A 71,504-nucleotide genomic window follows, 5' to 3' on the forward strand; every position below is an offset into this window, starting at 1 on the left:
CACCTGGGAAGCTTTTGACATGTTGGGCCTTGGATCCCATCTCTAGGGATTACACTTTGATTGGTCTGGAGAGAGGCCTGGGCACCAAGAGTTTTAAAAGTTCCCCAAGTGTGCTTGTAGGTTCTTAAAGCAGAAGAAATCCTGTCACCAAAATCCAGAATGTTGGAAACTCTGTAGGACAAAAAACTTGGTTTCTTCAATACATATATTGTAAGAAAAATAGCAGGAATAGAGAGTGACAGAAAGAGAAAAAAGGAGGGAGAATCTATAGATTAAATATTAAAAATACTTGAGACAAACTCACTGCAACACATGGACCTTATTTAGATTTGAACAAAACAACTATAAATACTTATAAGGCAACTGGGAAAATGTGAACAGACTGGATTTTAACAATTAGTAAAATACACATAACAAAAAACTTACCATCTTTTTTAAATAATTACTTAATTTTTCACTGTGTTGGGTCTTCATTGCTGTGCATGGGCTTTCTCTAGTTGCAGTGAGTGGGGGCTACTCTTCATTGTGGTGTGCAGGCTTCTCATTGCTGTGGCTTCTCTTGTTGTGGAGCACGGGCTCTAGGTGTGTGGGCTTCAGTAGTTGTGGCACGGGGGCTCAGTAGTTGTGGCTCGTGGGCTCTAAAGCACAGGCTCAGTAGTTGTGGCGCAGGGCTTAGTTGCTCCGCGACATGTAGGATCTTCCCGGACCAGGGCTCGAACTCGTGTCCCCTGCATTGGCAGGCAGATTCTTAACCACTGTGCCACCAGGGAAGCCCAGGAAAGGGAAGATTTTTAAAAGGTAAATTTTCTGTTTTTTGTTTTTTTTAACGTAGTTTAGTGTTGGTTTTTTACTTGTCCCTCTTAACTTCCCAATCCTTTTTTGCTAAACTTCTACTAGTCCATCAGTTCTAGTTAGTTTTTTCTGTGACTACTGCACACATACCCCTAACAAATTTCACTCTGCTAATTTCTGTTTTGTTTTTTTGTTTTTGTCAAGTTGTAAGAATCATTAGACACCCTGGATTGACACCCACAGATCTCGGTTTCCCAAGCTTCCTGCAACTACAATGTTTCCTCCCATGCCAGTGTCACTGTTTCTCACGTACCTTTACTGGTGATGAAGATGTTCTGAAGCAATGATAATACCGAAATAACCCAGCTGGTGGCTTGGTCTTTGTTCAGTTCCAGGTTATAAAGTGCTGCAAAAAAGGCTGAGGCCAGGCTAGTGACACCAGAAGGAGCCAGCAGAAGTAAGTCAACCATCTGAGCCGGCCATTAGAGATGGGCTGCTTCCCGTCTGGGCTCAGGATGGGGAAGGCTCTGGCTGCGTCCCTTAGGAACAGAAGTTGAAGGAATAATCTCATAGCCAACAGCTGAGAGACAGGTTTAGGAAGATTACAGGTGATAAAGAAAGCCTGGTGCTATGCATTACCTGGATGGCCCTTGCTCTGTGGGAGGAATATGCATTTCCAGCAGTTCCTGGAGTTCTTGCAGTTGGCTGACTGCATCTAGGAAGTCACAAGGCTGATGGGCCTGGGCGGGACCCAGTGTGCCTAAGTGAGATTGAAGCCTCCGCAGAACTCTGAGCAGGTAACTGTGGAAATGATGGTGGTTTTCAGGAACCACTGAAAGTACATTCCAGGTTGACACTGGGACAAGTGGAAGATTTCAATAAATAGTAATTCCTGGTAGAAATCAGCAACTCATTAACTGATGATGAGGTTAAATTTTCCCAGTCACTGGAGACTGGACCCAACACCTGCAGAATTATTGTCTTCTCTGAGCACGCTGGTGAATTCACAGCAACTTGTAAAATTCTATACTTTGATACAGAATCGAAAAACTTGTAAAGTTAATTGCACTTTTTCATCAGAACTGCAGTACATGTAAACTCTAAGTGCTCAGAAGGCCCAAACTATATTCAAGAATCCATAAATCGCATAATCTCATCATTCCAAAGAAAAAGAAGGACAAGTTTCAACAGCCCCCGACAAAGTAGATGAAATATGGGGGTCTGAGACAGAGGACATTTTTTGTGGGTTTTCCTTAATCCTTTACTTTGTAAGACCAGATATATTGTCTAAGAAGCCATCAGAGGGATCTAAGCTATCAGCTCCATACTGGAAGTTTAAGGAAATTAAAACAAGCAGAAGGTCATACCATGCCTGTTGGTTATGCTGAGAGGTAAGAATGAATACGAAAGTAAGAGAGTGGGAGGCTGATAAAAGATTAGATATGGAAACTTACTGAACTTTACCATTTGCCCAGTAGGGTTCTGCCCACTGGTGACGGCCTTGACCCTCTAAGTAACAACAGACGAGGCTGGATAAGAGCTTCACCAGCTGGTTAATGTTGTAAGAAAGAACTCCATGAAGACTGTTCACACTCAGAGTAGGTACGTATTTCTTCTGAGCAGGAATCCCACAGTTTCCTTTAATTCCTGAAAGTAGAACCAAGATGAGAAAAGTTAGTTTTACATTAAACCCAGGACCGGTAGCAATTACAGACGGTAAGAAGGCTGTTTCTTCTGGGCATATGCTTAGTGTAAAGAACCTCAGTTTTTCACTTTCTCTCCTTTTTCAGAAAGAAGTCACCTTACAGTAGCTTCAGAACTAGTTTTATGAGAGAATCTAGGATGAAAGAAGAAGAGACCGTTTGATCAAACGTCGAAAACTAAAACACCTCCAGAGTAGTACATTCTGCACACACATCAGTGCTCACATCACTCCATAATGAAGAGAAAAAAACCAGAGGCACAGTGATGACTCGGGGGACAGGAATTAGAGAAAAACTATTAAGTGTAACAGGACCTCAGGAGCCTTGCAGGAGATCCTTTCTACTGACCTCTTCCACTACATGGGGGAGGCAGCATGACGTTTACCTGTAAAATTTGATACCAAGCTTACCTCATCTATCTCTGTGAGAGAGACAGAGGCTCAAAAGAAGCATCTGAGAGGCAGGAGGCCTGGATGGGAGGAAAGAGAGGTAGAGGTTCCTGTGGTTGAATCAACAGGAAAAGCCACCCAATCCCAAGACTGACGGGGAAAAGGATGACAGCAGTTGGGATGCTGACGAGCAGTTCAGACCAGGTCACAGCAAATGGGCACTGAAAGAAAAGCAGGACGTACAACCCTCATCCTCAACAGTTAAAATCATCTCCAAGGCGTTCCTCTCCCAGGTTTAAGCATTTATTTAGCAATTTAACTATGATTATCTAAGGATAACAAGTTATCATGGCAGTAAAGATCCTGATCATGTGTTAATAAAAGAGATCTGTGGGAAAATGTGTAATGTTAGAATAAATGATTATTCTCCTTTAAGAGTGGAATTAAATGAGTATATTCTAATGTGAGGGCAGCAGAGGAAAAATGAAGGCACATGCTCATTCTGTTTCTAACTTTGGAAGGAAGGAGAGTGGAGCAATCAAAGGACTACGTGCCACAAACAGCACACATCAGGGCTCACCCACAGCGTGCGCATGTCTCTTGGTGGTGGTGCCGTTCATCTTCTAGAACGTGACATAGGTGACCATGTTGCAGAGAAGGAGGGTCATGCAGCAGGTGAGCCGCTGGACTCTTGTAAACTGGGTCCAGGGATGTCAACTTGTGACTGAGAGCCACAGACAATCCTGGGTGAGATTTTCTACAATCATGGAGGAGAACAGGTGTCTAACAAGATAAATTAGAACAGGAAAGGCAGGAGATTTCATTCTGAAAGTGCCCTAGTCTAGAATGTGGTTTGCCTGGCAGCTAGCTGCACAGCAACAACTCGGCCACTGTTCAGCACCTCTGTGAAGAAGCTTTCAGGCGACTTGATGATACGATTTTTTTCTTATTTTGGGGTAAAAGGTTTTTGAAGATAAGGGTAATTTTATTGCATGAGATTTTAAAACCAAAACTTGTTTTAGCTTTATCAGAGTTTCGATAAATCTTTTACTCTTTTTTTTTTTTTTTTTGCGGTACGCGGGCCTCTCACTATTGTGGCCTCTCCCGTTGTGGAGCACAGGCTCCGGACGCACAGGCTCAGCGGCCATGGCTCACGGGCCCAGCTGCTCCGCGGCATGTGGGATCTTCCCAGACCGGGGCACGAACCCATGTCCCCTGCATCGGCAGGCGGACTCTCAGCCACTGCACCACCAGGGAAGCCCAATCTTTTACTCTTAGAAAGTTTGCGTTAAGCTTCCACTCAAGATAGTTTGGTAAATTCACACTTGGAGCACCTTCTCTACTCCAAAAGGAACTATAAATAGGATATAAAAAGAAAGAACCCAAAACACTGGCTGGGCTTAAAAACACAATAAAAGTCTCTGAGAAAGAGGACTGGAATGAGAAACAAGATGGTAGGTGGGGAAGAAGCCACAGGATTCTGCACTCCAGGTCTGGAAGAAGGCATACACAGGTCAAAGTCGGATTCCCAGAGTAACTGGAACTGAAAGTGATTCATGGAGTGGGGAAAGGGAGAGTAAAGCCAACTTCACTGCCTGAAGCCAGGGTTGAGGCTGGAGCTCGTGGAAGAATTCTGCAGAACAAAAAACTGCCACAGGGCTACACATTTATAAGTAGGGAGGTGGGTGAGAGTGGACAGCCCCACGACCAGGAACTGAGCCAAGACATCCACTGGCTCATGACAAGACGTGCAACAGATCTGGTTTCTTTAATTTCACGGAGGAATAGGAGCTCCAAAATGGTATAATATAATAAGACCTAGTTCTAGATTAGTGATGTGAAGGGTTGGATGAAAACATCAAAAAAGTACGAGTCAGGGATGTGTGGAGAAAAAGAGAGAGAGAGGTTGAGATTTAAAAATGAAACCAACCTACACCCCCAAATTCCTAAACACATGAAGAAATCTAATGCTAAGAAAGGCAGCCAACACAGTCAGTAATTCAGTCCAGAAGAAATTAATTTCATGGGACAGTCTGACAAAGACTTTAAGTATTTCAGGTTGCTCAAAGATACAAGGAATAATGTTCACTTTAAAATAATAAAAAATTATGAAAAACAGGAATAAATTAGAACTCTTGACACTGAAAAATATGGTCCTCAAAACAAAAAAATTAGGAGAAAGGGACCTGGTTAAAGAGAAAATTAGTGAACCCAAAGGTAGTATGAAAGAATTCACCCAGAACACATCACAGAGAGACAAAGAAGATATGCACGCAAGAGCGGCTTAAAAACGTGGAGGACAGTTTGAGAGGCTCCAACATAGAGTAAAGCAATGTCAGAGGAGCAATATTTTCAGAAGTGACATCTGAAAATTTCTGCGAATTTAAGACATGATTCTGTATATCAACACTACATTTTATGTTATGTGTATTTTACCACAACAAAAAAAATTTTAAGTACATTCTGAGTACTAAACAGTATAAACAGTGAATCTACAGTGAAAAGAATTATGGTAAAATTTGGAACATCAAGGATAAAGAGAAAATATTAAAAAGAGAAGGGACAACATACTTTAGAAGAATAACAGCTAGACTGACAGAACAGAGGCAGTGTTGGAAGGCAATTCTCTATGAATGCTTCCCATTTAGGCATTAATAAAAACTTTGCTCCTGGACTGTCTTTTCAAGTATCTTTGTATAAGCAGACAGCCCTGAAAACGGACAGTCAGGAACTCTCTTTGGAGCCAACTTATTTGCATTTCCAGATTGTAAAGATAGAGACATCCTACTCCCCAGAGACATTCTAGGGTCATAAAGATAGAAATGCCCTCTTCGCACCCCTTGAGAGATTTCTCTACATTCCAGGCTAATGAAGATAATGTCTCATTCTACAGGGAAGGATAGGCAGGTTTTCTGGCAGCTGGTATATCAGATCAGAGTCTCCTAACCTTGAGGTTCCTCTTTTGTGATGCACCTCCATTGCACGTGCAGCTAACACCTGGCTCTCATTACATCACCCTGTCGAATCTGGGAACTGACACAAAATATTGCTCTGGTTGCTACTACTGCTATAAGTAGTAAATTGTCTAAATCCATTTGGGTCAGTGGAAACGGTGGAGTAAAGACCTCTGAAAATTCCTCCATAAAAGCAATGATAAAACTTCTCTTAAAAAGCCAGAATCAGGGCTTCCCTGGTGGCGCAGTGGTTGAGAGTCCGCCTGCCGATCCAGGGGACGCGGGTTCGTGCCCCGGTCTGGGAAGATCCCACATGCTGCGGAGCGGCTGGGCCCGTGAGCCATGGCCGCTGAGCCTGCGCATCTGGAGCCTGTGCTCCGCAACGGGAGAGGCCACAACAGTGAGGCCCGGGTACCGCAAACAAACAAACAAAAAAGCCAGAATCAAAATTTTCAGAACTCAGGTAAATAACCAAAGGTTTGTATTAACCTGGGAGTGTTTACGCAAGAAAAATGGCTGCATATTAGTAAGAGCAGTGAATTTTGTGGCATTTTAAATTGCCCTATTTTCCCAGCTCCCTTTCTCTAGCTCCATGGTAACCTTAAAACCAACAGCCTTTGATCACAGTGAAAACCAGCAGCCTGGCAGTCACTAGAGGGAGGAGAATGGGGTTGGAGCTCCTTAAAAGCTTCCTTCCCCAGAGAACTGGCATTGTTTGATTTGTCTGATAGTTCCTTGGAAAACTCCACTTGCAAGGCTGTCCTTATACGATGTGACTGGAGGCTCATCCAGTGAAAAAGGCTTTTTCCCTGAGGGCACTGTCAAAAATATTCAGAGGCGACCTGTTTACCTTCACAGCTGCCTGATACGGGAGGCAAACGACAGGCTAACCAAAAGGCTTAAATGGAAAAGCTGGACAATGAGAAGTCCACAGGAGTTTTGAAAAGCTCTGACACAGTCCTGGGAATCTAGAAGGCCACATGCATGCCCAAGGCTGTATGCATGCTCGGGAAATACCTGAGAAGGCCCTACGCTTTCACCCCTGGGTGACCCTGAAGCTCTCAGCAAGCAGGAAGTGAAGGCTGAGGCAGAGCTGTCAGTTGCCTTGCTGAGTGCTAAAGGCATGGCACAACATGCATGCAAAACCCCTCAGCAAAGACTGGGAGACTTACTGGTTCAGGCATTTAAAGAAGTCTCTGTCTAGTTATTAGCTGACCACTAAGCTAACTGAGCAGAAACTTCAGTTTTCACACATGACAAAGAATACAGATGTCACAGAATTAGTTAGAAACAGACACTAGACAACAACAAACACTAAGAACAACAAATACTGGGGGAGAGGAAGGAAATCTGATCTTCAGAGTTGCCACATTCTATTATTTAAAATGTCCAGTTTTCAACAGAAGATCACAAGACATGAAAAGAAACAAGAAAGTATCTCTCTTTCTCTCACACCACCCCACCACACAAGTCAATAGATTATTGTTGAGGAAGCCAAGACACTCGGTTTACTAAAGATTTCAAATCAGCTATTTTAAGTATCTTCAAAGAACTATAAAGGAAATCATATCAAAGAACTAAAACAAAGTAAATGAGAATGCTGTCTTGCTAAACAGAGAGCATCAATGAAGATACAGAAATTATTTTTAAAAAGAACCCAATAGAAAGTCTGCAGCTGGAAAAATAAAAAGACTGCAGCTGAAAAATACAGTAAGTGAAATGAAAAGTTCACTAGAGGCTCAGCAGCAGATGTGAGCAGGCAGGAGAAAGAATCAGCAGACTTGAAGAGAGATCAATTGAAAGTATCCTGTCTGAGGAACAGAAAGAAAAAGGAGTGAAGAAAATGAACAGAGCCTCAGAGACATGTAGCGCACCATAATTTCTCAAGAGTACCTAAAGGAAAAGAGCTCCTTCTCTGAGACCGGTATGAAGCTCCAGTCACGCTCACACTCTCCAAGGTCCATGGCCAGCCAACAATTGCACAGGAAATGCCATTTCCTTTTACCTGCCATGTCAGTGACAACTTACATACCTATAGTACAATAAAGACAATCATGTTAGGGAGGTGGGCATGAATCAGTTGCTGTAATAAGAAGTAATCTTAGGGAAACAACCTAATTGTCCACTGATGGCTGAATGGATAAAGAAAATGTGGTATGTGTACAAATGGAATATCATTCAGCCATAAAAAAGAATGACATTTCGCCATTTGTGACAACGTGAATAGAGGGCATTATGCTAAGTGAAATAAGTCAGATAGAGAAAGACAAATAAATACTGTATGATCTCACTTAGATGTAGAATGTAAAAACAAAGCAAAACACAAACGAAAAACCAAAACCAGGGATATCCCTGGTGGTCCAGTGGGTAAGATGCAGGGGGCCCAGGTTCAATCCTTGGTCGGGGAACTAGATCCCATGTGCTGCAACTAAGAAGTCTGTATACTGCAACTAAGAACCAGTGCAGCCAAAAATAAATAAATAAACAACACACCAGAGTTCATCAAATAGGTTTAAAGAAAAAAAAACAAAACCAGAACGGAGCTCATAGATACAGAGAACAGATTAGTCGTTGTCAGAGGTAGGGGGTGGAGGGCTGGGTGAACCAGGGGAAGGGAGTCAAAAGGTACAAACTTCCAGTTATAAAATTATCAAGTCATGGGGATGTAATATACAGCATGGTGACTATAGTTAATAATATTGTGTTGCATATTTGAAAATTGTTACAAGAGTAGATCTTAAGAGCTTTCAGCCCAAGAAAAACAAAATTCTGTTAACTATGTATGGTGACGGTTAACTAGACTTGTGGTGGTGGTTTCACAATATATACAAACCTCGAATTATTATGTTGTAGACCTGAAACTAATATAAAGTTGTATGTCAATTATACTGCAATAAAAATTAATTTAAAAAAGAAGTAATTTTTCACTGACAGTGAGTGTCCAAGTAAATGGATTCTGTTTCATCATGGGGCAAGAATTAAAGAAAGAAGCCAGAGTTGATCCCGTTTTTTCCTTCCCAACCTCTAAGGGAGTTCATGTACCAAACACCAGAATGCAGACTTCCATAACCTAGGAATAGTTCAGTGTGAGTTTGTATTCTGTAAGTTTTCTTGTTCCACATGTGACAGTGCCCTGCCACCTCTGTAAGCATCCTATCTGCCTCTACCTTTAATTACCAGGGTCTGAGGGGGTGTCTTTGGGGGGTGAGGTGGGGAGTAGTCTTTAATGTTTATATTAATGACTTGTCCTATTTGGGTCTGTGGCTTCGTCTTGGCGTCAGAGCCACAGGCCCTGAAGTTGCATCCTCTTTCCAACCACAGTGTTTTACCATGTGTCTACCTTCTCCCCTAATTTCAATCATCAACGAACTTGTCCTCAGGGACCCTTAGTCGTTCAGCCTGTTTGACTTCATCTGTACCTAGTCAGCTAATCTCCTCCTTTACTGTAAGGATGCTACTTCCCCAAGAGTCTCTATGAAACCATTCAAATCTCTCTGGTCAAAAGTCTTGCTTAGGGGCTTCCCTGGTGGCGCAGTGGTTGAGAGTACGCCTGCCAATACAGGGGATGCGGGTTCGTGTCCCGGTGCGGGAAGATCCCACATGCCGTGGAGTGGCTAGGCCCGTGAGCCATGGCCGCTGAGCCTGCGCGTCCGGAGCCTGTGCTCCACAGTGAGAGGCCCGCGTGCCACAAAAAAAAAAAAAAAAAAAAGTCTTGCTTAATTTTAGTTGGAAATTATTTTCTGTGCAAGGAGTACAGATTGCTTTAAAGCTAAAATATTTCTGGGACTCTCTTCCTGAGGCAGTTTATAAAATCACAGGTGACTAAGTTGCATTTGAGTTAAACTTAGCTACTGCTACATGGCGGAGTCGAAGGATGTGCGCTCACTCCCTCTTGCGAGGAATCACAACTGCTGAACAATCATCGACAGGAAGACACTGGAACTCACCAAAAAAGATACCCCACACCCAAAGACAAAGGAGAAGCCACAGTGAGACGGTAGGAGGGGCGCGATAACAATAAAATCAAAACCCATAACTGCTGGGTGGGTGACTCACAGACTGGAGAACACTTATACCACAGAAGTCCACCCGCTGGAGTGAAGGTTCTGAGCCTCACGTCAGGCTTCCCAACCTGGGGGTCCAGCAACAGGAGGAGAAATTCCTAGAGAATCAGACTTTGAAAACTAGTGGGATTTAATTGCAGGACTTTGACAGGACTGGGGGAAAGAGAGACTCCACTCTTGGAGGGCACACACAAAGTAGTGTGCGCGTCAGGACTGAGGGAAAGGAGCAGTGACCCCAGAGGAGACTGAACCAGACCCACCTGCTAGTGTTGGAGAGTCTCCTGCAGAGTCAGGGGGTGGCCGTGTCTCACCGTGAGGACAAGGACACTGGCAGCAGAAGTTCTGGGAAGTACTCCTTGGCGTGAGCCCTCCCAGAGTCCGCCATTAGCCCCACCAAAGAGCTGGGTAGGCTCCAGTGTTGGGTCGCCTCAGGCCAAACAACCAACAGGGAGGAAACCCAGCCCCACCCATCAGCAGACAAGTGGATTAAAGTTTTACTGAGCTCTGCCCACCAGAGCAACAGCCAGCTCTACCCACCACCAGTCCCTCCCACCAGGAAACTTGCACAAGCCTCTTCGATAGCCACATCCACCAGAGAGCAGACAGCAGAAGAAGAACTACAATCCTGCAGCCTGTGGAACGAAAACCACATTCACAGATAAATTTAGCTACTGTTAAAGCTTTCATTTAAGAGCAAAGTATAAAAAAGGAGAAAATACTCATTTTCTGATTGGTGAGAAACTAGTCACGGGTCTTTTTGTGCTTTTATTCTCTTATTCTTTCATACAGAAGAGAAACAGAGACTCTAATATGTGTTAGAAAAATCTAGTTAATGCATTCAGTATGACCAATAGAAAGATATAGAAAGCATTATCGTTTCCTAAGAAAAAATGCTGGCTGTCTGTTTTTTATTGGGGGTGGGTAGTTCTTTTGCTTTTCTGTGTTTTCCAAGTTTTGCATTCAAACAGCTATTACTTTTGCAATTAAAGAAAGAAAAGCAAATGTTGACTAAAGAAAGTCTTCAAAAGAGCCTTAATAACAAGCTGATATGAAGCTCTAGAGGTGAACAGGTAACTGAGAATTTAATTGTAACAAATATTTATTGTTACAATACTGACTGCAATTACCAATTGTAACAAATATTTATTGAGTCCTACTATAATTTTGGCACTGTATGAGTTTTGTTTTTGTTTTTTTTTTTTTGCGGTACCCGGGCCTCTCACTGTTGTGGCCTCTCCAGTTGCGGAGCACAGGCTCCGAACCTGCAGGCTCAGCGGCCATGGCTCACGGGCCCAGCCGTTCCGCGGCATGTGGGATCTTCCCGGACCGGGGCACGAACCCGTGTCACCTGTGTCGGCAGGCGGACTCTCAACCACTGCGCCACCAGGGAAGCCCCTGTATGAGCTTTTGAGAATACAAATATGAATAAGACAGCATCTCTATCCCTGAGGAGCATAAAGTCATTGAGTTAAAAAATATTATAATTAAAGACCACATATAAAATTAGAATTGATATAAACCAGTGATAAGAGTAAGAAAAGCGGAAAATATTATATAGGTGTGAATTCCTTTAAGTGTTTCCTCTAAGAGAAATAGCTTTTTTAAAAAAAAAAACCAAAGGTTTATTTCTTCTTCATGTTACATGCATATCATGGGTTAATTGGTGGTGGGAGGGGTTCTCGATGGTGTGGTTCTGCCCATTGCAGTTACTTAGGGACTCAGAACGACAAAGCAACCACGTGGCACCTGTTTACAACTCTCTTGACAGAATTATATGGTACCACCCACGAGAAACAGCTCCTTAAATTAAAAAATGTACTTCCAATAATTATAAAATAATACAAATTTATTGTTTAAGAAGTTTGGAAATACCTAGAAGTACCCTGAAGAAAAACTTAAAAATTCATAATCCTACTACCCAGCAATAACTATTGGTAATAATTTAGTGTATATAGCACTAGACTTCTTCCTATACACATACTTTAAAAAAAATCAACTTTGTTGTGGTATAGTTTACACATGATAAAGGCACCCATTTAAAATGTACAAAATTCAATGCATTTTGACCAATGTATACACTTGTGTCCTAAGCACCACCGTCATCACCCTGGAAAGTTCCCTTGTGCCTTTCCCAGTCAGCCCCCCTCAGGCTCACCCTTGGCTTCAGGTGACCACTGATCTGCTTTTTGTCTCTATAGAGTAATTTGCTTTTTTTAGAATTTCATCTATGTGGAATCGTACAGTATGTCTCCTTCTGCGTCTGGCTTCTTTTGCTCAGCATCGTGTTTTCTGAGATTCATCCACACTGCTGTGTGTCTCAGCAGATTGCTCTTTTTTGTCGTGAGAAGTATTCCATCGAATGAACATACTAACATTTGTTTATTCATTCACCCGATGGACATCTGTGTTGTTTCCAGCTTGGGGCCATTATTCATAAGGCTGCTATGAACGTGTGTCGGAATGGACATATGTCTTCATTGACCTTGGGTAAAAAACTAGGAGTGGAATTTCTGAGTCATAGGGTCAATGTATGTTTAACCTTACAAGAAACCGTCAAACTGTCCTCCACCACAGCTGTGCCATTTTACACCCACCAGCGGTGAGAGCCCTAACTGCCCCCCCCACCAAATCCTGGTTTTGTTAGACTTTTTAATTTCAGTCATTCTGGTGGGTGTTTAGTGCTATCATTGTGGTTTTAATTTGCATTTCCTGATGACTAACGATGCTGAGTATCTTTCAAGTGCTTATTATACATTATTTATAAATGAAAGTGGAATGATAGTGCAAAAAACCGCTTTGTAGATACCTGAACAGAAAGCAAGCAGTTTATCAGGCTATCCTGGCCTAGTGGTTGGTGCATCTAGCCTAGCAGGGAAGGACTTCTTTTGCTATCACTTTTAGGCAAGCAGCATGCTCTTTTCAGGTGGCCAATATTCAGCAACTGACTTGTTTGAATACCGGCCTGAGACCTTTGACTTCATTCCCTTCTTTTTTCCTAATCCCAACAAGCCAATAATCCTCAACCTTAACTAATTTTCATCATCTATTCAATAATTTCTCCACCCTCCTCTCCTAATTCTTAGAGTGTTGCCGAAGGAAGATGCAGAATCATCTGGATGTAGCACAGGGCAGGTGCACGCACTCATCACTAACCGCTTGTCTCTCTAACTCTCTAGGCACATCCCACACTGTAATTCTGTTCCTTCCCCGCTCCTTAAGCTCTTCATTTTGACCCAAAGTATATTCAGTAGACAGTCATTTACTAAATTTACTCTTTGAAGATAGTTTTCATATTTAGAGATACTTTCAATTTATGGTACTTTCGGGCACTATTTCATTATTATTTGCTGTTCACCATCATGACAACATTTGATGGAAAAAAAATCTATCATTCTACCACCTGTAAAAAATCGTGTTGTTAATTTTCCATATTTCCTTCCAGGGTTTCTTCTGCGTAGACAGCTCTGAAACTAAAATCTAACAGTCATTTGTTACTATTTGGCCCAAAGCATTATAGTTATTTATCGTAAAGCCGTGCAGGTCTTTCCCCAGAATGCTAAAGATCTTCAGAGAAGAAGCAACATGCCAGCCTGATACAGGTACTTACCAAGAAGGGCTGATGCCAGAACTGTCATGCCAGAGCTGCAGGCTGTGTAATTCCTGCAGAGAAGACGGAGTACCCAGGAGGAAGACATCCAGTCCCCCTCGTTCAAAGACTGCTTTCTGGGAATCACCAAGATGATGGGGTTCGCTCTGCCCCTCTGATCCATAAAGGGTGATAACCACCTAAAATGTGACAATGAAAGATACAGTATAGGAAGTTATAACGGGATTCTTTTGGTTTATCTCTAAGGAGAAAGATGAGGACAGAGAAAACTGCAATTAAATGAAGTCTTGGGGTCGGAGACAAGCAGAAAGAGCTCTTCAGGTGTACAATTTAGAACCAGGAAAGATCACTGTCTGGGATCCTTGTAAAAGACAATCGGACACAGGGATATTACCAAGTCAGACTGTACCTCACATGGCAGAAGACACCAAGTAACAAATGAGGAACATTTATTTCACTAACGTTAGCTGTTGTAGCAGCCCTTCTTCGATAGCCCGTGGAGACCTCAATAGGGTAGTGGAACTGAGAGCTGGGGTCATTATCAGCCAGGACAGTGACCCTCACCTGCAGAAAAAAGCAGAACCGAGAAAACTAGCAGATCTTCACTTAGCATAGACCCCTGCATCCTCCAGCTAGAAACAGGAGGACGCACTGCGGCAGCTTTGGCAGCTCTGTGGAAAGAAAGGGTGAGGTGTGGGGAGAACATGTACAGATAAGTAGACCTAAGTTAAGTGACAAAAGGGGGGAATAAGGGCTGACAGTCCAGAGTTTATGTCTCTAAAATGAAATATTCACGGAATCAACTGATCGGGTCTTGGACCTCTAAATATCTCCACCTCCCACCCACCCAGAAAGGGTTATCAGATAACATACAGGACACGCAGTTAACTGTGAATTTCAGACCAATGATGAACAATTTGGGATCATACTTATACTAAAAATGCATTCACTATTTCTAATTCAAATTTAACTGTCTTGTATTTTTATTTACTAAAAATGGTAATTCTAGACCAACAGCCATAAAGAAACAGATATTTTGTGTATTCTAGAATTTCCACATGTAGGAAAATATAAGAAAGATATAGAACAGAAATTAGAAAGAAACTGTCAAAGGATTTTTTTTGTTTCAAAATAAAGATTCTGGGTTTCCCTGGTGGTGCAGTGGTTAAGAATCTGCCTGCCAATGCAGGGGACATAGGTTCGAGCCGTGATCGCGGAAGATCCCACATGCTATAGAGCAACTAAGCCCGTTCGCCACAACTACTGAGCCTGCACTCTGGAGCTCGCGGGCCACAACTACTGAGCCTGCGTGCCACGACTACCGAAGCCTGCGCGCCTAGAGCCCGTGCTGCGCCACGAGAGAAGCCACCACAATGAGAAGCCCTCACACCACCATGAAGAGTAGCCCCCACTCGCCGCAACTAGAGGAAGCCTGCGCGCAGCAACGAGGACCCAACGCAGCCAAAAATAAATAAATTAAAAAAAAATAAATATCACTTACAGGTTTCCTATATATTGCCGTTAAATTATAACTTGACTTACACATAATTTTCATATCCAATGTATTAAGTGAGATAAACTTGCATTTGATTATAGTTAAGTTCTTTGGGTGTTTTCTTTTGGCTTATTCCCAACCTAAATGAATCATATGAAGGTTCAACCTTGGCTAAAAGAAAAAAAATGGAGATAAAGAGTTAAGTCCCTGGGCCTTGAGCCAGAAGATATGAAGAGAAATTTAAGAGAAGCCCCACTTGAATTCTTACACTACCTGCCTTTTCTTTTTTTTTAAATTAATTAAATTTAGTTTATTTTTCGCTGCATTGGGTCTTCGTTGCTGCACGTGGGCTTTTCTCTAGTTGTGGTGAGCTGGCTTCTCATTGCAGTGGCTTCTCTTGTTGTGGAGCACAGGCTCTAGGCACGCGGGCTTCAGTAGTTGTGGCACATGGGCTCTAGAGTGCAGGCTCAGTAGTTGTGGCGCATGGGCTTAGTTGCTTTGTGGCATGTGGGATCTTCCTGGACCAGGGATCGAACCCGTGTCCCCTGCATTGGCAGGCGAGTTCTTAACCACTGTGCCACCAGGGAAGTCCCTACCTGTCTCTTTTTTTTTTTTTTTTGCGGTACGCAGGCCTCTCACTGTTGTGGCCTCTCCCGTTGCGGAGCACAGGCTCCAAACGTGCAGGCTCAGCGGCCATGGCTCACGGGCCCAGCCGCTCTATGGCATATGGGATCTTCCTGGACCGGGGCACGAGCCTGTGTGCCCTGCATCGGCAGGCGGACTCTCAACCACTGCGCCACCAGGGAAGCCCCCTACCTGCCTCTTTCGATGAAGGATTTTTGTTTCTTTTTTCATCTTGTTCCACACATTTAAGACATTGTGGCAAAGTTTTTGGAATCAAAGTCTCATCACCTTCTGCATATCTGCTTGGTCCTTTCTCCGAGCCCACACAAAAATGAGCATATAGACTCCAATAAGGCTGGCCAGCAGGGGCACCCCGATGGTGTTGCTGGTCACACGAAGGAACAGCTCAGCTGTGTCTTCCGCTTTCACTGCCCAAGGCACAATGAAGAAATCACCACCCAAGTAGGTTAGGTGGTTACACAGACACCGTGTCCTCAAAAGTGGGCTCTGTGGCCCAAGGTGGAATAACAGTCAAGACGTTGATTCTAACTGGCGTGCTAAGAAAAGGACGCATGTAAAACAAACACAGGCATTTAGATCTGGGAAACAAGGGCTGATCGCTTATTCTCTGCTGGTGTAAACTGGGACAACTGATGGGCACAGCAGCTTGGCAACATCTGGTAAAACTGAAGAAGCAAAACTCCTTGAATCCTGTGATTCCAGTTCTGAATGTATATCCTGGGGGAATTTTGCACATGTGCACAAGGAAACGTGAAAAAGGATGTCTGTCAACACTGTTTACAACTAGGAGATATCAGAACAACCTGTGTGTCCAGTAACAGAACATACAAACAAATAAGTAAGTAGAGGCAAACTAATGGGCTGCTGGACTTCTCTGGTGGCGCAGCGGTTAAGAATCCACTTGCCCTTTTACGTCAGGACTTGGGATCTACCGTGTGGTTCTAGATGCAAAGGAAAGTTCCAAAACGTATGGGAGAAGGTTTGCTGGAAAATGACTTGGTTAAAACTTGACAATCTTACCAGGAGCATCCTGCAGGTCGATGAATGCTAATGAAGCTATGACCGTCACCGATTGATGATGAACAGCTTCATTTGAAATGACAGGGGTCGCTGTCCGCCTATTGAAAGAGGCCAGTTTGCCATGAAGTTCCTAAGGTGTAAACATGTCTGGCTAGTGCCACGAGATTTACTTGTCTGTTGTATGAAAAACTGGTGATCAGGAAAAGCTCTTCATTTTATGGACACGGAAAGAAAACAAAACTCAAGACAGATTATTTAATTTTGAAATTGCATTTGTAAAAAGATTTCTGAGCCAACGTCAAATCTAGATTAATGCATCCATAAGATTCAAGCCATTTCTGTTTAATCTTGTCACTGCCCTAGAGTCATAACCTGTTAGCCAGTATATTATTGATACTTTCTAGCTCTGAAACTGTTTTTAATGGAAAATTATTTTTCAGTTGTCCAGCCTTGTAATTAAAAAATTCTGAGTGAAAAAAAAAAAAAAAAGAATCCACTTGCCAATGCAGGGGACACGGGTGAGATCCTTGGTCAGGGATGATCCCTCATGCCACGGAGCAACTAAGCCCATGCGCCACAACTACTGAGCCCGTGCTCGAGAGCCCACAAGCCACAACTACTGCACCCGTATGCCACAACTACTGAAGCCCAGGCGCCTAGTGCCCATGCTCCGCAACAAGAGAAGCTACCGCAATGAGAAGGCCTCACACCGCAACGAAGAGTAACCCCTGCTCGCCGCAACTAGAGAAAGCCCACGCGTAGCAACGAAGACCCAACGCAGCCAAACATAAAATAAATAAAATAATTTTAAAAATCCACAACTGATGGACTGCTATACAGCAGTTAAAAATGAGTGAATTGAAGCTGGATTCATCAACTTGGATGAATGCTGAATGAACAAAGCAAGTTAAAAAAAGGATATAATAGGGACTTTGCCTAGTGGTCCAGTGGTTAAAACTCTGTGCTTCCACTGCAGGGGGCACGGGTTCGACCCCTGGTCAGGAAACTAAGATCCTACATGTCGTGAGGTACAGTCAAAAAATAAATAAATAAACTTAAAAAGAAAAAAAAGAATATAATAGTATCATACCATTTACACAAAGACCAAAAGTGTGCAAACCACCATTCATGAATCCAGTTTGTCAGCCTCCCTCATTGGAAAGTAAGCTCATGAGGACATTCTTGTCCAACACTAGCTCCTATATGTGGGTCTGGAATGTATTAGATGCTCAATAAATATCTGCTGAAAGAATGAACACATAGGACTTCCCTGGTGGCACAGCGGTTAAGAATCTGCTTGCCAGTGCAGGGGACATGGGTTTGAGCCCTGGTCCGGGAAGATCCCACATGCCGCAGAGCAACTAAGCCCGTGTGCCATAACTAATGAGCCTACGCTCTAGAGCCTGCGAGCCACAGCTACTGAAGCCCGCGCGCCTAGAACCAGTGCTATGCAGCGAGAACCTACCGCAATGAAGAGCCCCCGCTTGCCGCAACCAGAGAAAGCCCGTGTGCAGCAATGAAGACCCAATGCAGCCAAATAAATAAATACATTAAAAAAGAAAAGTTTGATCCTTTAAAAAAAAAGGAATGAACACATATACCAAATTCCGGACAGGGGTGACCCTTTGGTAAGAATGAGGAAATGAGGTTGGAGAGGGATAGATCCAGATCTTCCATTATCCCAGTGTTTTTTTTAAATTTTAAAATACTTGAACTAAATACAGCAAAATACAAACTTTGTGATAAAGCTGAGTGGTGTCTTTAATTTTTTAATCATATTATTCCCTATAACTTTTCATATATTGTAACATTTCTTTATAAAAAATATCTTTTAAAATGTCACTAAGCAAATGAATGGAAGGTACCAATTCCACACCTGATTTTGTAGATGAAAAGCCTAAAATGCTGTCAGGATGACTGATTTCCTTCCACAGAACAAGGTTAAGTTCTGGTTGCCCAGTCCACTTTTGGCCGTTGGAGGAATTCTCATCGTGCACTCTGAGTTCTGATACTTTCATGGAGTCCAAATAACAAAGGCTTCAAGGAGGCAGGAAATGTCCTGATGCCTTTTGCAGTAGGTGGCCACTGCTGGGAGAGAAGAACATCTCCCCCACCTCGCTACTCCATGGGGTTTCCCTGCCGAGCAGCACTGGACACTCGTCAGAAGGCAGACTCTCCGGCCCGCCCCAACTTACTGCGACAGACTCTGCACTTTAACAAGCTCCCAGTCTGAGGGGTTGCATGAATGGTGCGGAAGCCTTCCAAGGAATCCTCGTTCCTTGTATTCTCAATCTGGATAACACTCTCACATTAAAAAAAAAAAATGTGTTTGTTTTTATTTTTGGCTGTGTTTGGTCTTCATTGCTGCGTGTGGGCTTTCTCTACTTGCGGCGAGCCGGGGCTACTCTTTGTTGTGGTGCGCGGGCTTCTCATTGCAGTGGCTTCTCTTGTTGCGGAGCACGGGCTCTAGGCACACGGGCTTCAGTAGTTGTGGCTCATGGGCTCTAGAGCGCAGGCTTAGTAGTTGTGGTGCACAGGCTTAGCTGCTGTGTGGCATGTGGGATCTTCCCCGGCCAGGGATCAAACCCGTATCCCCTGCATTGGGAGGCGGATTCTTAACCACTGCGCCACCAGGGAAGCCCTATCAGATCTTTTAGGAAGAGCTGCCTCAGGATTTCCAGACGCTTACAGCCCATTCTTTGTGCACATGAAACCAGACAGGATCTCACAGGACCACTAGCGTGAAAATGTACAGCACCCTTTTAAAGCGGTCAGACACCTGGAACGAGGCAGTAATTGCAGAAGTGACAGTCTGTCCCCACCTGGCTTAGAGTGTACAGGAATCTGTTAGCTTATTTTTAAGTACAAAAGTTCTCTCTTTTTTTTTTTGGAGTGAACGGAGCAAGCTCCTATTCCAACTCCCTGCTCCAAAAATCCAGTTGCTATATTGTCCTTGAACAGAGGCTGTATCAGATATTAAATTGATATAAATAGATACTACACTTGATCTTAGCCAAAAGGCCAAGAAGCAATAAAAGTTCTCTTTTATGTAGCAGAAAGTCGGCCTCATTTTACCCTCCGCATATTTAGTACTTGTAGAATTGATCAGCTTCCATATACCACTTGTCTTACTTTACGTAGATTGTCAGATTCACCCTGGACTAATGTTTGGGGAAAAAATGACAAATCTAAAGCAGAAGCCTGCCCCAAAGAGACACGTTCTCTCAGCCCACCACACACGCCTCCTACTTTTAACCAGGCTGATTTATTTCCCTTCCAACGCTTTTGCTTTCTGGGCCGCCCCAAATGAGATGACAGAGCACTGAGTTTACTGCCAGCCGAGGTGGGAGAGCGGCACAAGTGGGCAGCTTCTGACCTGGCATCCGCTGCTCCTCCACGTGGTTGCCGCTGTCCCAGAAATAACACTGGGTGACGGCAGTGACCATCAGAAACAGGGCGGGCGTCTGCTGGGCACCCTCCTTGCTTCTATTCAACAGGGCTGTTATGTAGTAGGTGCCAACCCCATACTGCAGGCTCTCTGGAGTCAGCACCCGTGTATATTGCTCATCTGAGAACAAACAAGAGTACTTAGCTGCCTTTCAAAGGGCGTAAAAATACCATTAGAGCCTTTCTTCAGAAGGGTCTATTATTATCATTATTTTATTTTACAAATGGGGGAATGATAAGCCTAGAATCACAAATGGTTTTTTTTGTTTGTTTGTTTGTTTGTTTGTTTTTTTGCGGTACACAGGCCTCTCACCGTTGTGGCCTCTCGTTGCAGAGCACAGGCTCCAGATGTGCAGGCTCAGCGGCCATGGCTCATGGGCCCAGCTGCTCCGCGGCACGTGGGAACTTCCTGGACCGGGACACGAACCCGTGTCCCCTGCATCGGCAGGCGGACTCTCAACCACTGTGCCACCAGGGAAGACCACAAATGGTTTTAAAGAAAATGACCGGTGATGTAGTCTGGGACTTTGGATGACTCCTGTTCCAATAAAAAAAAAATCATATGCTTTTGATAAATTAAGACTTAGAGCTAATGAATTAGAATGTATTATGAGTTTTAGAAAAATGAAATAATCACACATCAAAATGAGTAGCTAGGGCTTCCCTGGTGGTGCAGTGGTTGAGAGTCCGCCTGCCGATGCAGGGGACATGGGTTTGTGCCCCGGTCTGGGAAGATTCCACATGCCGCGGAGCGGCTGGGACTGTGAGCCACGGCCGCTGAGCCTGCACGTCTGGAGCCTGTGCTCCGCAACAGGAGAGGCCACAACCGCAAAAAAAACAAAAAAGATCAGATCAGAAATAAATGAAAAAGAAATGAAGGAAACAATAGCAAAGATCAATAAAACTAAAAGCTTGTTCTTTGAGAAGACAAAATTGATAAACCATTAGACAAACTCATCAAGAAAAAAAGGGAGAAGACTCAAATCAACAGAATTAGAAATGAAAACGGAGAAGTAACACTGCAGAAATTCAAAAGGTCATGAGAGATTACTACAAGCAACTATATGTCAATAAAATGGACAACCTGGAAGAAATGGACAAATTCTTAGAAATAGACTTCCGAGACTGAACCAGGAAGAAATAGAAAATATGAAAAGACCAATCACAAGCACTGAAATTGAAACTGTGATTAAAAAATCTTCCAACAAACAAAAGCCCAGGACCAGATGGCTTCACAGGTGAATTCTATCAAACATTTAGAGAAGCGCTAACACCTATCCTTCTCAAACTCTTCCAAAATATAGCAAAGGGAGGAACACTCCCAAACTCATTCTACGAGGCCACCATCACCCTGATACCAAAACCAGATGAAGATGTCACAAAAAAAGAAAACTACAGGCCGATATCCCTGATAAACACAGATGCAAAAATCCTCAACAAAATACTAGCAAACAGAATCCAACAGCACATTAAAAGGATCATACACCATGATGAAGTGGGATTTATCCCAGGAATGCAAGAATTCTTCAATATATGCAAATCAATGTACTACACCATATTAACAAATTGAAGGATAAAAACCATATGATAATGTCAATAGATGCAGAAAAAGCTTTTGACAAAATTCAACACCCATTTATGATAAAAACTCTCCAGAAAGTAGGCACAGAGGGACCCTACCTCAACATAATAAAGGTCATATATGACAAACCCACAGCCAACATCATTCTCAATGTTGAAAGACTGAATCCATTTCTTCTAAGATCAGGAACAAAGGGGCTTCCCTGGTGGCACAGTGGTTGAGTCTGCCTGCCGATGCAGGGGACACGGGTTCGTGCCCCGGTCCGGGAAGATCCCACATGCCGCGGAGCGGCTGGGCCCGTGAGCCATGGCCGCTGAGCCTGCACGTCTGGAGCCTGTGCTCCACAACGGGAGAGGCCACAACAGTGAGAGGCCTGTGTACCGCAAAAGAAAAAAAACCAAAATCTTCCAACAAACAAAAGTCCAGGACCAGATGGCTTCACAGGTGAATTCTATCAAATATTTAAAGAGCTAACACCCATCCTTCTCAAACTCTTCCAAAAAATTGCGGAGGAAGGAACGCTCTCAAACTCATTCTATGAGGCCACCATCACCCTGATACCAAAACCAGACAAAGACACTACAAAAAAAGAAAATTACAGACCAATATCACTGAATATAGATGCAAAAATCCTCAAAACAAAATACTAGCAAACAGAATCCAACAACACATTAAAAGGATCATACACCATGATCAAGTGGGATTTATCCCAGGAATGCAAGGATTCTTCAATATATGCAAATCAATCAATGTGATAAACCATATTAACAAATTGAAGAATAAAAACCATATGATCATCTCAATAGAGGCAGAAAAAGCTTTTGACAAAATTCAACACCCATTTATGATAAAAACTCTCCAGAAAGTGGGCATAGAGGGAAGCTACCTCAACATAATAAAGGCCATATACAAGAAACCCACAGCAAACATCATTCCCTATGGTGAAAAACTGAAAGCATTTCCTCTATGATCAGGAACAAGACAAGGATGTCCACTCTCACCACTGTTATTCAACATAGTTTTGGAAGTCCTAGCCATGGCAATCAGAGAAGTAAAGAAATAAAAGGAATACAAATTGGAAAAGAAGAAGTAAAACTGTCACTCTTTGCAGATGACATGATAGCATACATAGAGAATCCTAAAGATGCTACCAGAAAACTACTAGAGCTAATCAATGAATTTGGTAAAGTTGCAGGATACAAAATTAATGCACAGAAATCTCTGGCATTCCTATACACTAATAATGAAATATCTGAAAGAGAAATTAAGGACACACTCCCATTTACCACTGCAACAAAAAGAATCAAATACCTAGGAATAAACCTTCCTAGGGAGACAAAAGACATGTATGCAGAAAACTATAAGACACTGATGAAAGAAATTAAAGATGATACCAACAGATGGAGAGATATACCATGTTCTTGGATTGGAATAATCAATATTGTGAAAATGACTATACTACCCAGAGCAATCTACAGGTTCAATGCAATCCCTATCAAATTACCAATGGCATTTTTTACGGAACTAGAACAAAAAATCTTAAAATTTTTATCAAGACACAAAAGACCCCGCACAGTCAAAGCAGTCTTGAGGGAAAAAAACGGAGCTGGAGGAATCAGACTCCCTGACTTCAGACTATACTACAAAGGTACAGTAATCAAGACAATATGGTACTGGCACAAAAAGAGAAACAGATCAATGGAACAAGATAAAAAAAAACAGAGATAAACCCATGCACCTATGATAAACTAATCTATGACAAAGGAGGCAAGGATATACAATGGAGAAAAGACAGTGTCTTCAATAAGCGGTGCTGGGAAAACTGGACAGCTACATGTAAAAGAATGAAATTAGAACCCTCCCTAACACCATACACAAAAATAAACTCAAAATGGATTCGAGACCTAAATGTAAGATCGGACACTATAAAACTCTTAGAGGAAAACAGGAAGAACACTCTTTGACATAAATCACAGCAAGATCTTTTTTGATCCACCTCCTAGAGTAATCGAAATAAAAACAAAAATAAACAAATGGGACCTAAAGAAACTTCAAAGCTTTTGCACAGCAAAGGAAACCATAAACAAGACGAAAAGACAACCCTCAGAACGGGGGAAAATATTTGCAAATGACTCAACGGACAAAGGATTAATCTCCAAAATATCTAAACAGCTCATGCAACTCAATATTTAAAAAACAAACAACCCAATCCAAAAATGGGCAGAAGACCTAAATAGACATTTCTCCAAAGAAGACATACACATGGCCAAGAAGCACATGAAAAGCTGCTCATCATCACTAATAGAGAAATGCAAATCAAAACTACAATGAGGTATCACCTCACACCAGTTAGAATGGGCATCATCAGGAAATCTACAAACAACAAATGCTGGAGAGGGTGTGGAGAAAAGGGAACCCTCTTGCCCTGTTGGTTGAAATGTCAATTGATTCTGCCACTATGGAGAACAGTATGGAGGTTCCTTAAAAAACTAAAAATAGAATTACCATATGACCCAGCAATCCCACTACTAGGCATATACCCAGAGAAAACCATAATTCAAACAGACACATGCACCGCAATGTTCACTGCAGCACTATTTACAATAGCCAGGTCATGGAAGCAACCTAAATGCCCATAGACAGACAAATGGATAAAGAAGATGTGGTACATACATACAATGGAATATTACTCAGCCATAAAAAGGAACAAAATTGGGTCATTTGTAGAGATGTGGATGGATCCAGAGACTATCATACAGAGTGAACTAAGTCAGAAAGAGAAAAACAAATATCGTATGTTAATGCATACATGTGGAACCTAGAAAAATGGTACAGATGAACGGATTTGCAGGGCAGAAACTGAGACACAGATGTAGAGAACAAACGTATGGACACCAGTGGGGAAAGCCACGGGGTGGTGGTGGTGGTGTGATGAATTGGTCAATTGGGATTGACGTGTATACACTGATGTGTATAAAATTGATGACTAATAAGGACCTGCTGTATAAAAAAATAAATAAAATTAAATTAAAAAAAAGAAGACATTAAATCCTGAAATGGGTATAAAACCCATTGTGGAATATTTTCATGGACTTTTAGTTTTTGCTTTTAATTGGGATATAGGCTTGTTTGTTAGGGGAGGAATACTTTTCCCTTCTTCCCTTCCAGGTCCTTTGGCTGGTCTAGTAATTTTTAAGTTGACATAAGACAGATTAACAAGAGAAAAACAAATTTAATTACGTATGTATGGGAGTCCCAAAGACGGGAGACTCAAAGACAGGCTGCTGAGGTTTAGCTGCCATCCTGAGCTAAGGAGAAGGGGGTAGGGGTCTGGGACATCAAAGGGGAGGAAGACATTTCACAGAAGATGAGAGGAGGAAAGGTCTGGTAAACAAATGTTTGCCACACCGTGCGGGGATGTGTCCCTAATGCAAGGAAGGTTACCTTTGGCAATAGCTCTCTTCCCGGCACAGGCTCCCCATCTAATTTCTTTTTGGCAATTAAGAGGGAGGTAAAAAGCTCTTCTTGGCTTCCCTGGTGGCGCAGTGGTTGAGAGTCTGCCTGCCGATGCAGGGGACATGGGTTCGTGCCCCGGTCCGGGAAGATCCCACATGCCGCGGAGTGGCTGGGCCCGTGAGCCATGGCCGCTGAGCCTGCGCGTCCGGAGCCTGTGCTCCGCAACGGGAGAGGCCACAGCAGTGAGAGGCCCGCGTACCTCAAAAAAAAAAAAAAAAAGCTCTTCTTGAGTTTGTTGGGCCTTCACCATCTTTGGCACATTCTGGGGCAGCCTGCCCTGAACCCCATCATCTGTCACGCATTCTTAGGTTCCGCTCAGAGGTAAAGGGTGAACCCGGCTCCTTTCCAGCATCATTTTCTTGAAACATCACCATATTAGAAGGAAAGAGTAGAAGTGTTTTTTCAGGGTCACAAGGGTACCCAAGTTGTGACTTCAATTTTCCATATTTACCTGATCAGATGTGTTGCGAAATGACGCTTGTGGATGAGTAGTGAAGACACCTGGAATGTGAGTCCTCTTTGGGGCTTGAAGTTATTTCTACCGAAGCTTTTCCAGCATGTGTTACAGATGCAGGCCTGGTGAGCTCTGGTGGCACAGGGAGAGGCTGGCTGGTAGGTACAGGCATGACTGATACTCCCTGCTGTGTGACTCCAGGTGGTATTGAAGGAAATGGGCTGATGGAATGGCACAGGGTCTTGGACTACAAGATTAAAATATGCAAAGGAAAAGGCTGAATATGATTATACCAAAGGATGAATAATTAAGGCAGTATTTCTAAAAGTGTTCTAGAACTCCCATGCCCTGTGAGGTAGTAATAGGCATTTCTCTCAAAAAGATCCTGTTTTGAGAAAGTGGCAAACAGTTTTGAGAAAGTGGCAAACCATAGTACCTTCTTTAAAATTCACAATTTATATTATTGGGCTCACTGTCAACCATTCACTAAATTATAATTAAACATCTACTATGTGAAGCAATGTTCTGGGGAACTGAGGATACAGCAATGAACAAAACAAGCCAAGTTCTTGCCCTCACGGAGCTTCCATTTTTGTAATGGTGGCAGATACACAAATTGTATCATGTACTGAATAAAGTAAAGGAAAAAAACATAAAAAACAAAGGTAAGCAGATGAAGAGAAAGGGCGCTCAGCTATCAGGAGAGGGCATTTTTGCTGACAGTTGGATATAGGGAGAGAGCGAGCTCTGCCAATACATTGGAGATGGACATTTGCGGGGTGAAAAGGCCCTGAGGCCACAGCCTGCTGGATTTGAGGAACAAGAAGCCTAGATGAGAAAAAGGGGGAATTGGGGGAGGCCAGGAAGATCCCGGGGTGGGGTGGGAGGAAGGGACGGGGGTGGAGAGAGCATGTCACGTCAGGCGATCAAGAAGAGCATGATTTTACTCTCCATGAGATGGGAAGATACTGGGGGCTCTGAGGAGCAGCAGGATGATCTGATTGTGCTGGACCCCCTCGGACTGCTGGGTTGAGAGGGGACAGCAAGGCGCCAGGTCTGGAAGCAGGGAGATCAGGAGGCGGCACATGCACAGTGTAGATCGGTTGCTCGGAGACGGTGCGCAGTGGTTAGGCTTCAGCACGTGAAAGGCTCTGAGAAGTCCTAAGGTCAAAAACCTTAGGACTTTTGTCGGGTCAAAAACCTTTGTCAGGTCAAAAAGCCCGACAACTAGAAAAACGTAAGTATAAGAATGCGTTTAGGGCTTCCTTGGTGGCGCAGTGGTTGAGAGTCCGCCTGCCGATGCAGGGGACACGGGTTCATACCCCGGTCCGGGAAGATCCCACCTGCTGCGGAGCGGCTGCGCCCGTGAGCCATGGCCGCTGAGCCTGCGCGTCCGGAGCCTATGCTCCGCAACGGGAGAGACCACAACAGTGAGAAGCCCACATACCGCAAAAAAAACAAAAACAAAAAAACCTTTGTTTTCCTTCCTTCTGGCAACATTTTAAGAATGTTGGTTGTTATCTTACAGAATATCACTTGGGAAATGCTGCTTTGAGGGGCATTTATTTCACCCGTTCTCTTTTATGTTGTTAGAAAACTTACAGTTTGCAGTTAATGTTGGATCAAATAAATATGCATCTATATTTAGACATCCACTAAAAGGTTTCTATGCAGGACACAGAGGCAAGAAGGCTGAGAAGTTTCTTGAAGGTGAAAATATTTTTTTTTTTGGCCATGCTGAGTGGCTTGCGGGATTTTAATTCCCTGACCAGGGATTGAACCCGTGCCCCCTACAGTGGAAGCATGGAGCCCTAACCACTGGTCTGCCAGGGAATTCCCTTGAAGGTGAAATTTATAGATTATGCAGAGGTCCTACCCTTATTTTCCTTTCACTCAGATTTCTTTCTTTTTCCCTGTTTAAAAGAATTATTTTTTAAATTTATTTATTTATTTTGCGCGGGCCTCTCACTGTTGTGGCCTCTCCCGTTGCAGAGCACAGGCTCCAGACGCGCAGGCTCAGCGGCCATGGCTCACGGGCCCAGCTGCTCTGCGGCACGTGGGATCCTCCCGGACCGGGGCACGAACCCACGTGCCCTGCATCGGCAGGCGGACTCTCAACCACTGCGCCACCAGGGAAGCCCCTAAAAGAATTAGTAAATTTTATTGCATTGCATATATTTTGGTAAGATGCCACAAGTCCTCTTTTGGGATGAAGCAGGGAATAAACCAACAACCACCCAACAAATGCTAACTGTACCAACATGAAAGCCAAACAGAGGCTTTCAAATTTTCTTTAATAAAGCATCCACCAAACCTGATTCTTTCCTGCACTTAAGTACTTTCCTTTCCTTCTTCAAAAATTACATCCAGAGCCCTCTACGAGACAGAGTAGAGTTCTGCCAGGACCCACCAAGAATGACAAAAAGAATAATATTCCAAGATGCGCACTGTGAAGGTCAGTACTTACCAGAGTAGCACGAGCAGGTTGGTGGCATGCGGTTGAAAGATGACCGGCTACTATAGGAAAAAGAAAGTCAATGAAGCTCAAGGAAAAGTTTTAGGATAGAAATAGTTCTATTTTACTTGGATTATTCACGGCTAAAAACAACACAAACTGTTTTATATAGGAAACCACAGTGATCATTTCCCCCTGTTGATACATCTGTACACAAGCCAGAAGACTGACTAACAGGATGGAGGATTGAAAACAGAAACTGGATTCTACAAGTCAAAAATCTGGGGTCCAGAGCTGGTTTGCCTTTCACTGTAACTATGAAGCCTTGAGCAAATGACTTAACCTCTTAGTTTTCTCATCTTGAGAACCGGTGTAATAATATCCAACGATGTGAAAATTAAAGCAATGTATGTAGAGCTGAGTAAAACCTCACCTCAGATTAGGGTCATTAGGTTGACAGCTTGCTGAGAACAGCAAACTAACCCAGAACTTCAACCGTCGATCTGAGAAGGGGTTATGACCACTAAATAAGCCAACAGGCTGCTGAGTTCAGGGTGATACAATTTCTTAGTCTTAGACAAATGCGTTTTGACAGATCTTGCCTTAAAAGATAAGGAAAAAAACAAAGAATAACATGGAGCCTATGAATAGCACTTTAGAACCTGGGAATTGACTCCAAAGGACACAGAGGAAAGTGTAGCTCTGAAAATCATCAACAGCAAAATCCAGAAGAATATTTCAGAAAGCTGTTTAACATCCTTAATTGAAACAGTCTGGTTTTTTTTGTCTGTACTGCGAAACAGAGAATCTTAAAGATAAACCAACTGAAGCTAATATGCATAAGAATGAGATAGATTAAAAGAGAAATAAATGATAGTAGAGGATTTCAAGAAAACCAAAAATGCTACAGAAAAATTTAGATCCATGTTGGAGGTAATACAGGACAGAACTGAGGTGGAAAAGTCAAATCAGTGGTACGCAGGATAAATGTCAGGAGTTCTTTCAGAATGTACAAGAGTGATAAATAGGAAACCATCGTTTCACTTAAAAGAATGACAGGAAAGATATGGAGGACAGGAGCCAGCAGGATAGCACATAGATAACTGGTATTGCTCAGGGACAAAACCAGAGCAAATGAGATAGAAGGGTTAAGTGGGTAGAATAGAATAAAACTTTCATAAGCTAAGAAAGATGTATATATGCCACATCACATTCTAGGCAAAATCGGTGAAAAGTAACCTAGATGCATGCTAAAAGAAAGTTTCTGTAGCACAAGGATTAAAAAATTCTACAAGCAATCTGATATGGGAAAAAAAGGCTACCAGAAAAAAGGGGGAGTGGCTAGCCTTAATCTTTTCCACTGTGGCATTAAGCGCCAAAAGACAATGATGTCTACAGAGTTTTGAGGGGGAAGACTGTGAGGAAAGAACTGCATCACTTTCATTGTAGAGTGTTGGTTATTCTCTACTATGTCCTCCCTTCCTTCCATGAGAACATGGCAGTCCAGCTAAGGACTACGTTTCCCAGCCCTCCTTGCTTGCAGTGGTGTGGGCATGTGATCAGGTCCTGGCCAATGGGATATGAGAAGTAGTAGATGCAATTTCCAGGCTGTGCCCTTAAAAAAAAAAAAAAAAGATCAGTCCCCACCCCACCCCTCTCTCCTTCCCACTTGCTGGAACGTGAACATAGAGTGCAGGGTGATAAAACAGCTTTTATAGACCTGAGATGGATGCTGCAAGTTGATGATGGCAGAACAAGGAAGAGCTTGGGTCCTGTAAACCACTGATCCTTTCAGCCTTAGACCTCTTACTCAGACTGTTATGTAAAAGAGAAATGAACTTCCATTTTGTTTAAGCTACCATTTTGGCCTTTGTTACAGCAACTGATCCTACCTTTTAACTGTACACCCTGCTAACATATGCCTCACTGATGTTAAAGTAACCAGATCAGGCCCAAGATGGAGTCACTCATGCTAAGCCCCGCATCAGCAAACAGCTCTTCCAGGAAAGGAAGGCCAAAGTCAACCAGTCAGTGCCTGCCTGCCCAGTACAAGTTACATAACCCAGCTCCATCACTTCCCTTTGCTCCTTCTAAGAGAAGTAAACTTGCATTAACCACTTAGTAAATGCCCAGTACAACCTCCTTGCTCCTGCTCATCTCTATAAAAATCTCTCCCCTTGTACAGCTCTTAAGAGATCCTTTCTGTCTGCTAGAGTGGTTGTTGCCCAACTCATGAGTCACTGAATAAAAGCTTACTAGATCAGTAAATTGTCTGGGGAAAGTTTTCCTTTAACATTAGGAAGGGACAAGAAAGACCCCTTTTGATTATTCACAAGCTCCCAAAATATTTCCACCAATAGATCTTTCTTGAAAAAACAATTGGAATAGAGATGAAACGAAATTAAGAACTCGGAAGTGGGAAGTTATGGTACAAAGTGGTTGGTGATAAATACGAAACCAGTTAAAACAGAAATAAATTCTAAATTATTGTTGGAAATCTGGCTTTGATAAAAGCATGAAAAAAGTATTCTGAAGTTGTATAGTATAAAAATAATTATTTACTATAACAATAACCTGAGTAAAACCCACAGAATATCCTAACAAGATCTAGTGAGTGAGGGTGGGGAGGTGAAAAAACTAACCTGTGCTATAATTCTATAACCAGATGAGGGGATTTCAAGAGAGACTGTTTCATTCCTGAGCCCGACAACTAGAAAAACATAAGTATAAGAATGTGTTTAGGGCTTCCTTGGTGGCGCAGTGGTTGAGAGTCTGCCTGCCGATGCAGGGGACACGGGTTCGTACCCCGATCCGGGAAGATCCCCCATGCCGCGGAGCGGCTAGGCCAGTGAGCCATGGCCGCTGAGCCTGCGCGTCCGGAGTCTGTGCTCCGCAACGGGAGAGGCCACAAGTCAGAGGCCAGCGTACCGCAAAAAAAAAAAAAAAAAGAATGTGTTTAAAAAGCTTCTTGAAGGTAAATAATTAACACAAGACTACTGAAGAACAAAATTTCAACAAAAGACAAAAGCAAGGAAGCGTTAGAACCAGAAGGCACAGAACAAGGCAAGGAATGACATGTTATTAAAATAAAGTTGAATATGATAAACTCTACTATAAAAATATTCTCAGTGAGTGAAATAATTAGATGCATTCACATGAAATTTAGTAGGCACACAGCTAAAGCAAAGTGACAAAATTTTTTAAAGGACCCCACATACATAAATATAAGGTGACCTCCTTTCTCAATGAGATTTTTTAAAAGTTATTTTTGAGCAAATTTGACTATATAAACTTGAAGGATGTATGTGAAACAAATGTCTACTTATTTAATTCAGTAATTTAGTTTTACAAAGGCATAATTAAAATCACGTTATACAAAGTAGTATATTCATTTAGAAGCTTTGCTCTTGTGAAACTCAATTTCATGACATAGCTTTATTTAAACTTTTCAAATGCATCTTCAACATCACTGCTTTCATTATAACCAGAAGAAATTTCAGAATTATTTAGGTTTTCCAAAATATCTCATCTTTACTTCCGTCTAATTCTATCACTATCTTTTTTCCCAACTCACAAGTACTCATTTACAAAGTATTCAGAAAAGCTGATTTTTACATTTGTTCTTTAGATACATATTCTCTCTAGATGAGAGAATGTCTCTGCAACAATCACACTTTCTAAATTGCTTTTTTAAAGGATACTTAAGGGGCTTGTTGACAAGGACACCCAATCCTTGAAGTTGTGTGCTGCCACCCCTAAGAATATCACTAGATCCACTTTGTTTTTATTATTTTTAGTTTTTTAAAGAGTTTTTAAAAAATTTATTTATTTTATTTATTTTTGGCTGCGTTGGGTCTTCGTTGCTGCGTGCGGGCTTTTCTCTAGTATCGGCGAGCGGGGGCTATTCTTCATTGCGGTACGCGGGCTTCTCATTGCCATGGCTTCTCCTGTTGCGGAGCACGGGCTCTAGGTGCGGGGGCTCAGTAGTTGTGGCACATGGGGTCAGTAGTTGTGGTTTGCGGGCTCTAGAGCACAGGCTCAGTAGTTGTGGTGCGTGGGCTTAGTTGCTCCACAGCATGTGGGATCTTCCTGGACCAGGGCTCGAACCCGTGTCCCCTGCACTGGCAGGTGGATTCTCAACCACTGCACCACCAAGGAAACCCTAGATCCACTTTAAATTTGTCTCTTTTTTCACCCATTCTGTCAGGTGATCTCTATAATTAGCCAACATTGATATTGATTGAGGTCATTTCATACTCATGCATTTTCCCCAAATAGTATTTGTTTTTCAAAATTGTTTTTTAAAAAAGGGAGAATACCACGATATGAAGGACTTTGCAAGGGCTTTAACACGACTCTTTTTTGATGGAAACTTTTGTGGGAAAAAAACTTTTCTTAGGGCTTCCCTGGTGGAACAGTGGTTAAGAATCTGCCTGCCACTGCAGGGGACATGGGTTCGAGTCCTGGTCCAGGAAGATCCCACATGCTGCGGAGCAATGAAGCCCGGGCGCCACAACTACTGAGCCTGCACTCTACAGGCTGCGAGCCACAACTACTGAGCCCACGTGCCACAACTACTGAAGCCCACGCACCTAGAGCCTATGCTCTGCAATAAGGGAAGCCACCGCAATGAGAAGCCCGTACACCGCAACAAAGAATAGCCCCCGCTCATCACAACTAGAGAAAGCCCACGCACAGCACGATGACCCAACACAGCCAAAAATAAAAATAAATAAATTTTAAAAAATGAAAGCAAACACTGCAATATTAAGATCAGACAAAATAGAATGTAAAGAATATTTACTGAGTACCCGTGATGTGGACACATTTCGGCATTAAGTCTTGTGCATCCCTTAAGGGTGGAATTGATTTCACTACACATTACCTGAGGTCATTTTGTTTCTCGGTATTGTGACTTCTCTTTGTCCTTTTGGGTTTCCTATGTGAATGAGAATTATTCCCATTTCTTTCATAACTGGCATCTTGGTCTGAAAAGGCATCTATTTGGAGGCCAATGCAAAAGTTAACTTATAGGATAAAACGCTAGGTGGAAGTCTACAAAATAATCAGTATGCACACATGTGATAATTAAAACACATGTTAAACAAATTAAAGATAACTATCCAGTCGTTTTTAAAAAGAAAAACAACGTAGGAATTCTGAAGTAGGTCTTCTGCTCTGGAGCACAGTCACAACATCTCAGAATTAGGTCCACCAACTGGGTCAACAGTGAGAATACAGAGAATTAAGTTTACTTTAGGAAATTACATTCTAAGCATAAGATTCTCCTTTGTATTCGATAATCCTTATTGGTAGAGATTAAAGAGTTCAGAAGGTGGGCAACAGCATTCTTGAATGTGCCTCTCTGTGTATATTTGCTGTCTCTTATCACGCTGCTGAACGTGGCTGGAGAAATCATACAACCCCGTTGACTACGTCTCAGCTTAAATTCAGGATCATGAACCACGAGGGGCCTGCGTTCACCCTGCCTGGTAATCTAAGTATTTCCCTAGTCTATTCTCACTTCCACTCTCCTGGGTGGCCCTTTCCCACTTCCTCCTCATTCTCTCCCCTCAATCTTGCCATGTCTTTATTGTAAAACCTGAGTCGTTTATCCTGTAAAGCTTCCCAGTTCTGGATTTTGATGACTGTATTCCCATGGTGCCATCTCACATGCTCTCAGTTCTGACTTTTTATAAACTGGTTGGCTCTAGAGGCTTAATCAGATTCAAGTTCTACTTTCTATAAGAATGCTTAGTAGGTGGTGTCAAGTACTTCCATCAGGAGTCACATAATATCTGTGTGATAACGAATAACTATTAGTCTAGCAGCCATTGGTGACTATTCCCTAGATCCATTTTTTCATTAGGGATTGTGGGAACTTGTGTTTCATATTTTATTACAAACTATTGAATTTATAAATATCAAAACATCACGCATGTACTACTTAAACAAGAGATATAACACACTAACAACAAAACCAAAGTCAAAGCTACATTATTCAGAAGTAGTAGCAAGTATGTAATTTGAGCTAATGATATGCTGGTGCTTCTCCTAAAGCACAGAGTGTTTCAAAGGATGTGCAACACTGCGACCTTAGCCAGAATGGCAGATAGGTCTAAAAATATTTTTCAGATGTCTCTAGGATAGATCTCCATTTATCAATGGCTGTCATATCATCCTATGATCGTTAGTTTGAAGTAATGAGTTTATAATATTACTTTACTTTCCCAATGGCATGGAAGTATTTCAAAGCTTTCACAACCAGTACAGCTGTCTTGGCACTTACAAGAGGAATATTAACCCTATTACGACACCACTTTTAACACAAACTGTTACTTTTTATTCCAACTTGTTCACTGTTCCAATTTCTTAATGCTCTTACATGTGAGCTTTAAGTGTTTTTATTTTTTAAGTAAATGAAAAATGAGTTCAACTATTCAAATGTTGAAAAAGTCAATAAGTATCTTAAGTAATATTGTACAATAATATGAAGCATCAGACTTCTTTTTTGAACGTTAAGTATCTGAACATTTACAGATATTTCTCCTACCGGCATGCTATTTTGGAAGAGGCATTTCTTAAATTCATAATAAGATGTATAAACACTCTGATAATAATGGTTAATACCAATATTGGATCTCCAAAAGTGTTTTCACCTTTGGCATGAATGTGAAGCTATCTAGAAGCAGAAGGTAAACTTTGAACAAAAAATTGAAACTGCACAATAACGTTAACAGTAATAATTGCTATAGTATGTGAATTGTTCTAATACCTTATTTGTATTGTCTTAATTAATCCTCATAACCATCCTTGGAAGGACACTGGGCTGCATGGAGGTTAAGCTGCTTGCCCAGGGTCACAGAAACAAGATGGGAACCCAGGAAGCCCGACTCCACAGCTCCAGCTCTTCACTGCAGTGACCTACTTCCTCTCATTATCGGAACATAGACTCAGAATTTACAGAACTGGCTTGGGTAAATTGAACAGAATTCTTTTTGTCCAAGATTTTCTTCTGCACAAACTTTCTATGTTCTACAGCAGAAATCTCTTGCCAGTACGTGAAAAATAATACCGGGAAATGCACCTTCACTCCAAAACCAAGAATAACTGAGAAAGTCTAAAAGCTCAATTCTTGGAGAGTGAAAAATGGATGGACAATCAACACTATTTAGACTACATTAGGGGTTGTTTTTCCAATCCTGGAGATGGGTCTGGCGAAATAAACTCCTGTGATGAGAAAAGCGCACAGTTGTAAGATGGCTGCCAGTTCTAGGGATGCAGTTTGTAAGAACGAAACACTTGGGCACTTGACTTGTGCAGAGATTATGCTCACAGCCTTGGCCTCATTAACAATAGCATGCTTACAGCAGAAACTAACACAACTTTGTAAAGCCACTATACTCCGATACAAATCAATTTTTAAAAATAGCGCGTTATGGCAAAAGGGACAAAGATATCAAAGAGCTTGAAAGGGTGACGAAGGAGAGGTCTGAAGCTAGAAATATTTACTTCGAAATACTGGGCCCTTTCAATAGCCAGTATTTGAGGAAGGTGATCTTTTTTTTTCTTGTAATAGAGAAATATTGCAATGTATTCTGTTCTATGAAGCATCCATAGCTGCTGTATATTTTAATAAGAATGTATTTGTGATTTTTTTTAAAAAAGTGCAACAAGATTTTTACCTAAACAGTCTGAGACATCATTGAGAATTCTCAGAATTCTCTGTCAATTCACTGAGCTATGAACAAATGCTTTGTGACTACTGCATGAAGAACGTTAATTGAAAAAAAAAAACCCAACTACGCACACCCCCTGCTTAATTCTCACCTCCTACCTCTGAAGAAGCAAACCTCTAAATGATAACAAGCTCCCCTATATTCCACTGTATTCTGTGTTCCTCCTTTGTTTCCTGTTCTTCCCCCTAAAGCCCAAATGCTAAAAGGACTGGAGGGGTACATGTGGTTAATGGGGTTTATCAGTACACTTTCTCCCACAGCCCACCAAGTCAGGAAGTGAAGGGAACGTCAAGGAATGGCTCTGCCCAACTACCAGAGGGGCTGCAGGAGGAAGCCTCTCCCGTCCATCACTCACAGACTCTTTACCTACTGCTCTCACACGTTCTCCTTGTTTACAATCAGTTTGTGACAATTAGGTCTTTGGCAGCATGTGGTCTCATCACTTAACAGCCTGGCAAATGAACTCATGCCCCAGTGAGCACAAGTCCACTTTTGACGAGATCCGACTGGGGTTTCGGAACAGGTAAATGCAGGTGGGCGTGGGGGCCCAGTGGGCTGTGACATCTGCTGCAGGGAGACCAGACCCGGATGAGGCTCATACTCAAAAGTCGAACATTTAGAAAAATATAACTATGAAGACCAAATCCTGCTAGCTTCCAATAGATGGAAATTTAGGATTGCCCCCCCAACAAATTAGAGATTGTTTATTTTTTCATATTATGCATTATCACAAGGCTTAGTATTAATTTACCTAGACTTCAATGAAGATGATGATGATATAATAATGCCTTGGATTTTTCTCTAAGACCACAGGATTATGGTGCGTAATTTTGAAAATATCTGTGTAAGAAACAAGAGGCCAATAATTTCTCTCCAAGGTTCTGTTAGGAAACGTGGGGCAGAGAATGATAAAGAGATATTTACCAGGGAAAAAAAAGTGACCGTAAAAGGATTTCCATTTCAGAATCTCGCGCGACACTTTTAGTGAAATAGCAGGTAAGTTAACTTTAGAGAGGCTCTGAAAAAAATCTCATCATTTTTCTGACACAAACCAAGGCTGAAGCACAAAAGTGGAGATATTTCAGAGGAATGATGGTAACAAAGTGAAGTGATTGCTTTTTCTGTATACAAAAGGGGAAAGATTTAATTTTTTTTCCTTCTCTTGTCTCAGTAAAAGTAAGGAAGTTTCCTTCATAAACACTAAACCTCAGAGCCTTACCTGGGTTGTTTTTTTCTTGATGTTTTCCCAGCAGCGTTAAATTTTCCCCAACCGTACCACTTCTTTCCTTCTTCCAGAAAGTCCCGGAGGTCTTGAACCTCCTGGTTCCAAGTGCAAGCAGGGTGTCCTCTCTGAGCACGACAGTAATCTTCTGCTTCCTGAAAGCTGCAATGAAACCTGTTAAGCTGATAACAATTATGTTCTCCATGTTGCTCTGGGCTATCCAGCTCATTTCCTAGAACGATACCTGTTGTGATGTATAACCAAAGCCAGGTTCTTCCTTTGAAGAACATTTTCTCTGTGCACTGTGCACATGAAAAGTGTAGAGGCTCACACAGCTACTGAAGCCCGCGCGCCTAGAGCCCGTGCTCCGCGAGAGAAGCCGCTGCAATGAGAAACCCGCGCACCGCAAAGAAGAATAGCCCCTGCTCGCCGCAACTAGAGAAAGCCCACGCGCAGCAACGAAGACCCAACGCAGCCAAAAATAAAAAATAAATAAATTTAAAAAAACGAGTTGGGGCTCAGCAGCTGCCTGGTCCTTTAAATACATTCTTGGTGGGTTTATCTTATTAGTATTATTCTTTTAGAAATTGGTAATAATTTGTCAAGGAGACAAAAGGTTTTGTTTTAAGGACCCAGGTGGAGTTCCTATAAGCTGAAAACAAATGCCAGAGATCAATAAAGCAATGGGCCTTCATAGCTAGGGCAGCACCACCTGTGTCTACACAACCGGCTATACCTTTAACTTTATAATAGATCTTTATTTGCTAAGTCTAAGCTGTAAGGGGATAGAGGACGATGAATATCTAAGTCAGTGTTGCTAAAAATTTAGTGATGTATTTTTTTAAAGAAAACCATTCTTGCAGACCCCTACGATGGATTTAAATTATTGTATTGTTTCTTAAATATATTTATACACAAAACTAGGCGTAATCTCTCTCCTAAAGCTCTTACATAATCATAAAAGCCAAAGAATCAATATTTGATGAAAGAATGAATAGAAACTAAATATAAACAAAACTGAAAACCAATGCAATTCAAATTTTGCCAAACTAAATAGCCACTTAGCAGATAAACACAGCTCTGGCCTACGACTGCACAGGTTCTTTTGATTTTGTCATTCACGCTACTTCGTACTGTAGGGAAGAATCAATTCTCTCACCACTTTTCTTTAATTTGCTGAAAAACTTTTGTCCAGGGCTTCCCTGGTGGCGCAGTGGTTAAGAATCCGCCTGCCAGTGTAGGGGAAATGGGTTCGAGCCTTGGTCCGGGAATAACCCACATGCCGCGGAGCAACTAAGCCCGTGCACCACAACTACTGAGCCTGCGCTCTAGAGCTCACGAGCCACAACTACTGAAACCTGCGCGCCTAGAGTTCGTGCTCCGCAACAAGAGAAGCCACCGCAATGAGAAGACCGTGCACCACAACGAAGAGTAGCCTCCGCTCACTGCAACTAGAGAAAGCCCGCATGCAGCAACGAAGACCCAACGTAGCCAAAAATAAATAAAATAAATAAATAAAAAACCTTTGTTCATAAAGCATGTAATTTGATCTTCACCTGTAGCACATCCATCATCTATGTATTTTAGCCAGTTCTCTTTCTTGGCACCAAAATGAGATCACAAATACAAATAAATGTGGGCAGTGAAATTGCCTGGCAGCTTTCAGGGTTCAGTTGGTTATCCAAATGGTCCAAATGATGCTTACATTACTTTAAAAAATCACTGTGGAAGTGGACACCAAAATCAAAAATTCTCTGAAGTGTAAACCCCAAGAACACATCCCTCAGTTTGAAAACCAATGCAATAATCAAACGACTGGTACGATGAAATATAGTATCGTCCCTACTTTCAAACAGTTTACAGTCTAATTAGGGGAGAAAAGACATAACACGTGTAGTTAATAAAGTTCCACTACAGAGGTATAGCTTAAATCTGTGAAGGTTCAGATGAAGATGTATTTCCAGCACTTGAACATATAAGGGTGTCCATGTCTAGGAAGATAGAACAGGCATCTTGGCAGAAGCGTCCACGAGAGTAAATGCATGGAGGTGAGACGGTGGAAGGCATTTATACAGAGAAAGAAATAATGCTCTCTTTGTGGGGGGGGGTAGAGGGACAGTAGTGGGAACTGCAACTAGAAAACTGAATTGTTTCAAACGCCAAGAAAATAAGAGTTTGCAATTTGGGGGAAGATTTCTGAGCAGAGGAGTCCAAGTCCGGGCTGCAATGGAACAGTTTGGGTGCAGGAAGTTCACAGTCTTAATTTCCCAATATCCTTACAAACATACATACGTTTTAGGCATTTTAAAAAAGTGAAACCTGATGCTCAAGAAATCTTCTTTTAAAGTCAACTCAGGTATCTTACACAGCACTGTAAATCATTTCAACCCTTTTTAGTGCCCGGTATATACTCAATCCATGCTTTATCTAAAGCACAAACACTATCAATAGCATGTTTAACTTAAATGACAAAAAAACTGGTGAGTGTGGCTTAGAAACGAAGAAACAACATACAGTTAGTCTTCTCTCCAGATTGCAGGTTGCAGGAAAGCTCTGCGAAGCAACCCAACCGGATTCGGCTGAGCCTCCGCAAAGCGCAGCGAAGACGCCAGAAGGCGGGCGGGAACGCGGGGATTGCGCCCACGCGTGAGCGCCCAACCAGACTCTCGGAGCTGAGCGGGGCTTTTCCCTCCGCGGAGGGGGCCCCGCCCCACCCTCTTGCCCAGCGATTGGCGAGTCGGCAGCTGGAGGGGCGGAGACTAGAGGAGTCACCGCCATCTGCTCCAATGGAAACGAGACAGAGGCGGGCCCAGTGGCGGAAGGAGCATGGCGTGGAGACAACTCAAAGTGAGTTCAGCTGGTGCGGCCCTGCAGCGGCGAGGAGAGAACTTGCGGGAAGGCAGGTGGGGGGAGGATGGAGGGAGGGCTAGCCTGGGCGAGGTGTGGACGGGAGGCGGCTCCGAGAGGGTGGGCCTCTTTGGCACATTTGTGTCTTTGGGGACAGCCGCAAATGATCGTGCGTGTGCATTTACACATGTACGTGGTCACTGTGTAAACGGACGTGTAAACGGAGTAGATGCCGACCTGTGTCAGCGCACGTGGGCCTTTATTGAGCCAGGCACAGGGCGCTTAGTGAACACAGGATCGCCTAGCAGTGTGTGCAGCATCCAACCTGGAATAAAATTACAGTAAAACATGGTGCCAACCCTTTTAGATAAAAGTTTAGGGCAGGGTCTTTGTAACGGCGCTCAGAAATCTGTTGATCAACATAAGGGGCGTTCCCATAGTCTCCTGGAGGAGAAGCGAGAAAAATGAATACTAGATCTATGTTGACGGCTAGGAGTGACCCTGAAGGCAAATCCGATCAGGTCACTTCCTTGTTCAGGGAACGAAACTCAAATCACCTGGGTGCATCTCATTCTCCTCTGCTGCCAAGAGTGGAGAGAGCATTTACACCGCCCCGCCCTGCCGCCTAATTAACTTCTATTTATCCTTTGAATATCAGCTTTAAGGCACTTGGTCAAGGAAGCCTTTCTCTACCTCTTTGATTGTTAGGTTCTTCTCTCACTTTTTTCTTCATAGCTTTGTCACAGTTATATGTTTGCATGATCATTGATTTCTGTCTCCTTCTGAGGTTGTACTCCTTGTAAAGGCAGGGACTCGGTCTGTAGCCCATCCTTGAGTGCACAGTCACTATGTGCTGAATGATTGAATGAATGAATGAGTGAGGAACTCAGCATTGGGCAGTGATAATTAGAGAAAAGTATTATGAGCGATGTTTGAGCTTGATCCAAGAAGACCTGATGCTCTTTAGAGAACAGACCTGTGGTTGCCAAGGGGGAGGGGGGTGGGGGAGGGAAAGATTGGGAGTTTGGGACTAGCAGATGCAAACTATTATATGTAGAATGGATAGACAGCAAGGTCCTGCCATATAGCACAGGGAACTATATTCAATATCCTGTGATAAACCATAATGGAAAAGAATATGAAAAAGAATATATACATGTATAACTGAATCATTTTGCTGTACAGCAGAAATTAACACAACATTGTAAATCAATGATACTTTAATAAAATTTAAAAAAAAGACCTGAGGCTCCTTTAAAAAAATTTTTTTTTGCAACCCTCTTTATTATCCTCAAGTGGAATTTATGTATAATGTAATCTTTCTATATATAATTTTAAAAAGTCAACATAATGTCCTAACTGGAATATAAAGGAGAAGTAAATTTATAATAAAATAATATGTATTTCAACCCATAAATATTAGGGCATGAGTCACCTAGGTAGTGAGTCAGGTGTTTAAGCCTCTACTTAGAAATTCTAGTGCCACAGGAATGTTTTATTGTCAAACATCTAAGCAAAGCACTGAACCATTCCACATGGATTTTCTGAAACAGTGAGTGATTCTTGGTAATGTTCTGTGCAAAACAGTATAGTCATCCCTCAATCTACAAGGTAATTGCATTCCTGGAAAGTCAATACAGATGAAAACCACACAGGAGATTGTGTTTATGTGGGGAAATAGAGTTTGCATTTCTAGGCTCAGATAATATGAACAGATATTTTTACCTAGTGAATGTCAGTAGGATGTTCAAAAGTCACACACGATAGGGACCGTTCTCACTTTACTGACTTCCTGCTCACTAAATCTATTAACATTCTCCTCTGGGTGCCCACCACATGTCCCTAGGGGGCAATACTGCCTCTCTTAAAGATTTTTAAAAAATTTTTAATATTTAATTAATTTATTTTTGGCTGCGTTGGGTCTTCGTTGCTGCACGCGGGTTTTCTCTAGTTGCGGCAAGTGGGGGCTACTCTTCGTTGCAGTGCGTGGGCTTCTCATTGCGGTGGCTTCTTGTTGCAGGGCACGGGCTCTAGGCGTGCGGGCTTCAGTAGTTGTGGCGCACGGGCTTAGTTGCTCCGCGACATATGGGATCTTCCCGCACCAGGGATTGAACCCATGTCCCCTAGTATTGGCAGGTGGATTCTTAACCACTGCGCCACCAGGGAAGCCTTGCCCCTCTTGAAATCCCTGGCCTGGAGTCCTTCAGGGCTAGAGGAGTGCGTGTCAGCAGAAGTGCAGATACAGCCTCTGACTGTAGAGGCAATACGTGAGCAAGAACCCAAGGAGACCAGCGTTAGCAGAAGGCCACGGACATCACTGCATGTTATGTCCTCTGTGTGTGTGTGTGAGTCGTGTAAAGGGTTCAGAGAAGGTGCTACAGCCTGGCCTTGAGGGGGCCCCATTGGCTCTTTTTTCCAGAAGCGGGCCCAGGATGCCATGGTGATCCTGGGGGGCGGAGGACTTCTCTTCGCCTCCTACCTGACGGCCACGGGGGATGAATGTTTCTACGCGGACCACTTGATGCCGGCTCTGCAGGGGCTGCTGAACCCCGAGGCAGCCCACAGGCTGGCTGTTCACGTCACCTCCCTGGGCCTCCTTCCTCGTGCCACGTTTCAAGACTCTGACATGCTGGTAGGTACTCCTGTAACACCTTGTGCGATAGACACGAGGGTCAAGGTCAAAGTTCCCTAATTTATTTAGCTGGGGCTGATCCTTTTGAAAACCAGAGTCCCAAATTAGCCCCCCACCCCAAACCGTCATCCCCATCTACAGATCAGGAACGCTGAAGTGCAGAATAGTTAAGTGACTTACCCAAATGCACACAGCTAGGAAGTGGCTGAGCTAGGAATCAAACCCATGGAGTCTGGCTCAGCATCTGTCCGTTAGCCGCCATCCTGCCTCGCGGAGGTCTCGGGTAGCTCAGTGTTCACCTCTGCTGAAAAGGGAAGCATGCCAGCATCACTAACATCTAACATGATGTAGGCATGTCTAGCCAAGCCCTTTGAGGAAAGCATACGACTCCTGTTCCAGCCTCATTCCGTCCTGCATTCAACACAGGGGCCCCACCGTATCCCCTTACTCTTCTGTGTGCTGGGGTTTCTGCAGCGAACAAAGTGCAAGGATCCACGTCCTCCTAGAATCTACATCCTCATGCAAGCCCAGACAGTTTCCATTTAGGAGACTTCTTACCAAATGGGGAACATTAGAATGATGTGAACATGAAGAAAACACACTCAGACCTCTTTGGGGAAGGGTCACTGTTAGCAATCAAAGGGGCCTTCTCTACATTTTCCCTTTTTGTCTTAGAATCCCTTTCACTTCCCATCCTGCAGTTTTGAGCACACGTGGCACCTTTTTCTGTAAAAGTGAAAATCCTCTTTGGATTCCTGTTGGTTAGAGAAAACAGGTACAAATGTAGGTCTTTCGTAAAAGCAAAGTGGCATAAAGAGAACTTCGGAAAGGCGGGGGAGACCTGTACGCAGATGCTCTGGTTTGGTGCCAGCCCCATTTGACCGTCATCTCTGGGCCTGAGGACTGAAGGCTGCCCAGGGAGCCTGTTGAGCAGCTGGGGCCGAGAGACCCGTCCTGGAGCACGGCCCCCAGGGCCCCCAGTGTGGCCACCCTCCCAGCCTCCCAGTCCCCGAGGCACCGCACGCACACACTCACTGCCATCTCTTCTTCCCCTCCTTGGGGCAGCCTTGCTTCCTCCTGCTTCCAAGGCCAGATGGTACCACCCTTGGAGGTCCTTGCTAGTCCTGGCACAGGCTTTCCTGCCATATCAGCTGACAGTGACGATGCTGTTGGCAACTGCTGACTTTACGATATCCCGATTCCTTTCCCACATTTTAACGTATTTATCTTGCTTCTAGATTTGTTGACTAGATCAGGGTGTGAATACTAAGTCCCTCAGGAGTTAGGCTAGACCTGACAGTAATTAGGCCCCAGTCACTTTCATCATAGAGAACAATCAGGAATCCGCCCCATGTTTGCCAGGGAAGAACCTGCTTCCAGCCCAGCCTGGTTCTGGGGCCCAGCAATCAGTGCTGCTGGGTCGAGCACTGGAGTCGTGAGGACACAGCTGGGCCGTGGTATCACCTGGCTGAGGAGGGACACAGCGGGGACTGACTTACTAAGATTAAAGGATTTTGCTGCCTGACTGTTTCAGAATAGCACCATCTAGGGGCTAAATAGTGGATAAGAAGGTACAGTTCTTCACCGTAATTGGAAAAGGCAGCACCTGTCTCCCGCTCAACCCATGGTGGAAACACTGTTTTTCTCCTCAGTGATGATAAAGCCCGATGGTTCTCAAACTCTGGCTGGCATCAGAATCACCTGGAGAGCACTGTTAAAAACAAGTTCCCTCAGAGTTCCATTCTTCCCCACCCTCCCCCAGAGATTCTGATTCCTTAGTCCGGGGATGGGCCCTGGGATCTGCTGTTTAACAAGCAGGTGATTCTGATGTAGGCGTGCCGTGGACCACGCTTTGAGAAACACCAACGTGGCCTTGTGTGCCTGTGACTTTGTCTCCTTCTCCCTAGGAAGTGAGAGTCCTGGGCCATAAATTCCGAAATCCAGTAGGAATCGCTGCAGGATTTGACAAGCACGGGGAAGCTGTGGATGGACTTTACAAGATGGGCTTTGGTTTTGTTGAGATAGGCAGTGTTACACCAAAACCTCAGGAAGGAAACCCCAGACCCAGGGTCTTCCGCCTCCCTGAGGACCAAGCCGTCATTAACAGGTAGGTGAGCAGCCTTCTCCCCAGCAGGACACTCGGGGTGTTTTTTTCTGCCATACAGTGTGGACATTTTTCTGTCATTTGGAATGCTCTGGAACCATGTTGAGCATCTACTCTGTGCGGGCGTAAAAGCAGGTTTTATGATTTCAGTTTAACGTGTATACACGATGAGGTTAAGAGAGCTACACGACTTAGCTACAGTCACGAGATCAGAAGCGGGAGAACCTGGGAACGGATGTTGGCTTATCTGACTTTAGAGTTTGTGCTTTTTCCACATTGTTACTCCAGTGTCCTTGCCCAGCTCTGTCCAGTAGAAATATCATGAGCCCTATATGTAATTTAAAATATTCTAGTAGCCACAATAAAATAGCAAAAAGAAACAGGTGCAATTAACTTTAATAATATATTCTATTTAATTATTATTTGTAACAGTTATTCATTATACTACTTAATTAGAAATACTTAATATACTCTATCATAATTTTAATATTAAGCAATATAAAAATGACTGGCTGTTTCCCTTCTTTCACTTGTACCAAGTCTTCGAAATCCAGTATGTTTTCCTTACGGCACTCTTGCTTTGGACTGGCCAGGCTTCGCTCTCAGTGGCCACACGTGGCTAGTGGCTCTTGCACCTGACAGCACAGCGCCAGCCTTTAGTAACTGGGAAATTTAATAATCAACATAGACGGCTGCTTTTAGGAAGAGAGGTCCTTCTAGACCGTGTAAAGCCCTTCTCTTTGTAAGCCCTGGGCAGTTTTCTCTACAGCTAACCCAGAGAGTGAAGAAGTTCCTTCTTTTCGGTAACAGAGTTTTGAGAGCCTCGTTGGGGGCGCTGGTAGGCACCTTTGGGATCATGAAGGGCCTCCTGGGAGACTGACGTGGTTTATTTGGCTGCACGTCCTGCATCATCGTGCTTGTTTCGGGGAAAATTTCCAGCATTAGACATCGAGTTACTGACCTTTCCCCTGTAGGCTGGGATCAATATCTTCAGAACATTCAGGCAAAAAATATTTGTTGATGATTCGGCTGCCACAAATAATTGCAGGTACCAGGAAGACAGTGCCTGGCAGAGTCCCGTGGGTGAGAAGTGGCACAAGAGGGCCGGGCCTGAGCTCCAAGCACTTGTGTACCCAGGCTCCCTGCTCTGCCTCGCACAGGGTGGGTGCTGAATGAACATGAGTCAACAACTACATGTATCTGTTAGGTGTTTTTGGCTGCAAGTGACAAAGTGGCTTAAACAATAGGCATTTGTTATTATTTTCTTCTCATTACGGGTGAAGTAGGCAGTTTTAGGGTTGGTTGAGCGGCAGGGTGGCGTCAGTACTCTGGTCCAACCTCTGTGGGCCTTCCCTTCTCGTTTGTAAGATGCCTACCCCAGCTGCAAGCATACATCCTCGCATGAGGACATCAGAGAGCAGAAAGGGAAAGGAAGTATGGATATGGGGGGAGATATTTTCCCAGAAGCTCCCTGGTAGGCATCACCTTGTGTCTCAGTGACCAAGCCCCATCTCAAGTTCATGCTTGAGTTGCCAGCGAGGCTGGGAAAGGAGTCATTGGCATTTTTACCCCATGTCAGGGGAGCTGGGTTCCACAGGCAAGGAGGAAGGGAGTGGGGATGGCCATTAGGCCAACAACCCACCGTGGGGCTGGGGACGTAGAGATGATCAAGAGGGGCGAGGCCCAGCCTTTGCGGAGTGTCTAGTGGCAGGTGAGGGAGGAGATGTGTCCCTTGTCCTCGAGGAGACTGGAACCCAGTAGGGGAACTGAAGCATATACGTACATCCCAAGCTAGGAGAAAGATAGGTACAAAGCACTCCATGAATGCCAGGAGGTGAGGGATCATTTGTGGCTGGAAGCTTTATGCAAGGAGGAGAGGGTGCATTTGACTTGGGCCAGGAAGAGGGAGATTTAATAGGTAGAAAGGATGGGGGAATGGAGCGGCAGGATGGGTTCCAGGAAGCGTGTTCATGGGGCACAGGCAGGAGGTGGGAAGATGGGTCATCAGAGTGGTGAGGGCCCCGTTGGGTGGGAAGCAGGAGTGGGCTAGGTCCAGACAGGTCTGGGCTGTTTATAGTGCTAGTTGGCTAAGTGGCTTGTTGGCAAATTTTAATCTTTCCCTTTGTATTTGATGGTGTTCTGGCAAGTTCTCTAGGACTTCCAGGGGTGTTTAGACTTTAGAAGTCTAAGAACTGACTCTGATTTTTTTCTTTGGTTTTTACATCATAAATATATGTTGAAAATGGCCATGGAGCCATCCCTCCAGAGTCTTTGCTTTCTGCCTGAGGGCTCTAACCTTATCTCCTCCCTAACGCTCTTCTGTGCTACAGATACGGATTCAACAGTCATGGACTCTCAGTGGTGGAACACAGGTTACGGGCCAGACAGCAGACGCAGGCCAGGCTCACAGAAGGTAAAGGGGGCCTGCCTAAGAGGGCTGTTCTTCAGTTGTTGGAAGGAAACTTGTGGGAGAAAGTCAGGAACATTCCTAGTGAAGTGAACATGATTGAACAATAGGAAAAAACAGTATGGAACTCAGGGCTCCTCTGCTAGAGGAATTTTCCTGGCTCCATCACACCCTCCAAGCTCTTAACTGAATTTCGCAACTGAGCAAAGATACACTTAGTTCCTGCCTCGTTATGTAACCTGTGTCAAACTGGGACAGCTTGGAAGTAAGCAGTGCAGAGTGGCTGCTCTGTGATCACATAGGCAGTTGATGCGAGCAGGGCTTGGGCGCCATCTTTGTACATCCTGCTCTGTTGTCCTTTTGTCCATTATAAATAATGAATGCTAATTATAGAAGTGTTAGTAAATGCAGGGAAGCATAAAGAAGAACATTAAAATTACTCACACTCTTCCCTACTCAGAGATTACTACTCCCGGCATTGGGGAAAATATCCTTCATGACTTATTTGGAAACACCATGCATTTTTTTTTAATTCATTAATTTATTTTTGTCTGCATTGGGTCTTCGTTGCTGCACTAGGGCTTTCTCTAGTTGCAGCAAGCAGGGACTACTCTTCGTTGCATTGCATGGGTTTCTCATTAAAGTGGCTTCTCTTGTTGCGGAGCACCGGCTCTAGCACGTGGGCTTCAGTAGGTACAGCACGCGGGCTCAGTAGTCGTGGTGCAGGGGCTTAGTTGCTCTGCGGCATGTGGGATCTTCCTGGACCAGGGCTCGAACCGGTGTCCCCTGCATTAGCAGGCAGATTCTTAACCACTGCGCCCAGGGAAGCCCACACCATGCATTTCTGAAGGCTGCCTTGGAGGTGCTGATACTCATTCCCTGGGGCTCTCTGCCTTGCTGTCCCTTGGGGTGAACACAGTGGTCTTGGCACCATGCCATCCTCACTGTACCTTCCCAGGTGCCCTCTAGGGTTGCATGGGGTTGCAGCCATCTTCCTTGGTGGGCCTTTCTGGAACTCCTTCCAGGAGTTTAGCCTCATTAGATGTCCTGGTGGTGAGATGAGAAAAACCTGCGGTACTGGATTCATTTCTGAACGCGAGATTGAAAGGGCCGAGGCAGTTAGCAATCTCTGATTTGGGGAGTAGGAAATGACCTTGTTTGGAATTCCCTGGCTTTGGCAGAACCAGACCCTGCTATACTGTAGATAGACCTTGCCACTTGTGGGCTTTGAAGGTCATGATAGGACTTTCACGGTTTGTGATACTCTCCTGCCTTCTTGTCTCCCTTTCCTTCTTTTAACTGTTCACGGTGCCCCTTATACCACTTTTCTCCCGTTCTCCCTTGCCCATTCCTCGCCCCCCACTGTGGTGCTGACATTTGTTGGAGACAAAATCCCATAGCAGAGCTCTGCACATGGTGTTCACCGGCAGCTGGAAGCCTTGAAGACAGCTTATTGCTAGCATCATACCAAGCAACATGAGTTGTTAAGAGCTGTGGTGCCCTTTGCGGGTAGAGTAATTCAGCAATTTTTGTCTAACTCCAAAATCTTGTCATTTGGGGCAAATGGCTACTAATGAAAGATCCACTGGCTACATGAAAGTGATATTCTCTATTAAGCTGGTTTACCTGTGTGGAAAAGAATTACAGTTTCCAAACCATCTTCACTTGATTTGGGAGGCTTGGAGACCTTGTTATATAATTTGTCTAACTGGATGCTAAACCCCTCCCCTCCCTTCCACTCATGAAGTGAGTGACACGAATTTCATTTACTTTCAAGTTGATGATAAAACAGGTGACTGCATTTAAGGTGTGAGAAGGTAGTTAGCAGTACTGGATGTTGTTCTTTGATCCTCCCTGACCTGACATACATTTTGTGAGCTAACTGGACGTCCCAGTTAGCTGGAAAAAGCAGGTGGTACCATGGATATACTTTAGCCTTTGCAGATAAGGTAGTATCTTAGGAGAAGTCAAGTACAGACAAGCCCTTGCTTTCACACATAGAAAAATACATTTCAGAAACACACTGAAAGTCGAAAATACAAGTCAAGTGATAATTCCCTGGATTTTAAAGTAAGGTGACCATATTACTTACTGTGCAAACTGAGACAACACTTTTGAGAGTGGAAGGGATGCAGGCATGAATAATTATGCCCAGGCTACAGGAGTATTCAGGGCTGTCCTGGGAGCACTGGGATGTGTGGTCACCTTAGTTACAAGGGGGAGTCCCTTCTCAGAGAATGGAAATTATAAAACCGTTATGCCTCTACATTTTAGGCATGAGAATCGAAAATATTTTCCAGTATTTTATACATATCCTTTAATTTTGCTTTTTCTTCATGACTGCACACCCAGTCACGTGACCCAAGTCTAACAAGCAGCCCTTGAGGGTAAACAGCTGCCCCTGTGGCATGCTACTGACTTCTGTCTCTTCTCAGTCGTATTTCATTTACGAGCCCTACCTTTTTAAACACTAGTATTTGCGCTCCTAATTTCTCCATTTTCCATTAAATCTTAAAAAAGAAAAAGGGCACAAAGCGGTAAAACATCCTAGGAGGTACCCAAACCCAGCTGCGCAGATGAAGGTGGAGGGCTCGGTTCTTGGCCCGCAGGCAACAGCGCCGTGCGTAGGTCAGCGTTTGTCAGCTGGCGCGGGAAAGGTCACATTTGGAGTTGGAAAGCCTGTGAGGCTGTTCGTGGGCTCTTCGGTCAAGGATGGCTTCAGAATGTTGCACAGGAAACGGTGAGTGGGGACAAAATCCTGACCAGTGATATTTACAGATGGGCTGCCACTGGGAATAAACCTGGGGAAGAATAAGACCTCGATGGACGCTGCCTCGGACTACGCAGAGGGGGTTCGAGTCCTGGGCCCCTTGGCTGACTACCTGGTAGTGAATGTGTCCAGTCCCAACACAGCTGGGCTGAGGAGCCTTCAGGGAAAGGCCGAGCTGCGCCGCCTGCTGACCAAGGTGGGCAATTACATCCCGCTCCACCAGCCTGTCCTACCTGCTCATCCTCTAGGGCAAAGCTTCAACGTTGCTATCCACTATCGAGCAGTTGTCCTTAAGACCTGGACCAGTTAGGACCCCTTGCTTCCCTCTGATTCCCGGTATAACACTGATTGTGCTCAGTATTAGTCAGCTGCTCAGTTATGTATCCCAGCTGTTAACCCACAAGGTCCGTGAGAGCAGGGACCACATCTCTCATTTACCACCCTGTCCCTAGCATCTAGCACATTGAATGAATGAATAGAATGACTTTTCATTAAACCGTGCTTGTGACAGTATTTGCTGTCTCTTTTAGGAACAAAAGTCTAAATAAACCTTGATATATTAGCCAATGCCAATGACATTAGGGACTCACTCTTGGGGATCTCTTGGTTCAAGAGAGTGGAATCAGCTCTGACTTGATGGGGTCTTTTGCATAATTGAGAGCGGTGTTTCCTGAAAAGGAGAAATTGCTGGTGCTTTATTCTGACAGCTAGTGTGAAAACACACTGATCTGCGGCTGCAGGTCACGGTTATACTGTCAACTGCAGTCTTGGGGGTCCTCATCTCTGGCCCCATGTTGCTCTAGGTGCTGCAGGAGAGGGATGCCCTGAAGGTAGTGCACAAGCCAGCCATGCTGGTGAAGATCGCTCCTGACCTCACGGCCCAGGACAAGGAGGATATTGCCAGTGTGGTGAGAGAGGTGAGTGTCGGTGCCTGGGGGATGCCCTTCATTGCCTGTAGAGGCCACCTGGCCAGCTGGGTTAGCCCGGACGGCAGTCTTTGTGGTTTCCTTTCTGTTATATGGAGGGCTGTCAGGATGTAATTTATCGTATACAGGCAGACCTTGGAGATATTAAGGGTTCAGTTCCAGACCACTGCAATAAAGCAAGTCACATGAACGCTTTGATTTCCCAGTGCATATAAAAGTTACGTTTACACTGCTGTAGTCTGTTCAGTGCACAATAGCAGTACATCTAAAAAAAATGTACATACCTTAATTAAAAAATACTTTATTCTTATTTTCTGTTTTATTAAAACATTTGAGGTGTAATAATCCAGATTAAAAAAAAACTTTATTGCTGAAAATATGCTCACCATCATCTGACAGTGCAGGGTTGCCAGAAACTTGTAAAAAAAAAACCCAGTACCTGTGAAGCACAATAAAGTGAAGTGCAATAAAATGAGGTGCGCCTGAAGTAAAAGGTAAAGGTTTCAATAAATGTTTGAATGGGTCATTTTCTCCTGCCTCTTCCCTCCTCTTCCCTCCTCTTCCTTCAGCAAGGGCTTTAAGGCTGTGCATCCTTCAGTCTTGGGCAGACTGCAGTGTTCTGTCTTTCTCCAGTCTAACCCTGGGTTTGTGTGTCATAGGGGAGTAGCGCAAACACAGACTGAGCCCGGCAGTCCGGGGTTGAAATCCTGATTCCGCCACTTACTACCTGGAGGCTTTGGACAGGACACTCTAGATTGAGTTGTTCTAAGGATTAAACCGTGTCCTGGGGGAACTGTCCGGGTGGTTGGTACATGATGGCTGCCACTATCATGTTGAGGCTCACTCTGACACTTGCCCAGAAAGCATAGTGAGTGAGGCCTGGTCTAGCTCTTGCTTCTGTGGCCTTAGGTGTGGGCGCCCGGCCTGGCTGCTCTCTCAGACCCCCGGGGAAGCTTCTCCAAGTCCATCGTGCCCTGACTTAGGGGCTCTTTCTCTGTCTCACACTGCAGTTGGGCATCGATGGACTGATTGTCACGAACACCACAGTGAGTCGCCCTGCCAGCCTCCAGGGGGCCCTGCGCTCTGAAATGGGAGGGCTGAGCGGGAAGCCCCTCCGAGATTTATCAACGCAAACCATCAGGGAGATGTATGCACTCACCCAAGGCAAGAATCTGGTGTCCCTGACTTCAGATCTACGTGTGGCTCAGGCGCCGGGTCTGTGATGGTATCGGGGTTCCTGAACTGCTGCACTCAGCAGGGGGCCGGGGCTGCAGCCAAACAGCTCCTGGCTCTCCTGTCACCCAGCCTTCCTCACAGCGTGCTGTGTGCTTCTCTGCAGGCAGAGTTCCCATCATCGGGGTTGGCGGTGTCAGCAGCGGGCAGGACGCGCTGGAGAAGATCCGGGCGGGGGCCTCCCTGGTGCAGCTGTACACAGCCCTCACCTACCGGGGGCCGCCCCTGGTGGGCAGAGTCAAGCGGGAGCTGGAGGCCCTTTTGAAGTGAGTGGGGCCACCTGTGGCTTGAACCAGGCAAAGTTAATGTGGTATCAACTCAGAATGACTCAAATCAAGGGGATGCTATTCATCAGTCTTTATTCTTCATTGAAAATGCATTTGAGGGGTACACCCCAAATGCAGGGGAAACTTACCCTGTTGCTCTTTTGACAAAGGTCAAACAGTGCCAAGGAATTCAATTAACTTCCAAGGCAATGGTGTTCATAGGCCCGAGGAGTTCTGGTGGCATTCAGTAACACTGGCTTGATGTCAGGAGCTGTCGGTACTTAAAATTGATTCCCTCCCTGGCCTGAAGACCTGGGTAGATTCCAGGGTGAAGACACTGTACAGGGCATGAGCATGCGTTTGGGAGAGCGAGGCAGGTGCAGTTACGGACGAGATAGAGCCTGGTTGAGCGTGGGCTTCCAGTAAGAGCCAGGCCTTTCCTTTACCATTTGCTGAAATTGCTTTGTTTTCTTTCTGCAGGGAGCAGGGTTTTACCAGAGTCACAGATGCCATTGGAGCAGATCATCGGAGGCGAGGATGGGTCGGTGGGAAGCCTGATCTGGAACCGTCCCGCTAAGTCAAGCGAGCCTTTGTGGCTGACGGAGAGAGGAGACCACATCCCCAAACCACAGGGGCCCCTCCACCGGCTGGGCTGTGAAAGCCAAGCATGAGGGTCACCAGAAGCAATGCAAGGCTTTGTTCAACCACTTGTTGGACAGGAACTGCATCCATGATTCTTTCTAGATTCAAATCCCAGGATCCTTTAATATTACATGGACATTAGACATTTGGAGGGGAAATCACGGTAAAATAAAGTCATTTAAAAACTGGATTTAAATCCCAGCCCTCTTGCCCAGATCCTGTAGGTCCTTCCAGGCCTCTGCTCCCCCGGGATCTGTAGTGGGCTTCCCAGGAGCTTGACTCTCTTTCATTCTATCTTTATTTTTATTTAAAATTTTAACTGTATTTTGAAAATATTTCAAACTTAGATAAAAGTTGCAAGAATAGGGCTGTGGATGGCCATCCTCTCCATGTCTGCACCCGGTCTTCCCTCTGTGCGCAGAGGGACACTGGTCATGCTGGTCATTTTAACTTGATTACTTCTGTAAAGGCCCTGTCTCCAAACAAGGTCACATTTTGAGATACTGCCAGTCTGGATTTTAACATGGCAATTTTGGAGAGACATAGTTCAGAAAATGGGCTTGTTATCCCCCTTATTTAAAAATCTGTGACTTGTGGGCCATTGGGCAGGCAGGTTCTCGAGGTGCTTGAAGACACTAGACAAGGGGCTCAAGAGGTCTAGTCATTAACTAAAGAAACAGAAATGCTAACCTTTTCAAAACTGAAAAGCAAATGGTGATTGGAGGTTGAAAACCTCGGCTGGGAAGTGCTGTAGATGTCAGTACGCCTTCGCAGGCAACAGGAAATTACCTTTATTCTCTTCACCTCAGTGCAGGTTTGATTTTAAAATTTCTTGGTAGCTCTGTGGAGAGGCCTGTGGCTGCTGTAGAGGTAATATGTCCTTGTCTCATCGTTGAATCTCGGCCTCAGCCCTCAGCCTCTGCCCACTGCCTCTGCCAAGAAGCCAACAGTCAGTCTCCTGCTGTCTTTTACAAAGATCTTTTTCCTGTTTCTTAAAAAAGAATCTTAGGGACTTCCTTCGTGGTGCAGTGGATAAGACTCTGTGCTCCCAATGCAGGGGGCCCAGGTTCGATCCCTGGTCAGGGAACTAGATTCCACATGCATGCTGCAACTAAGAGTTTGCATGCCACAACTAAGGAGCCCACGTGCCGCAACTAAGGACCCCACATGCCACAACTAAGGAGCTGGTGAGCCACAACTACGGAGCCCTGGAGCCGCAACTAAGGAGTCCACGTGCAGCAACTAAGACCTGGTGCAACCATAAATAAAAAAATAAATAATAAAAAATAGAGGTAATGATCTCTTAAAAAAAAGAATCTTAGTATGAAAATAATACCTATTCATGAATTAAACAGTATAGCCCCCAAATAAATGTTGTCTACCTCCTTCCCTCCTCAAACAATCCCACATATTAGAGGTAGTCACAGTTAACTTTTGTATCCATCTAGATTTTTCCAGTCAGTTTTCTTTGTATATGCACGCACATACCCATAGCTATTCTGTCTTTTTAAAAAAATCTATCACACACACATATAAAAGTGTTTCAAGAATAGTACAAAGAACTATTTTTTTTTTTTTGGCCACACCATGTGGCTTGCAGGATCTTAGTGCCCTGACCAGGGATAGAGCTAGGGAATATACATGTACACATACATCTATATTTCTATCTCTCTCTATATTGAAAACCATGAGTTCAGACTGATACCTTCAATTCCAATCCCAAACCATAAGTTTAATTCTAGTTTCTTCCCTCCCCATATTTGTAACTCTCTTCTCTGACTGTGGAAACCCTGACTACCTCTATACTTACTCTATTTTCTTATTTGATCAGTCCTCTCATATGTAAGTAATCTCTGGTTTCTACCCCCTGCCATGTGCTGGCATCCTTTTTCCTTGCTTGGGTCCTGACATCTTTCACCATCCCTTACCCCTTGGGCACTGTCCTCACTTTGTACAGCTCCGATACCTGCTCCAGGCTGCTCCCGGGGGCAGACATCCCCCTCACCTCATTTAGGCTCTGACTTCTTTGCTGGCCTGTCCCCCTGCATGGCCACTTTCCTTGTAAGCTAGGACTCTGACGCCCCGCACCAAATGCTTACGCACACACACACTTTGTGGGCGCCCTGTTTGTCCTGTGTGGGTATTGATTGATTTTCTACTTTGAGCCCCTTGCTCCTCTTTTGCTGCCACTGCAGGCACCTACCTTGCTCTGTGCCAGCTAATGGCTTTATGACTGAACTGTTCAGGGAAAGGGGGAAGGAAAGGGGAAGAGTTGCCCTTTGGAAGATTCTCTGTTGGAGACTGACAATCTGTCTTTTAGCACAGCTTCAACGGGCTGCTGTTTCTCTTGAGCACCAGCGTAAGTAGTTGGCTTGCGTTCAGGGGCCCTGTGGTGTAAGGAGTACCTGTTTTTCTTAACGCTGGAAACTACACTCAGCCCAGAGAAGCTCAATGCTGGGAGACACATGGGAGGAGGCCCAGGTTGCCGATGCCCCGTGAGGCCCAGGACTGTTGGGTGGATTAGTGTGCAGAATTGCTAATATGATTTACATTATTGACTCTTGCATTTTGTGTTGTGTGCATCCCCTGCCAATTTCACATTAGTTAAATAAGTAAATTCACATTAGTTAAATAGTAAGTTAAATCTTATTTCATAACTTGCTTTTTTTCCCCATATAATCATGGAGTCTTTCAATGTCCGTCCCTTCAATCTACCTTGCTCTTTCTAACAGCCCTTTGGTTTTCCGCAGCTCAGATATATCAGTATTTGCTTATGGCTAGACGTGCAGACTGTTTGTTTTTCACATCACAAACAGTACATCAGCGAGTCTCTTGGTTTATGTATCTTTGTGCTCTTCCAGTAAAATTTCTGTGGAATAGATTCCCAGAAATGGTATCGCTCAGGCAAAGGTTACGTGCACTGAAAATGTTGATAGTTACCGCCAGGTTGCCATTAGAGGGGGTTGTTCAGTTCATACTTTCTCTACAACTTTGTAAGAGAGGCCCCTTTCCTCTTAGGCTGCTCCACGCGGGAATTTTCAAGTACTGCCCTGGAATAAACTTGTTCCTTCTCCACTTTCTCACTGGAGATAGTTTCCATTATGTCTCTTCTTTGGTGGAAAAAGAAAAAAGGAATCGTGGGTTTAGCAAGCCACTTTGGGCTGCAGCCAGTGTGATTGCCACATCCATTTGTGTGTGTGTGTGTGTTTGTGTATCTGGGAGAGAGAGAGAAGAGATTTCAAATAAGACACAGGGGGACTTCCCTGGTGGTCCAGTGGCTAAGACTCCGCACTCCCACTGCAGGGGGCCCGGGTTCGATCCCTGGTCAGGTAACTAGATCCCGTGTGTCGCAACTAAGACCCGACGCAGCCAAATAAATAAATAAATAAATGTAAAAAAAAAAAAAAAAAACGCAGGGAAGGGCAACAGAAGGGGTGTAGCTTTCCCTGGGTTCACCCATTCTCAGTTGTTTCAGGCGACCCTGCATGTCTTTCCTCCTGCTGTGGGCATCATGTAACTTTTGTGGGCCTCAGTCTCCTAATGTGTAAAATGGGGAGAAGGACAGACCCATCTCAAAGGGCTGTTCTGAGGATTAAATACTAAGGGCAATATGGCTCAGCACATCCTAATCTCTTAATAAACAATATTTTCAATGTTTCTAATCATCAAAAAAGTCCTGCAAATAGGTATTACTATGCTTGTATTCACAGATAAAATGAGGGCTTTGAGAGATTAAATAACCTCCCCAAACCAGGCAGCTGGGAATCAGCGGAACTGGGCCCCAGGGCCTGAGTATCTCCTTCTGATGAAGGTAAAGGTCCTTACAGGACCTCTGACAAGTATTAGTCCCTTTTCCCTTCTCTTCTCCCTCAAAAGTTCATCTTCTTTTAACACATAGACTTCCTGTGTGCAATTACTTTTTATAAAAAAGCTTTCATAGATACTTGCCCTGGGCACTTGATTGGTCTGAAATAAGGTGGTCAAGTGGGATCTAGTGATCGAAGCTCAGAGTCCCGTAGAAGTGGGGGACATTCTGTAGGGACCACAGTGCCAGCCAGGACTGAGCCTGAGGATCCAAAACATAGCAGCTTGAAACAACAATCATTTACTGTTCCACACAGTGTCGGGTCAGGAATTCAGGAGCAAATTAGTTGGTGGTTCTGGCTCAGGGTCTCCCAGGAGGTTGGCCAGGGCTGCAGTCATCTAAGGCTTCACTGGGGCTGGGGCATCCACTTCTAAGATGGCCTGGGAGCTGGTGCTGGCCGTTGGCAGGAAGGGCTGCCTGAGTGTCCTCATGCCAGGGCACCCAGCTTCTCCCAGAGCCAGTGACCTACAGCAAGGTGGAAGCTCCGATGCCTTTTATGACCTCGTCTTGGTGGTCATACACCATTACTTATGTCACTTTCATTCTCTTCATTAGAATAGAGTTGCCAGTTTTAGTAAAACAAACAAAAACAACGGGATACCCAGTTAAATTTGAATTCCAGATAAACAATGGATATGCTTTTAAGTATAAGTACATCCCATGCAATAGTTGGGACATGCTTATGCAAAAATTTACTTGTTGGGCTTCCCTGGTGGCGCAGTGGTTGAGAGTCCGCCTGCTGGTGCAGGGGACACGGGTTCGTGCCCCGGTCCGGGAGGATCCCACATGCCGTGGAGCGGCTGGGCCCGTGAGCCATGGCCGCTGAGCCTGTGTGTCCGGAGCCTGTGCTCCGCAACGGGAGAGGCCACGGCAGTGAGAGGCCCGCGTACCGCAAAAAAAAAAAAAAAAAAAATTGTTGTTTTTCTGAAATCCAAATTTAATTGGGCATAACGTAATTTACCTGGCAACTCTATGTTAGAAGCAAGACACTAAATCCAGCGCACATATCAGTACAAGGGGAGGGAAATTAGTTTCCATTTTTGAAGGGAGGAATGTCAAAAGAATTTGTGGAGATATTTCTAAACCACCATGAACAGAATTTTGAAAAGTTCATTTGGTCCTGGTGTCTGTGGTAACTGCATGGCAGCCTAATAGGATGAAATAGTTCTCAGACAAGCAAGGTCATCTTCCTAATTATCTTGTACATTGGTAAATTTACAGCAAATCACACACTGTCTTCTTTGATCTTCAGACAGCTTTGTGTGAGGTAGGTGAGGCAGAGGTTATGACCTGCACTTTACAGATGAGGAAACTGAAGCTAAGTGCCTGCCCCAAGAGGATATGGGCAGAAATGGCAGAGGGAGGACACAGTCTCCTAATTTCAAGTCTAGCACTTGCTCTGCTCTACCCAGTAGTATCCTGATATACCACTGAGCCCTCTGCTGTACAAGATGTCTTGGATTCATTTTCTATCTGTTATCTCAGATGGTGATGGGACTTGTGGATCCTTGCTGCTGTGCTGCAATCTCGGTGATAGGGGATACCCTTGGAGAAGCTGAGGGCCAAGATGCCATCTTCTCTCTCCACACCCACAAACTCTGAGATCCACCCTGGCTAAGACTCAGGATTCAACCCACTACCCGCAGACCCTCTAAACTGACTGGCTCCAGAGTGCCGACAGGAACAGCATTCCTGTTCATCAGGAGGTAGTCAACCTTATGTGAAAAAGACCGTGGAACAGCCAAACCAAATAGAGAATTACTCTCCCCCAATTTTTATTATAAGACATTTAGACATAAGAAAAGTTGAAAGAATAGTGTAAAAAATTACTCTCCCCCAATTTTTATTATAAGACATTTAGACATAAGAAAAGTTGAAATAGTGTAACAAACATCTATACCCCCCTCCACCTAGACTCATTAATTCTTTCTATCTTTTCCATGCTTTTCTTACCAATCTTTTTAATCTATTTATATACAGTATTTTGATGAACCATTTTGAAGGAAATGGTAGATGTCAGGACACTTCACTCCTAAGTACTTCATAGCCTGCATCTGCTAAGAAAAAGGATATGTTCCTATGAAAACATAACTCTATGATCTTACCTAAGAAAACAGCCATGATTTCCTAATATCATCTAACATTTAGTCCACATTCCAAGTTTTCCCATTGCCCTAAAAATAACTTCTAGAGTCAATCAAGGCTCACCTGTATGTTTCTTTAGTCTTTAAATCTAAAGCCGTCACCTCTGAAGACATCAGGCGAGTTGTCTTATAAACAGTTCTACATTCTGGATTCCCAGAATAAAGGCTATATTTCCTTCAGCCTTTGATCTCTGCTGTAGCTGCATGTGGATATATGACCAAATGCTACTCAGTGAGATACGTATGAAAGTACCGTGTGCAACTTCTGGGAAGTCTGCCGCTGCCCGGATCATGATGTCTGGAGCTTTGGCAGCCTTTTTAGACCTGAGGATCAAGGTCATCCCAGAGGCATAAGCTGGAAAGGGCTTCATGCCAGCTCTGTCTGCTTATTTCCCTACCTCTTTTATTTGAGAAAATAAAACCTTGTGTGCTTAAGTCACTGTCAATTGGGGTTTTCCCTCATATTTAGCCAAATTTAATCCCAGCTAATAAAGAAGCCAGATTGAGACTTACTGTAATCTTGTACTTACCTGGAAGATATGTTATCTGCTTTCTACTTGGCTAAGACCCATGTCAAGATTTCTCTTTCCTCCAGGTGCAGATCTCTGGTGCTAGCACAGTGTGAGAATGTTACCTGTGGAATCAGACTGTCATGTTACCTGTGGAATCTTGGCAGTCAGGGAAATTTTTTCTAAGAAACTTGTGGTTGTAAATGTGGGAAATGAAGTTAGTGTGGCTGTCACAGCTAAGAGGACACCGGTGGGCAGGGCCAAGAGGTGTGTGTGCAGGGGCAGGGTGAGAATGACCCAGCACCAGCAGGCAGTGGGTGTTTGTGAAATACCTGGGCAGCAACACAGGGGCCAGGCTCGGAAGGGCAGGGCCTTTTGGGGAGGAAATGCAATTACCATGAAAACTCCCCGCATTCTTGCCAGCCAGGGAGAGGTTTCCTGGGTGTTGAAAGCCACAGTTGGCAAGTGTCCCACAGGAAACAGAAAGAGTTACAGCACGTGAAGGCAACCTGCCCGCACCACCTGCTACCCCTTTAATCACTAGGGTTGACCTGGTTGGATCCAGGAACAAAGCTGTGCCAGGAGGGTCAGAAGGCCTCCTGGGGCAGCACAACCCCTTTCCTGCCCAGACAAGCGTAAGCTATAACTGAGGTGCTGCCATTTCAGCCCTTGGTTATACGAGAAGCTGGCTAGCCTACTGAGCTTCGTCCATTTTATTGGATGTGGAATTTGTAAGGTTACTGGATCACCTTCCTACCTCAACGGAGCAAAAAGTGTGGAATCCATGTCCTGGATCCTAAAAAATTCACTCTGGTTAGATGAGAATTTCAACTACAGTTGAGACTCTAACATAACCATTAAAAAACAAACACACAACCATACAAATATATATTTATATGCACATATACACACATGTATGTATACACATATGTGTGTGTGAATACAGCTGACCCTTTTCATCTGTACTTTCACTCACTCATTCTTCCAAGAATCATTTATTGAGATCCTACTTCCTGCTGGCGGCCGTGTCATGTGTTGGGGATGAAGATAGCTGAGTTTTCCACCATCTTTCCAAATCTCCAAAGACACAAATTCTGTTGACCCTTGAACAACGCAGGGGTTGGGGCAGTGACCTCTGTGCAGTCAAAAATCTGTGTATAACTTTATGGTCCCTGGATTCGACCAAACACAGATCGTGCAGTACTGTAGTACGTGTTTATTGAAAAAAATCTGTGTATAAGTGTACCCACACCGTTCAAACCCTTATTCAAGGGTCAACTGTACAAACACAACTGGCCAGAATCCACTGGGTTACACCCAACAACAGAGGAAGGAGCCCAGGGCTTCCCTAGCAGAGAGAAGGGCCACCTGGGGGCTTAGCAGGTTACAGCTACGCTGATTTCTCTGTGGCCAGGACTAATTTCATACTATTTCCTGGAGCCATAATTAAGCAAATTCCTGATTTCTTACACTGATTCAAAAGCAGAGCTCCATTTTAACACCATTCCATCTAGAGAGATCTGTCTTGGGACTGGGGTGGATGGCTCAACTCCACCCAGAATGTGGCTGGCACCCAGGGGTGACTGTTCCCAAATGCTTGCCAGGCAGTTTCCTTGGTCTATTTCCTAATGCGTCTTGCAGCCAAGGCCCACATGGTTCTTCCTCCTTCCCCGCTGTGGTGCTCTCAGGGCCTGGACAGGGGCTCGCTTCTTTGCAGCATCAGGCTTCTCCAGCTTTGGGTGCCAGTGTTTTAGGGTCTTCCTTGCCCTCTGCTGGGTATCACTGCCAGGGTCCTGGTTTTAATGATACACACGGTTCTTAATGGGCTTTGATAGCCACTCAGAACTGATATTCTTACCCTGACTAGTGAGGTTAGCTAGCAAGTTTGTTATCCCTTCCAGGTAATAATGTCTTAATTCAGTACAGGATTTGTCCCTAGTTGACCCTTAAAAGTGACTCTAATTGTGAGAACTCAAGGCTGGATATGTGAGGGGCCTTGAAAATCCAGTTAAGTACTCCCTCGTGTTGGGGAGGGAGTACCTTAAGGTGGCCGAGGACTCTGCTCAGGTTTGAATCCTGCCTCGAGGTAGCTGTGTTGCCTCGAGCAAGTTCCTTCTCTTCTCTGTACCCAGTTGTAAAAATGGGGTTATTAGATAATAAAAGGATCTATTGCTTAGGTGCTGTTGAAGAATTAAATGAACAAACACACAGAAAGCTCACCCAGCAGTGCCTGGCACACAGGAAGGACTCTGACAATGTTAGCTGTTATTGTTATGAGGCGGGTGCCCACTCTCCTGAGGCACTTGGAGGGCTGGTTCTACCAACAGCTTTCACGCCCGAGGGCCTGCTCGTTACTGCAGATAGAAGCTGATGTGACAGGCAGCGTTTAATTATGCTGTATACTCATTTCTCCGCCACTCTGAACTCTTTGAGGGCAGAGGCTCTGTTTATCACCTGTTCTATTCAGCAAACTGAACTGAGTGTGTGTGTGTGTGTGTGTGTGTGTGTGTATGTGTATGTGTATGTGTCGGGCACTGCTGGGTGTAGTGATTAAGGTGAAAAACAAATGCCAACCTGGCCCCTACCTGTTTCCTGGGACCTAGAAGAAGTCCTTGCTTTCTGTCCTACGAATGCAGTTGCAGAAACTGAGGAAAGTTTATATGAACTCTTTGGAATATAGTTTTCTAAACTTATCCTAAGATCCTTATGCTCTGACTTCTGACCAATTTCATCCTGGGGAAGGCAGATTATGTTTGAAGTTTTGACAGACTGTGGGTTTACCATCTCTGGTTGGCTGTCTTTACTGATAGGAAGCTGGTCTGAGGATAATATTTGATTTAGAAGTCTGAAACTTGGAAGTTCCTCATTTATAAAGTGTCAGGGTTGGTGCTAGTTTAAGAAGCTTTTTAAAAGGCTTAAAATATCTGTTTGTATGTCTGCCAGTGGCCCAGTCTTTGCAAAGAGAATTGCTGGCACTGAGGAAGTATCTCTGGGAACCAATGTCCATGTTCTGGGCATACTAGGATTTCGTAGTTCCTGGTCCGTGAGGAAAAGGGAGATAACCTAGAAAGAGGCATAATAGCAGGAACGTCTTTGTTTAATTTATCAAGACGAACTGAAATTTTTAACAACATGTGCTGTTCTGAATTCAATACCCAACTAGTCATTCTGTTCTAAGGTCATGTGCACTGCTGGGAAAATCCAATTGGTCTCATTCCATGGCTGCCCATGCACTTGTGACCAGAGAGTCTCATCAATTCTAAGATGCTGATTATTGTTCCATTATAACACCTCTGAAATTGAGATGCATCTTGCATTGATGGTATCTTAAGCATTTTGTCAGAGTTTAATTGGCAGAATTTTCTCTTTCTTACAATTCGTAGCATATTAAACTCGATGAAGTATGACAGTGGTTCCCAAACTTCGCTGCATTTGGAATCACCTGGCTATCTTTAAAAAATGCTCGTGCCTGGCACCTACCCCCATGCATTTGGATGTAACAGGGATGGGGTATGACCTGGGCATTAGGATTTTTAAAAGCTCCCCAGGAAATTCTAAAGTACAGCAAAGTTTGGGAGCCATTGAAGTACAGTATTTCTGCCTTATTCAAGCTTTTCTTCAACTCCTAGGTTTCATGGACAGCATCTTTACAGATTCTGCTTATATAGTGAATACTCCTCTGTCTCAATTAATGATGTATTTTTAACTCCAACCACTAATCATCCATTATATTCCCATTAGAATGTCAGCTCCAGGAGGGCAGGGGTTTTGTTTGATTTGTTCTCTGTTATGTCCTCAGCACTTAGGACATGTAGGCACATTGTAGACACTTGATAAATGTTTGATGAATGAATGAATGAATGAATGAATGAATATGCCTCCTTTTATATTTGGTGTCCTGATAAACTCATTCCTCATGCAAGTTCTAGTAAAATTGTTATATATTTAGATGATTTCCAAATCTGGTCCTCTGCTTCATCTTTCACACCCCAATTTTACATAACATTCATTTCAAAACTTGAGCTCAGTGTTTTCTCTTCCCATACACACCCCAAAATCCCAGTCCTAGTCTTCCCGTATCTATTCACTTGAGACCCTGAGTCTCAAGGTTATAACCCTGAGTCATTTTCAAGCCTTGTCCTTCCTTTGCCCTCCCCATATTTGATCACTCACTGAGTTTTACAATTTGTTTTTCTGAAAATTCTCTTGATTTTATCCCTTCCTTTTAATTTCCACAACAGTGAATTTGTCTTCTATTTACTCACATTTCAAATTATATCATATCTACCTGCTAGCAACTGTTTTTAAAAAATGATTATGGGAGTTATAATATGTAGCATAAAGAATGGGAGAAGGTAAAAAGATTTAAATTGTAAAGTTCTTGTATTATTTGGGGAGTGGTAAAGGCATTAATTTAAAGTAGATTATAATAAGTCAAGGATGCATACCTTGAAATCTTTGGGGTAACCACTAGAAAAATAATACAAGAATAAATAACAAAAAATGCTAATAGAGGATATTTTTAAAAACTGAGTAATACAAAGAAAAGAAAGGCAGGAAAGGAGAAATAAAGAGAAAAGAACTTAAGGATTAAATATAAAACAAATAGCACGATGGTAAATGAAACCAATTCTATTAATTACATTAAAGGTAAATAAACTAAACATTCCAATTAAAATGCAAAGATTGTCAGAATTGATTAAAAAAATCAAATACCAATTATATGGCATATAGATAGAAAAAATATACCATGAAAACACTAACCAAAAGAGTCAGTAACATCAGTTCAAGAGACTTTATGGCAAGAAAAATTGCTAGAGATAAACAAGGACATTTCATAACGATAAAGAGTCAATTTAGGGACTTCCCTGGTGGTGAAGTGGTAAAGAACCCGCCTTCCAATGCAGGGGACGTGGGTTCGATCCCTGATCGGGGAACTAGTTCCCACATGCTGCGGGGCAGCTAAGCCCACGCGCCACAACTACTGAGCTCGTGCACCTCAACGAGAGGGTCCGTGCGCCACAACTAAGACCCAGTGCAGCCAAAAAAAAAAAGAGTCAACTTAAAAGGAAGACATAACAAACCTAAATTTGTATGTACCTAATAACAGAACTTAAAGAAAAAAGAGACAAATTTATAAGCTTTCTTTCAGTAACTAACACAAAAAGCAGGAAACAACTCAGTGAGCCTATAGAAGACTTGAACAACACAATTAACAAACTTGACCTAATTGACACTTTTAGAACACTATACCCAAGAACTGCTGTCTTCTTAACTACACATGGAACACTTATCCAAACAGGTCATATGCTAGGCCATAAAGCAAGTCTCAATAAATTTCAAAGGATCAAAATCGTATGGAGGGGACTTCCCTGGTGGTGCAGTGGTTAAGAATCCACCTGCCAATGCAGGGGACACGGGTTCGAGCCCTGGTCTGGGAAGATCCCACATGCTGCGGAGCAACTAAGCCTGTGCGCCACAACTGCTGAGCATTAGCTCTAGAGCCCGCGAGCCACAACTACTGAGCCCGAGTGTCACAACTACTGAGCCCACGTGCCACAACTACTGAAGCCCGAGCGCCTAGAACCTGTGTTCCACAGCAAGAGAAGCCACAGCAATGAGAAGCTGCACACTGCAATGAAGAGTAGCCCCCGCTCGCCACAACTAGAGAAAGCCGGTGTGCAGCAACAAAGACCCAACACAGCCAAAAATAAATAAATAAATTTAAAAAAATCATATGGAGTATATTCTCTGACCACTGTGTAATTAAACTAGAAATCAACAGAGGAAAAATAATTTTAAAATCTCCAAATGTTTGCAAGTTAAACAGCATACTTTTAAATAATCATGGAATGAACAAGACATAAAATGGAAATTAGAAAATATTTTAAACTGATTGATAAAAATTTTATTAAAACTTATGGGATATAGGTAAAGCAGCATGTAGGGGAAAATATATAGTTTTAAATACATGCATTAGAAATGAAAAGTTAAAATTGATAAAAGTTTCTGCTTTAAGAAGTTCAAAAAAGAAAATTAAAAAATTAAAGTAAGAAAAAAAGAGGAAATAATAAAGTTAAGAGTGGGAATCATTGAAAGAAAAAGAGGCAAACAATAGAAAAAAATCAACTAAAGCAAAAGTTTGAAGTTTGAAAAGATTAATAAAATCGATAAATCCTTAGCAAGATTTTTCAAGAAAAAAGGGAAAAATCCCCCACAAATTACCAATATCAGGACAGGGCATCACTACTAATCCTACTGATATTACAAATATAATAGAGTAATGTTAGGAACAGCTTTATGCCAATAAATTTGACAACTTTGCTGAGATGGGTAAATTTCTAGACAAACACAACCTACCACTAGAAAAAACAGGAACTCTGAACAGTCCCTTATCTATTCAAGAAACAATCTGAAATTTTAAGTTTTCCCACAGGAAACTATAGGCCTGTAGGCCTTCATTGGCAAACTCCTCCAAACAATTAAGGAAGAAATAGTGTCAGTCCTACATAAGCTCTTTCATGGAACAGAGAAATAAGGAACACTCCCCAACTTGTGTTACGAGATCAACATAACCTTAATATGAAATCTTGATAAGGACATTACAAGAAAGGAAAATCATAGGCCAATAGTTACCATGAACTCAGATGGAAAAATCCTTTAGAAAAATCAGCAAATGAAACCCAGCAATATTTAAAAATTCTACTACATTATGAGAAATTGAAGTTAATTTCAGAAATGCAAGGGTGGTTTAACATTCAAAAATCAATCAATGTAATTCACCACATTAACACAATAAAGAGAAAATTTTAGTGGATAAAGAAAAAGCATTTGACATCTCTTTATGTTAAAAAAAATAACAAAACTTCAACAAACTAAGAATAGAAAGAAACTTCCTTAATCTTATAAAGGATACCTAAAAACAAAACAAAACAACAACAACCTCAAAACAACACAAAACAAAACAAACCTACAACTAACTTAAGAGTGAAATTTTGAAAGTTTTCTGCCTTCTTGAGTTTGGGAACAAGACAAGGATGTCCACTCCCTACTTCCATTTAACACTGTAATGAAAATCCTAGTTAGTGCAATAAAGTGAGAAAAAGAAACAAGGTATAAAGGTTAAAGATTGGAAAAGAAGGGCTTCCCCGGTGGCGCAGTGGTTGAGAGTCTGCCTGCCGATGCAGGGGACACGGGTTCGTGCCCCGGTCCGGGAGGATCCCACATGCCGCGGAGCGGCTGGGCCCGTGAGCCATGGCCGCTGAGCCTGCGCGTCCGGAGCCTGTGCTCCGCAACGGGAGAGGCCACAACAGTGAGAGGCCCGTGTACCGTAAAAAAAAAAGATTGGAAAAGAAGAGGTAAAAGAGCCATTATTTGCAAATGGCATGACTGTGTACCTAAAAATGTAGAACATTAATCAAAGTATTAGATTTGGTTAGTGAATTTACCAAGATTGCTGGATACAAGGTCAATATATGAAAATTAATTGTACTTTCCTATATTAGTAATAAACAATTAGCACATTAAATTAAAATATAATTTACAATAGCATAAAAATCAAATACTTGGGAATAAATCTAATGAAAGGGGTACAAGAAATCGCAGCAAGATCTTTTTTGATCCACCTCCTACAGTAGTGAAAATAAAAACAAACATAAACAAATGGGATCTAATTAAACTTAAAACTTTTGCACAGCAAAGGAAAATATAAACACAATGAAAAGACAACCCACAGAATGGGAGAAAATATTTGCAGACAAAGAGACCAACAAGGGATTCATCTCTAAAATATACAAACAGTTCATGCAGCTCAATATCAAAAAACAAAACAAAACAAAACAAACAACCCAATCAATAAATGGGCAGAAGATCTAAATAGACATTTCTCCAAAGAAGACATACAGATGGCCAAGAGGCACATGAAAAGATGTTCAACATGACTAATTATTAGAGAAATGCAAATCACAACTACAATGAGGTGTCACCTCACACCTGTCAGAATGGCCATCATCAAAAAATCTATTAACAATAAATGCTGGAGAGGGTGCAGAGAAAAAGGAACCCTTCTACACTGTTGATGGGAATGTAAGTTGGTACAGTATAGAGGTTCCTTACAAAACTGAAAACAGAGCTACCATATGATCCAACAATCTCACTCCTGGGCATATATCCAGAGAAAACCATAATTCAAAAAGATACATGCACCCCAATGTTTATTGCAGCACTATTTACAACAGCCAGGACATGGAAGCAACCTAAATGTCCATTAACAGAGGAATGGATAAAGAAGATGTGGTATATATATATATATATATGGATACACACACACACACACACACACACACACACACACACACACACACACACTGGAATATTACTCGGTCATAAAAAATGAAAATGCCATTTGCAGCAACATGGATGGACCTAAAGATTGTCATACTGAGTGAAATAAGCCAGACAGAGAAAGACAAATATCGTATGATATTGCTTATATGTGGAAGCTAAAAAAAAGTGTACAAATGAACTTACCTACAAGACAAAAAGAGTTACAGATGTATAAAACAAACTTATGGTTACCAGGGGGTAAGGGGGGGGAGGGATGAATTAGGAGATTGGGACTGAAATATACACACTACTATATATAAAATAGATAACTAATAAGGACCTACTGTATAGCACAGGGAACTCTACTCAATACTCTGTAATGGCCTATATGGGAAAAGAATCTAAAAAAGAGTGGATATATGTATATGTATAACTGATTCACTTTGCTGTACAGCAGAAAATAACACAACATTGTAAATCAACTATACTCCAATAAAATTAATTAAAAAATAAAATTAATATGAGGATGAAATGCAAAGGACCTAGAGTAGTCAGTCAGATCAATCTTGAGGAAGAAGAATATATTTGGAACACCTGAAATACCAGATAGCAAGATTTACTATTAACTACTCCTTATTGAGACTGTGGCATTGGCCTAAGATTAAACAAATAGATTCATGGAACAGAATAAAGAATACAGAAAGAGACCAACACATATATGGTCATCTAACTTCTGACAAAGATACCACTGCAAATTAGGAGCAAAGGATGATCATTACAGCAAATGATACTGGAGCCATTGCTTATCTATATGGAAAAAAATGAACCTGAACTTTTATCTCACATCATACATGAACATTAATTCCATATGGATCATAGACCTAAATGTGAAGATAGAATTCTGGAATAAAATTTAAGAGAATGTTGTCATAATCTTATAGGCAAAGATTTCTTAATCAGGACAAAAAACACTAACCATAAAATTTAAAAACCTGATAAATTAGGACATTAAAATTCAGAACTATTGTAATTCGGGGCTCCCCTGCTGGCGCAGTGGTTAAGAATCAGCCTGTCAATGCAGGGGACACGGGTTCGAGCCCTGGTCCAGGAAGATCCCACATGCCATGGAGCAACTAGGCCCGTGCACCACAACTACTGAAGCCTGCGCGCCTAGAGCCTGTGCTCCACAACAAGTGAAGCAACGGCAATGAGAAGCCCATGCACCGCAACAAAGAGTAGCCGCCGCTCGCTGCAACTAGAGAAAGCCCATGCGCAGCAATGAAGACCCAACGCAGCCAAAACTAAAAAATAAACAAATTAAAAAAAATACTGTACTTCTGTTCATCAAAATACACGATTAAGAGAGTGAAAGACAAGCCTTAGAATGCGAGATGTTGACAATACATTTACTTAACAAAAGATTAGTGTTCAAAATATCTTAAAAAAAAAAAAGACAAAAAACCCCAGCTCCTAACAAATCAACAGGGAAAAGACATTTCACAGAGAGAATATCTAAATGGGTCAACAGGACAGAAAAAGTGTTCTACATATCATTTGATGTCTGGGAAATGCAAATTAAAGTCATTATTATATTTTGCTGCATATGCACCAGAATGGCTAAAATTATAATGCATTGGTGAGGATATGCATCAACTGGAACTTTGCCATATTGCTGCTGGGACTGTATATTGGAGAACCATTTGGTAGTATCTATCAAAGCTAGATATATGCCTACCGTTGACACAACAAAGTATTTATCCAAGAGAAATGAGTGCATGCATCCACCAAAAGACATGCAAGAATGTTCAAAGCAGCTTTATTTATAATAGCCCTGAACTGGAATAAATTCAAATATCCATAAACAGGAGAATGGATAAATCAGTTGTGGTTTATTCATACAGTGGAATACTTCTCAGCAATGAAAGAAAAAAAAAGAAGTAAACTAATATGACAACATGGATGATTCTCACAGACATAATGATGGGCAAAAGAAGCCAGAAACAAAGAATGACTACTATTTGATTTTATTTATATGAAGTTCAAGAACAGGCAAACTTATTCTATCAAGATAGAGAAGTCAGAACAATGGTTACTTTTGGGGGTTTGGGCGTTGACTGGAAGAAACCCAAAGTAGGCTTCTTGGGGGCTGGAAATATTCTAAATCTTGATCTGAGTGTTGATTACACAGGAGTTATATAAAGATTCATCAAGCTGAACACTTAAGATTTTTAGTAAATGATGCCGGAATCAATTGTATATCCAAATGGAATAAAGTGAGCCTGGCCTCCTACCTCACCTCCCTGTGTTTATATAAGATATTTATAAAAGACAAATTAGAATCACCTTAAATTTGCAACAATGAGGGGATATTTAAGTTAGAAATAAAATATGGCATTAAAAATGGTTCACAGAGATTTGCTGCAAGATGGAAAATGCCTATAACATTGGGTGAAAAAGGCAGACCACGCAAAAATTCTGTATAAAGAATTATCAAAACTATGTAAAAATGTGTACAGAGAAAAGCCTGGAAGGAAGTGACACTAAAGTGTTAATAGTGGTTAGTTACTGGCTGTCTTGGGTCTTGGGGTGGTGAAATAATGGGAGGACTTTTTCTTATTTTTATTTTTCTGTAGCTTACAAAATTTCAAGACTTCCATATTGGCAGAACAAACTTTTAAAAATAGTTTTTTCTTCCAAAGTCAAAACTTTGCCCTTTGAGCTCCTCCACTAATTGCTGTCCTGACTTATTGATCTTTTAAACTTTTCTGCTTTCTGTTCTCCCTATAAAATGTATTCACTATGATTCATTTTATTTTATTTTAATTTTTTTTACGTTTTTATTTATTTAGTTGTGCTGGGTCTTAGTTGCAGCTTGTGGGCTCTGTAGTTGTGGCATGTGAACTCTTAGTTGCAGCATGCATGTGGGATCTAGTTCCCTGATCAGGGATTGAACCCTGGCCCCCTGCATTGGGAATGCGGAGTCTTAACCACCGCGCCCCCAGAGATGTCCCCAGAAATGTTTCATTTTAGATCCCTTAGGAGGGGTAGCTGCAGCCCAAAGAGAAAGCCTCCCCCTCCATTTCATAGGATCATGGAGCTGCACCGTCGCGCAGTAGCGTGCATACGGGGCTGGGAGAAGTTATGGTCATTTAAAACGCAGATTTGTAGACACTGACAGACCTATCGAATCAAAATTTCTGGAAGGAGGGGCCTGGGCTTTGCTTCTTAATAAGTCTATCACGTGATTTCCCCCTCCTTCATATTTTTAAATGTTATTTGATACCTATAATTATATGTGATATACATATATGTGTATGTGTGATGTCTTTTTAAAAATAAATCACAATAAAGTGTACTTTCATGAACCTATTACCCAGCCCAAAAGTTGGATCATTAACAATAATTTATTTATGTTTATATTTACCTATGTGCTTCTCTCTTATGCCTTCCTTCTGCCTCCCTACGAGAGGTAACATTTTACATTTTGTGTTTTCCGTTCTATTAAAATTTTTTAAAATAAAGTTTTTGTTTTCTTGGCATCTATGCCTATACATTATATTGTTCAGTCTTGGTTGTTTTTAAAAAGTTTTCTTTGGCTAAGAAAAAGTTTATTTTTTTTGAATTTTTTTATTGTGATAAAATATATATAACATGAAATTTCTGATTTTAACAATTTTAAAGTATACAACTCAGTGGCATTAATTATATTTGCAATATTGTGCAACCATCACCACTGTTTGCAAAACTTTT

The 71,504-nt window shown here is 43.1% G+C and overlaps 2 protein-coding genes, 1 long non-coding RNA gene and 1 pseudogene across 7 annotated transcripts; 1 reads left to right on the plus strand and 3 right to left on the minus strand.

The window, feature by feature from the left end:
* Window positions 1–2,256: 2,256 nt before the first annotated feature.
* On the minus strand, window positions 2,257–35,061 carry LOC113627384 (uncharacterized). The gene is made up of 7 exons (XM_027119918.1): window positions 35,052–35,061; window positions 33,009–33,123; window positions 28,136–28,185; window positions 25,666–25,915; window positions 13,510–13,688; window positions 7,732–7,870; window positions 2,257–2,439 (listed from the first exon to the last, which is right to left on the minus strand). Exons 1-6 carry the CDS (start codon window positions 35,059–35,061, stop codon window positions 7,863–7,865), a joined length of 612 nt encoding a protein of 203 aa, XP_026975719.1. The 3' UTR covers window positions 2,257–2,439; window positions 7,732–7,862.
* LOC113627424 (uncharacterized) lies at window positions 19,527–19,702 on the minus strand (annotated as a pseudogene).
* Window positions 35,062–39,739: 4,678 nt separating the features above from the next.
* Window positions 39,740–53,101, plus strand: DHODH (dihydroorotate dehydrogenase (quinone)). Of its 4 annotated transcripts, none has more exons than XM_027119391.1 (9): window positions 39,740–39,931; window positions 42,351–42,563; window positions 44,471–44,670; window positions 46,998–47,080; window positions 49,853–50,040; window positions 50,648–50,761; window positions 51,781–51,934; window positions 52,110–52,269; window positions 52,750–53,101. In XM_027119391.1, exons 1-9 carry the CDS (start codon window positions 39,911–39,913, stop codon window positions 52,844–52,846), a joined length of 1,230 nt encoding a protein of 409 aa, XP_026975192.1. In that variant the 5' UTR covers window positions 39,740–39,910; the 3' UTR covers window positions 52,847–53,101. The 4 variants fall into 4 exon arrangements, with proteins under 4 accessions (XP_026975192.1, XP_026975190.1, XP_026975194.1 ...); XM_027119389.1 differs by having other exon boundaries at window positions 39,874–39,931; window positions 51,781–51,985; XM_027119393.1 differs by having other exon boundaries at window positions 39,875–39,931; window positions 51,781–51,816; window positions 52,750–52,857.
* On the minus strand, window positions 42,470–52,114 carry LOC113627121 (uncharacterized). Of its 2 annotated transcripts, none has more exons than XR_003435435.1 (4): window positions 51,930–52,114; window positions 50,435–50,514; window positions 42,744–42,864; window positions 42,470–42,582 (listed from the first exon to the last, which is right to left on the minus strand). It is a non-coding gene; the product is annotated as an uncharacterized LOC113627121 (long non-coding RNA). The 2 variants fall into 2 exon arrangements; XR_003435436.1 differs by having other exon boundaries at window positions 42,744–42,867.
* Window positions 53,102–71,504: the final 18,403 nt, after the last annotated feature.

This window comes from Aethalodelphis obliquidens, unplaced genomic scaffold (assembly GCF_003676395.1).
Source record: "Aethalodelphis obliquidens isolate GAN/ISIS:26980383/991018 unplaced genomic scaffold, ASM367639v1 scaffold20, whole genome shotgun sequence".
NCBI lineage: Eukaryota > Metazoa > Chordata > Mammalia > Artiodactyla > Delphinidae > Aethalodelphis > Aethalodelphis obliquidens.

What these genes read in the sequence shown, in the direction of transcription:
- LOC113627384 (XM_027119918.1), bottom strand. An exon ending in GAGAAACAAAATGACCTCAG is followed by an intron (nt 28,186 to 33,008) that starts GTAATGTGTAGT and finishes TTTTTCCTATAG; the next exon opens with TAGCCGGTCATCTTTCAACC. An exon ending in TTCGCAACACATCTGATCAG is followed by an intron (nt 13,689 to 25,665) that starts GTAAATATGGAA and finishes GTCACATTTTAG; the next exon opens with GTGGTTATCACCCTTTATGG.
- DHODH (XM_027119389.1), top strand. Translation starts at nt 39,911, where the DNA reads ATGGCGTGGAGACAACTCAAA. An exon ending in TTCAAGACTCTGACATGCTG is followed by an intron (nt 42,564 to 44,470) that starts GTAGGTACTCCT and finishes CCTTCTCCCTAG; the next exon opens with GAAGTGAGAGTCCTGGGCCA. An exon ending in GCAGGCCAGGCTCACAGAAG is followed by an intron (nt 47,081 to 49,852) that starts GTAAAGGGGGCC and finishes TGATATTTACAG; the next exon opens with ATGGGCTGCCACTGGGAATA.